Source organism: Ochotona curzoniae, unplaced genomic scaffold (genome assembly GCF_017591425.1).
Source record: "Ochotona curzoniae isolate NIBS_2020 unplaced genomic scaffold, NIBS_Ocur_1.0 scaffold_4683, whole genome shotgun sequence".
In the NCBI taxonomy this organism is placed as follows: Eukaryota; Metazoa; Chordata; class Mammalia; order Lagomorpha; family Ochotonidae; genus Ochotona; species Ochotona curzoniae.
This window is the reverse complement of record NW_024467121.1, coordinates 12,614,168-12,686,256: the sequence shown is the minus strand read 5'-3', so window position 1 is coordinate 12,686,256 and position 72,089 is coordinate 12,614,168. Positions and strand designations below refer to the sequence as shown.

The 72,089-nt window shown below is 39.3% G+C and overlaps 2 protein-coding genes across 3 annotated transcripts in view; both read left to right on the top strand.

Annotated features, from left to right (window-relative positions):
* The first annotated feature begins 11,693 nt into the window (after positions 1 to 11,693).
* LOC121148047 (aldo-keto reductase family 1 member C15-like) lies at positions 11,694 to 26,476 on the top strand. Of its 2 annotated transcripts, none has more exons than XM_040968031.1 (9): positions 11,694 to 11,829; positions 16,170 to 16,337; positions 16,907 to 17,023; positions 17,900 to 17,977; positions 19,101 to 19,223; positions 21,400 to 21,509; positions 23,648 to 23,813; positions 25,671 to 25,728; positions 26,129 to 26,476. In XM_040968031.1, the coding sequence occupies exons 1-9, from the start codon at positions 11,743 to 11,745 to the stop codon at positions 26,206 to 26,208; spliced, it is 987 nt and encodes a 328-aa protein (XP_040823965.1). In that variant the 5' UTR covers positions 11,694 to 11,742; the 3' UTR covers positions 26,209 to 26,476. The 2 variants fall into 2 exon arrangements, with proteins under 2 accessions (XP_040823965.1, XP_040823964.1); XM_040968030.1 differs by having other exon boundaries at positions 25,671 to 25,753; positions 26,166 to 26,476.
* Positions 26,477 to 55,980: 29,504 nt separating this feature from the next.
* Positions 55,981 to 72,089, top strand: part of LOC121148048 (aldo-keto reductase family 1 member C15-like) — a 24,872-nt gene continuing 8,763 nt past the window's right edge. The window contains exons 1-5 of the mRNA XM_040968032.1: positions 55,981 to 56,108; positions 59,234 to 59,401; positions 60,960 to 61,076; positions 62,269 to 62,346; positions 63,498 to 63,620. Of these exons, the coding sequence (XP_040823966.1) occupies positions 56,022 to 56,108; positions 59,234 to 59,401; positions 60,960 to 61,076; positions 62,269 to 62,346; positions 63,498 to 63,620 (573 nt within the window). The 5' untranslated portion in view covers positions 55,981 to 56,021. The remainder of the gene's footprint in view (positions 56,109 to 59,233; positions 59,402 to 60,959; positions 61,077 to 62,268; positions 62,347 to 63,497; positions 63,621 to 72,089) is intronic.

The following is a 72,089-nucleotide window of genomic DNA, read 5'->3' as shown; positions in this document are numbered from 1 at the left end:
CTGGAAACTCTCTAAGTTGGTACAGCCAGTGTTTCCTCATCTCCTTTCTTATCCTAGGCATTCTTTTCTACTTCACTTTGCTGTTCCTGTGAAACCTTGTTTCTTGCTATGGGACCACTGTGTCCTCTGTGTGAGCTTAGTTTTCGCCCACGTGCAGTGTCCACTTAACTACTACTTTGGGGGGGGGGTCTGTTCCTTACACAACAATGAGAACTGAAGCAAGCTCCTCTAGTATTTTTTCACTGTCTCCTCATGGGGAATCCTGCATGCGGCCTGCTAGTCTTAGATAGATAAAGTCCTCAAAAGGTTCCTGCTTTCAGTAGTTTCGTTGTTTCTTTGTCAATTCACATCATTTTCAACAAGAACCTTTTTTCTGCCCTGGGGAAAATTAAAGCTCCTGATTTCTACTACTCAGAACCCTGGTTTTGGGACTGACAGTGTGGCACAGTGAGTTAAGCTGCATGCTGTAGTATCAGTATCCCATATGGGTGCCAGTTCAAGTCCTGGCTGCTCTGCTTCTGATCCGTTTCTCTGCTACTGTGCCTGGAAAAGCAGCAAAGAATGCATGATGTGCCTGGGCCCATGCACCCTTGTGAGAGAACCAGGATGTTGTGGTATCTGCGGAGTGAACCAGCAACTGGAAGATCTCTTTTTATATATACCTGCCTGTCAAATAAATAAAATAAAACAAAACTTTGTGGGGCTGGTGTGTTGGTCAAATAAGGTAATCCTCTGCCTGTTGCCACTGCATCTCATGTGGGTACTAGTTCAAGTCTCAGCTGCTCCACTTCTGATCTGGATCGTTGTTTATGGGATGGGAAAGCAGTGGAGGATAGCCCAAGCTCTTGGAATCCTGCACTCGTTTGGGATTCCTGGAAGATGCTCTTTGTTCCCAGCTTCAAATCAGCTCTGCTCTGGCCGTTACAGTCATGTGGGGAGTTAACCAGCATATGATCTTTCTCACTTTGTTTTAGTACTCCAGTTTTCTCCACTGCCTTCCAATGGAAGTCTGTCCTTAGCAAGGAAGTCTATTCATGTCTTTCCTGCTAAGACACCGCACCCCAATCTACCCTTGAACTCTTCATTCCCTCCATGCTTAACCACTCACAGTTTCCTAGCAATCCTGTATAGTTTTTCATCCTTGGAAATGTTCCTCTGCCTGGGATCACAAATCTTCTCTTCCCTTTTGGTGCAATGCCAAGGTCTAAACTGCTCCAGGGGGCTTTTAAGACATCCCATATTAGGTTAGGGGACCACCTCGTTCCCTCAGCTAAACCTGCTCACGTCCCAGCTAAGTACTTACCAGACTACCTCAAATTTACCTAGTCGCTTGGCTCTATCTTTAGCCACATACTATCCACTGTGGGGTCCTTGGCTTCTCTCAATGACGGACACATAGGAGAATTTCATAGATATGTACCAGAAGTCGTAATCCAACACACTCCCAACTTCCATAGTTCAAAAATAAAGAGAATAAGCTGTTGCATCAAAGGGATGTGTGTAACTTTGCTTATTGGTAAATATTTAATTTGTCTTTGCTTTTATCTTTGATTTGTTATCAGTATCCACCTTACTAAATTTTAGTTCTACCGTCAAAAGGGCACAAGCTCACCTAAAGATTCTGGGAGGAATCTTTGAACTGAAAATGTTCTGCCTAAAGCAAACAAAGATGAAACACTGACAAACATTTTAAATATTTGATGTTTTCTAAAAAAAGTTGCCCAATCTGATATTTTCTTAACTTGGGACAGGATAAAGAAAGAAAGATTGTTTCAATGGGGAAGATTTCAAGTGGACACAGGAAAGTGACACTAGCAAAGATTGCAAAGAAGCATCCAGTGTCCTTTCTGGGAGGATGCTGGGGCAGTGGGCTCGCTGCACCTGCTCACAGCATGCTCTGTGGAAGGTTCAGGGAACATTCCTGCCTAGAGACACAAAGACAGTAAATGATTAAAAAGTTTCAAAGAAATAGTCAACTGATGAAATACACTATCTTCATTCTGTCATGAACAGAAGGAATACGATGAAAAAGAGGATAAAGCTTTTATTAGGAGGCATCAAAAGTTAGGATATTTTTGTTGCAGTTGTTCTGTAAACTATAAAGAATGAATGTATCAGATGAAAATTTACAACCCCACATACTACCATACTTGTCAGCACCATGGTAAATTCTACAAGGAGTAAAATTCAATAATTCTGTCAACCTTACACAGGAAAAACTGTCATTTACATGAAGTGACGGGATATAAAAATACTCCTAAAATCTGAGCAATTTCTAAGTGAGTCCCCTTTGTTCATTCTATATCAGGAGAGAGGAGATACTGTTCAACACACATAATAGTCAGAAAAGTCCAGGAGGAGTCTATTTAGATTTCCTGAGAAAAATTTATTGTATTTCTACTTAAGGAAGAGATAAGTTATCCCAAATAAGATGTACTATGAGACACTTTCTTCTTGTGAAGAGCACTGTATATACAATAGAAAGAGTAGCTCTTTGCAGAGTAAACCTGTAGATACAAGATTTTTCTCTCTGTGTGTCTCTCTTTTCCTCTGCAAATCTGCCTTTCTAATAAAAATGAAGTAAACCTTTAAAGAAAAAAACCCACTTTTCCAATAAGTGATGGAATACTTAAAAACCAACAATAATATGCTTCATTTTGTTTCAACCTAAATACGGGCCTTTCCTAATGTCTCCCAGTGCGTGTGTTAGTAGGAAGCTGGAATTAGAAGCAGAGGTAGGACTTGGACCCAGACATTTGATATGAGGGTACAAATGCTAAGTCTCTTCAGGAAGCATTCTTATAGACACATTCAAAGCTGCATTCTACTAGCTACTTGGGTCTCCCACCAAGCAACACATAAATTTAATCATCATGCCCAGAGGAAAGACAAAAAAAATATCAATCACACTGTGAAACAAGCTATGACCTGTCAAGAGGCTCATCTAAAATGGGACAAAGTTTTACTGTTGCGTTGCTTTGAACAAAGCAGGATTAGATTACATCCTTTTGAAATATGAATTAGCAGACTTTACAATCCCCTATGTTAGGGGGCTTTCAATTAGATTAAGAAATTGAAATAAGAAAGCAATAATACATATAACAAAGAGTGTAAATGTTAGCCTCTTTTAGGTTTGCCTTTTCCACAAATATGCACATGACAAGTGATAAACATCTGGAGAAGCCCAGGACATGAGCAACAGCTGGATGAGGAAATGACTGGTCTACATAATATGTTTTTAACTATCCCACGCTTCTTAAAACTCACAAGAATTAAACTGTATTTTCATTATATGTCAGTGAAATGGGCCATAACTACTAATAATAAAATAGCTAAGGACTGTGGCTAGTAGAGAATCCAATACGTGTATACAAGAAGGGTATTCTATACACAGATGCAAAGCATGTTTATATAAACGTTTGCATGTCTACGTAAAAGCCTTGTTGTGATAGCAAATTATGCATTAGTGAGCACTTCTCCATTACTGTCCTGTTCGGGAAATTTAACCAATGTATGTTGACGCATCCCAAAGCCATCTCAATTGATGATGATCATGACCAATCAGTTCTCACCAGGACTAATTTCTCCTCTGTGTCTAACATTATGGTAGATTCTGGTGAAGATTTTTCTAATCAAAATAGTTAGGGAAAAGAGCTACTCGAAATATCGGCTTCATGGTTTTCCTTGATAACTGTTGTGGAAAATTGGGATTTGCTTTGTATCCCCAAATTGTGTATTGCCTCCAGTTAATTCACAAGATCATTATTAAGCAGCTGTTTATTGTTCACTAAGTTAACTATTGTGTTTAGGAAAAATAAGCAACTTGCTGTGAAGACAAAAGAGAACTGTTCTTGGCCTGGTATTCCTGTACCTTAACAGAGAGAAAAGTGTATCCAGTCTTGGTATTGATGACTCCTGAAAGCTGCTTAGCACCACCAAACACTCAATCAGCATCCTGACAGATTCAACTCCTCTTGAAACACACACACACACACACACACACACACATCCCCTTCAGAGATCTGTCAACCAGTGCTTGTTTCACTGAATCCCTAAAGTTCTGTCAAAAGACATTGAATTTAACATGTGTAACCAATCTGAACTACTCTACATCCACTTAACAATATTTTTTGAGGGTTATAAAGGAGAACTCTGTGCTTAGAAATGCCATGACAGTGGATTTATCTGTTGAATTTGCCTGCAGTGAAATGGGATTGGCCCTTGTTACTTACACAATCTGGTGAAAGTTGACACTGGACTTTGTCCTTCAAATTATGTCCTGTGATAACCTGTGAACGGTGTGCACAATTACCAGATAGGGAAGCATATTTCTTAAATTGCGCCATTCTTCTCTGGGGGTAGCTGCTGACTTGCATGTATTGATAAAGTTTACAAAGATTCTCTTGCTCTAATGAAACTGCTGACTCACAATGTGCAAAAACCCATGACTTCGCTAGCTAAGATCATTTTAGGTAGTAGCATGGATGTAGTCTCTAGCAGAACAGGGTGGTGTCTGGGCAGTTCTTCCTGCTCTGCTGATGTTAACACTTCATCCCTGGTAGAAATAAGGACTGATGAAATTAGGAGACAGCCACTTGGATATGACAACTCTTCCCTCTTCTAAGTTTTTGGAGACTGGTTATCTAATTTACTCTCCAGGATATCTTATGAAATTAGGTCTACTTGTGAAGAAACTTTAATTAGAATTAAAATCCCCACTAATAATACTGGAATTTTACTTAAGTCTTTTTTTAAAAAAAGATTTCTTTATTTTTATTGCAAAGTCAGATATATACAGAGAGGAGGAGAGACAAAGAGGAAGGTCTTCCGTCTGATAATTCACTCCCCAAATGAGTACAATGGCTGGAGTTGTGCTGATATGAAGCCAGGAGCCAGGAGCTCTTCTGGGTCCCCAATGTGGGTGCAGGGTCCTAAGGCTTTGGGCTGTCTTTGACGGCTTTCCCAGGTCACAAGCAGGGAGCTGGATGGGAAGTGAGGGCTGCTGGGATTAGAATTGGTGCCCATGTGGGATCCCAGCTCATTCAAGGCGAGGACTTTATCTGCTAGGCCACCACACCAGGCCCTTACTTTGGCCTTAAAGTCATCATGTTTTGTAAAGAGGAACATTGTAAACAAAAACAATTAAATAAATAGCTAACTGGTGTCTGACCTACTTTCCCTTAAAGTTTCCTCTTGCAAACTGTCCCAAATGAAACAGCATGTTTGGTACCAAAGAGATCCACTCTTTCCCCATGAATGCCAGCTTCTGGAAACAAGTCATTTTTCTTGCATTACCTTCTTGAAATCCAGGGTAGATTTTTCCTGACATTTTCCATGCACTTTTTTCAGAGTCCCTCATATGACCATGTGTTCATCAATTCATAAACTCTGCAGTGATTTCCCATATGTCTACCTTTTCACTATATGCATTACCTTAGCTATAATAAGTTTCTGAAATACTTTGAGTCCCCCCAATTTGTTCTTAAAAAAATTGATTCTCTTCTTTTAGGATTTTTCTTATTTATTTGATAAGCAGATTTACACACACACACACACACACACACACACACACACACACACACACACACAGGTCTTCCATTTGCTGGATCATGCCCCAGGTGGCCTCAGTGGCCAGATCTGAGCCATTGTGAAGCTAGGAGTCATGAGCATCTCTGAATCTTGGGTGGATGCAGGGGCCAATGCACTTGTGCCATCATCTGCTGCTTTTCCAGGTGCATTAACAAGGAGCTGGGGCAGAAGTGGAACAGTCAGAACTCAAACCAATGGCCATATGAATTGCCTCTGTTGAACAAGGTGGCTTAAACCACTCTACCACAATGATGGCTCCTTTGATTTTTCTAATCTTTTTTTTTTTTGTATTTTTAAATTTTAGAAAACATCTTTCAATTTCTAAAAGCTGGTCTGCTGGGTCTTTTGGTGGAACTGTGTTGAATTTAGTAAAATATGTGATATATTGGACATGTTTTAGGAATAATGAATGATTCCATATTTTATGTGTTTGGAAGGTTAACTATAGGGAGGAGCCGGAAGAGAAGAAGATGATGGAGGAGAAGGAGGTGAAGAGGAGGAGGAGGATAAGAGAGACAGAGAATGAGAGATTGGAATAGAGAGAGGGAGGCAAAACAGCTGATGTCTGTGTTGGCATCTTATTCGCTTGCAGCACAACTCTGGCTCCTGAATCTCACATGGATGAGCACAATTTATTTCTCCATTTATTTAGGACTTGCTAATTTTTCCTATCTGTATTGTGTGTTTTTAGCACATAGATTGTGCATATTTTAAAAATTGGTTCTTAGTTACCTATTATTTTTTAAATGTGTATTTATAGACAGTGAGAGAAAGAGACATAGAGATCTTCCCTCTGCTGCTTCATTCCACAAATGGTAGCAATAGCCTTGGCATATCAGGCTGATCAAAGAGCTTGGAGTTTTTTTCTTAATCTCCCACATGGTTGCAGTGGCGCATGGATTTGAAACATGTTTTGCTTCTTTCTGTGGTGCATTAGCAGGGAGCTGGTTTGAAGTGAAGTAAACAGGACTCATGCAGTGTCCATATAGGATGTTGGATCTTTAGGTGTTGGCTGAACCTTCTAGGCCACACTGTTGGCAACCCCATCTTATATTTCTTAATAATACTATAAGTATTTGATTTGACTATAAGTGTTATGATTTAAATATAATTCCTAACTGTCCCTTTGCATTTTCTAAAAATACTATTGGTTTAAAACATATTGTTTTGGAGCTGGTATGATGGCTCAATAGGCTAACCCTCCACCTCTAAGTGCTAGAACCTTATGTGGTCCCTGTTTTGTGTGTTCCAGTTGTTCCACCTCTGATCCAGCTCTCTTCTTATGGCATGGAAGTCAGTGGAGAATGCTCCAAGACCTTGGGTCACTGCACCCACGTGGGAGGCTGGAAAAGACACATGGGCTCAGATCAGCTTAGTTCCATCAGTTGCAGCCATTTGGGTAAGGGAACTGATGAATGGAAGTTGTTTCTGTATGTTTCTCCCTTTGGCAATTTGCCTTTTAAATAAAAATAAATCTCAAAAAATACTGCTTTTAGATATCGCGTTCTTACTAAATTTACATATTAGTTCTGCTGATTTGTTAAAATGGAATTTTTTGTGTGAAGAACGCTATCTGCTGTGAATGGACACAATGTCACCTCTCTTTCTCATAAATACCGAGTACCTTTCCACAAGCAAAGCACATCTCTAAAATAAATACTTTAATTTCTACAAGGTTTTCCACAATTGTTTGAAGTACTTTTATGTTAGCTATACTCCAGGGAGTCCTTCCAGGTGCAAGGATTCTGGCGTTGGAGAATTCAGACAATGAATGAGAAAACATATCAGCAAATACATGAATCATTCAGATAGTTTCCTATAGTGATCACTCTGGGCAGTGGAGGTCAGAACTGAGAACCAAGTCATCAGAGATGGGGTGTACACTACATACTGATCATGGACTTCAAGACTACAGAACCATGAAGAACTTCCGTTTACTGTAAGCACTCAATCTATGTTATTTTCTTATTGCTACTTGAATAAGTATGGCACCCCATGACAAGAGGCATGGACTTAACGAGACTTAAAGGGGGCTTGTTAAGAACTTTGAAAGGTCAATGTTTTGTTTGCTCTGTTTATATGGATTGATGGACTAAGAATGGAATATGCATTCTTAGTCCGTCATTATTTCTCTATTACTATAATGAAATTACAATGATTCAGACAGAATTATGTAAGCATTTGACATCTTAATCCTGAGCAATGTGTTAATTGTTTTAGAACTACAGGTCCATTTTCTTTCATGCTTTCAGAGTCACAGTGAACTCTGTCTTCTCTTTGGCCAAATCCTTTTTTCAGTCTCCATTCAACTCTTAGTTTTTTATTTTTTGTAAATAATTTCAGTTTCTGCTTTTTAGATCTTTTTCCTTTTAAGTGTTGCTGAAATAATGCCTCCTTTTTATGTGGTACTTGATACCGAAGAACTGAGATATTTCCTTTTTTGGGATCACTCATTTTGCATGGGAAGAGGACATTTTTTTTCTCCCATCATTCCATTTGACAGTTTTGAGAAAACCTACATGGATGTCCCTGGGTGCTTATAGTTGATGTTTGCTCTGAGAGGAGACAAAAATAGTATTCTTTGTCAGAGACCTTCTTGGTTTGCAACCTCATCACAGATGGCAAGAGCAGAAATGCATGTTGGAGGGAGAACTCATCTTGAAACAAGAAGCCAGAGCACACAATGGTGTTGGACTTGCTCGTTGAACATCTCACTCTGGCAAGAACTCAAGTCCCTCTAGCTCTACCAGGGCACATGCTCTTGATCAATTGATTTTTCACAGCCCCCACCCTCCCATCACCTTCCATCTTAAAGCTTCTACTACCACATTGAGGACCAGGTCTCAAAAACATGAACCTTTGAGGGACTGCAGCTTCCAAACCATGGTGTCAGGTGAACTGAAGATTAAAATCTTATATGAGGACAAGTTATCTTTTATCTGGAGATGTGTAACTATTGTATCCAGTTGAATTAATAAACTTCTGAGTTTTCTTGCTGTCCATATGCTTATTAGTAGACAACTGTGGTGAGTGTTACAGCCTAGTAAAATGCTTATTTGTAGCAAATCAATTTTCTTTCCTTTCTACATTGGTGAACAGATGTTTTTCTGAGTTGGACTTTTTAAAAAAAAATTTTTCCCTTCAAGCTGCCACTCACAGTCATAGAATTCGTTGATAACATGTTAAACCTGCTAAGAACCCATCTGGCAGGTGTACTTGCTTTAAGTTGCACAGGTTCTCTTTTTTGGTGCTAAAGAATTAGAATGGGTTGCGAAGAATGTGGTTGCAATTTTTTTAAAACTTTTTTTTAAAGATTTATTTTATTTTAAAATTTTTATTGGAAAGGCGGATATACAGAGAGGAGATACAGAGAGGAAGATCTTGCATCCGATGATTCACTCCCCAAGTGAGCTCAACGGCCGATGCTATGCCGGTCCGAAGCCAGGAGCCTCTTCCGGGTCTCCCACTCGGGTGCAGGGTCCCAAAGCTTTGGTCCGTCCTCGACTGCTTTCCCGGGCCACAAGCAGGGAGCTGGAAGGGAAGTGGGGCTGCCGGGATTAGAACCGGCGCCCATATGGGATCCTGAGCATGCAAGGTGAGGACCTCAACCACTGTGCCGCCGGGCCCTGTGGTTGCAATTTTAAAATTCTATTTCTTGAAGCTGTCATTTGATGTTACTGAAGCTGATATCTTGGGTTCAGAGAAGCTGAAGCCATTGGCTGAGGATCTCATATAACTCTAACATTTTCAATGCATAAAACTTGGAATTAATGAAGGACATCATATTACAGCCTTAAAAGTTGAAAACATAAACTTTAAAATATTGTGATGGAATAGTGAATTATCCACAGAAAAAATACTTGGACAAGTAAGGGTCACACTGATAAGTATTTTTTCTTTCTTCCCTTCTCATAATTTCAGCAGGAAAAAGGTTTATTAAAGGCTTCTGATTAAAGATGGAAAAGTCTTTGAGCATGAATGTGTATGTATGTGTATGTGTACGAAGAATTGTATTTCCTCATCCAAATATAATAATTTTCATAATGATTATGTTTTGTTTGATTTTTTTTTAGATGACGGTGCTGAGCAGGAATGAAACTAGAGCCTGATAAATAACAAGTCATTGTAATACAGTACTACTGTGTCTTAACTGCTAGACCAAACACCTACACACTATTTTCTTAATGTAAGACTTAGAATCCGCATCTATCCTTTGCTGCTTTACCAGGCTATAAGCAGGAAGCTGGATAAGAAACAGAATAGCTGAGACATGAACTGGAGCCAATGTGGATGCTAGCACTGGAAATCAGAGAATAAACCAATTGAGCCATCTTGCTAGCCTCCTGAAATACATTTTCATATAGTTCTCTGATGTTACACTCTTGGGCCATCATATAAATCTTTTTAATCTACTACAGCTGGACTAAATAGCTTTTAGCACATCTGTGCCCTCTGTCTTCCTAGGTGTCATTCTATATTATAAATACCATTTTTAAAAAGATTTACATATTTTTTATTGGAAAGGCAGATATGCAGGGAGAAGGAAATACAGAGAGAAAGATCTTCCATCTGCTGGTTTACTCCCCAAGTAGCCACAACCAGAGCTGAGCCACTCTAAAACCAGGAGCCAGCAGTTCCTTCTGGGTCTCCAATATGGGTGCAGGGTCCCAAGGCTGTGGGCCATCCTTGACTGCTATCCCAGGCCACAGGGAGGGAACTAGATGGGAAGTGGAGTGGCCAGGACACAAACCAGTGCCCATATGGAATCCCGAGTGCAAGCAAAGCAAGGACTTTAGCTACTGTGTTATGGCGCCAGGCCCTATAAATACCATTTTACATTGGATTATAAAGATTGCTTGATCAGAAGAAGACAGAAGGAATAAAGTCTTCACTTTGAGAAATCACTTAGTACAAAATATATACAAATATAACAAAAGTGTATGAGACAAATTTTTAACATATTGCATGACAGACTCAAGAGTATTAAAGTCTATCAAACAATATATTGGACGGTCATGACAGAATTTGGTCCCATTTTTGTTTAGTTCAACATTTTCACCAATTAATAATGTGTATTCATAGCATTTAAAGATGTTACAATGTTGGGATAAATACAAAATATGTGAAGTAATAGGTAAAAGAACTGTTACCTATACTGGTCAGAGAGGCAAGAGGAAAACAAGAATATTATTCTGTAAAATAATCAGTTGCACAACTTATAATATAGGGGAAACATGGGATAATAGTATCAATAAATAAGGCACTGCTTGGGAGTTTTTGACATAAGGATTTCTTACTAATTGAGAGTGTAGTTTCACTAATGCACTTTTTTTTAAACCTATTTTGATATGTTGCATGATGCACAAGTAAGAGTGATCAAGCTCACTGAAAGAAGTGTAGACTTCACAAGGGATAGGACGCAGGAATAGGTGCTTTACAATGGGTAAGCGTTTTCATAGATGATGAGTACATGCTGAACAAACACAGGTTTTATTCCCCTCCGCCCCAGTAAAACAATAATGCAAAAATGTATTAATAATGTTTGAAAATTTTTTACTGTTACTTCAAGGAAATAAATCAGAAAATATAAAAAGGCAAACTGAGGTTTTGATACAGAGGAATAAGATCATCAAAGTAGAAGTCTGTGGTGTAAGGACTTTCGTCATGTGGGTGCTTCAGACCAAGCATCAAGAAATTCTGAATACATTCTCTTTTGGTGGGAAAAATGATAAAATGGATAGTATGGAAATTTAGGAAAGATCATGTAGCGTAATTAGTGTTTAGAAATGGTCAGTCTAAGATAATTTTGCTGCTTGTAAAATAAGTCTAGTGTGATTCTCAAAAACTCATTGACAGTTAATTTTGAAGGTAAAGTTCAAGTGTGAAAAAATGCTGAAGAGGAAATTCAAATTCCTATGGCATGCATGGCATATCCACCTAATTTCCTTTAAGATATATCTCCAGAGACATGAAAGATCCATGAAAGAATCAATGAATTGATTCTAGTTTTATTTTGGAATCCTTTATAGTTGCAATCTTGGCTCCACCTATCTTGTGGCTGGTACAAATAAAAAACTGTGGAACATTGTTTTCCATTTGGACACAGGAAGAGGAAGGAAAGTAAGTCAGGTGTGTTGCTGGGTGTGGACGAGGATGAATCCCAAACACAGTCATTATGTGAAGCTGAATGATGGCCACTACATGCCAAGGCTTGGATTTGGTACATCTGCCCCTTCAAAAGTAAGTGAACCCCAGGGAGACCGAGAGAGTGAATGTTAACTGCCCTGGAATGGTTGTCAGCAGACAGGAGCCTTCACTTGATGGACAGTCGGCAGTTTGGGATGATCCATCTGGGTCTCTATTTCTGTCTCTAATTCGTATCTTTCTAGGTCACAGAGTTCTTTTATTCATTAACAGGACAAGTTGTTGACTGTGGGGATTCAGAGGCGAAGAATTATGTGGTTTTATAGTACTATTATTGTTATTTCCTAACATATATGGAATTCTTATCATGAGTATTAGGTACTGTGCAAGCATCATCTCAGTTAATTCCCCAATAATCTCCTGGGTGAATATTGACTCGTTATTTGTTATGTTTCAAAAATGCAAAGCTCAAGCTGCTCTATCTATGCTCTTCTGTTGCCCCAGTCAGAGCCAGTCTGCTCTGTTACAAATTCCTGAAGTTCAAACAGCACAACAGGAAATTATATGTTCAGGTCTGTCTTAAAGTAGAAAACTTTTGCTGAGTGTGTTAGGACCAAAATTATTTTTTCAGAGAATTTTGGTCATCACACATATCATCACATGGAAAAAAACCACAATATCTTAAACCTTAGAAGATTAAACTTAAGAGACATAAACTGACAAGTGGGTCAAAATTTTGTTGCTCATCAAGAACACTAAAAGCTGAATCACAGAATTCACTGTAGTGAAGTTAAAATGTTAAACTCTGTTCATAGTGAGGTAGCAGCAGTTTTAAAAATGCTTCCTTACTTATCCCATAGTAACAGACCAATGTGCTCCACTATGCAATAGACATGCAGTGAAATTTTACATATAATAGCTGTCAGAGCCAGTTTATTTTTCTTTTCTCTTCTTTTTTTTTTTTTAAGGATTCATCTATTTTAACTGGAATTACAGATTTATAGGGAGACACTGAGGCAGGCAGACTGATTTTCCTTTTGTTGGGTCACTTCCCAGATTTCCACAGAGGCTCAAGCTGATCTGAAGTAAGAAGATTTCTCTATGTCCTCTCCCTGGGTGTAAGGGCCCGAGGCTTTGGACCATCCTCCTTTTGCTTTCTCAGGCCACAAGCAGGAAGTTGGATAGGGCATGGAGCAGCTGGACACCAACCAGAATGCATGCTTGAAGGCATGACTACAGTTTGTTTTCAATGGCATGATTATCCCTTATGTACCCAGTGTTGTACCTAGTGTTTATACCAATTGTTAAAGACAGAACAATATCATGAGAATGGAACAAACAGAACCATAATCCCCACTTAGAAGAACAAAATCTTACTAGTGTGTGCTTAAAATCCAGACTGTAAGAGTCACCAGCTAGAATAGAAGCTTCTTTAACACTGTGATCTTGGTTTTTTTTTTCCAAATGTGACTTCAGTCAATTCTTCAATCATTTGCTGAAAGAGAAACATGCTCTGGTGCTTGTGTTGTGAAATTCTTTGTCTCTATATATTTGCTTTCTGGGAAGGATGTAAGCACAGTATTTCAGAATTAGTGGTTAAATTGTAATCATTTGAAATTTGAGGCAAGCCTTGTAAATGTTATTGTGAGATGAGGTACTTAAATCTTGCTGTGTCATTTTTTCCTTCTCAATCCTTCTCAGTTATTTGGTTGTTGATCAAAGGACAGATTCATGAAACCCTTGTGTATGAAAGCAGCATGTTGATTTCAGTCACTTTGCAGGTTGCAATAAACACTAAAATAAATCAGTGTTTGACATGGCTTCATAGGTTAACCCAAACTTATGGGGAGAATAAATAGCATCCCCAAACTGGATTAAGTTGCCTTACGTGCAGAAACTAATCATTACCATTGTAGTGGTGCAAGAAAAGATGTGTTTAATGGAAATCGCAGAGCAGAGTTGGACAAATCCTCATTTCTGAGCTTCCTGAGGAGTTAGGGTAAAGCGTTTATAGATTGAAACTGGGAACAAGAGGTAAGTGTTTCGCTTTTGTCCAAGATCCTGGTTGGTCTGGGTGACCCTCCTTTGTTTTGTCATTAATATATACTACAGGAAATTTTGATGATGGCAAAGCAATTTCCTGTCAGTTTGGGACCAACATGTAGGTAGGTGGCAGTTACTTTTTTCTTTGGGTCTTGAGCTCCTATGGGCTGGAAGAACCCTTGAGACAGGATTTAACAACCTTGAGCTGTTACCTCTAGTGAAAATAAATTAACTCATGACTAAACGACTAGAACTGTTTAGGGCAGGTACTACCATCCCTTTATTGCAGTGAGTTAATTTACCAAATGGTTGGTTTGCTATTTAAAAAGTAGGACAAGAACACTTATCAAGAGAAGCTGGGAGACTACAGGAGTCCGAGCTGATGCTATCTGTCTCCTGCATTAAACTGTACGCAGGCCCAGTTTCAAAAGAGGGTGGGGGGGGGTAGTAACCTTTTGATCTTAATAGTAAGATCAAGGTATTTCAAGTCATATGTGTAATTATTAACTGACAAATCAATTAATCAATTAACAACCATGATTAAGCTCCTAGCTGATACTACCAGTCTATGATGGGAGTTTGTGTAGTAGATTTATTCATTTCTCCATAAAAAAAAATTTGGTGCACACCTGGGCAGCTAGGTAACAGTATTCATTTGAAAAAAAAAATGTCTTATTTGAAATACAGAGGGAGAGATATTCTACTCACTGGTTCACTACCCAAATGACCCCACAGGTGGGTCTCTCTCTGTCAGCCTAGATCCAGGAGCTCGGAAATGCATCTGCGACTCCTATGTTGTTGCCAGAAGCCAATTACTTGGGCCACTATCCACTACTCCTCAGGTGTATCATGGGGAAGCTACATATAAAGAGGAGGTGGGACTGGATTCTAGGCTTTCCCAAATGGGATGTGATTATGTCATTTGGGAGATTAATCTTCTGTGCAATACACTGCCCCAGTGCTCAATATTGTATCATGAAATGCCTGGGGAAGTTCAGAGGTTCAGAAAGGATGAGTTCGGAGTAGCTGGTTGTCCTTGGAAGGCTTTCAGGATAGGCCTAAGCTGAGTTTAAAACAGGCATGATGTCAGAGGAAAAATTATGTGAATCATGGGATTATTACAGTCAAACAGAAGGGGAATGCTGAAGATAGGACAGTTTCCTGCCTGTGCATATGTGAACTTCAGAAGAGTTCCAGTGTTTTCACATATGAACAGAGATTAACTTGAAAGCTCTATTAAAAATAAAATGACATTTAAAAATCATTCAAATATACTAATTATCAAGGTGTCTTCTAGAAGGGTTGCTTTAGAGAAAACCAAAGAAGGACACAAAGGAAATCCTTTAACACCTGTTATTTATCCTGAAAATATGCAGGAATATATAGAGAGAAATCAGAAAGGTTGTTGCCAATATCCAGGCAAATAGTACAACTGATGATGATAGTGAAAAATGAAGGGAGGTTGAGGGATGCATTTTAAAAAATAAATGGAAGGACTTTCTTTCTTTTTTTAAACATGCAGCATTGCACTCACTCTGACCTTCTTAATTTCTGTGAATTTGGCCAGTGTTTTCCCAAGTCAGGACTTTGTTGATGATTAGCATATCTTCCAGTTTGAGGAATGTTTAGTTCTGGCTATTCCATTGGCAGGACCTGCTCTCTGGGTGTATATTAAAACACTCTCTCCAATGTATTTCACTTTACAGCCCTGTGCTGTGGCTTACTCTTTTATAATACATTTTTAGGTGAAAAATGCTCTAGTTGTTTTCTCAGCTGCCTCCTGTATACTTTCCACTTTGGAACAGGTCCTGTAAACTATTCTTTTTGCATCTTTTTGTGATATATTGCCGTTGGTTTCCTTATTTAATTTTTTTCTTTTTAAATACCATCTCTAATCCATATTCTCAGAATACCCACATAGCAGGGAAGATTATGCTTTTGTTCGTGGTTGAATCTGCAATACTTAGTGTGTAATATACAATTAACAGCACAGGAAGTATTCAATAATTGCTTGCTGAGTAAATGTCCACTGAGATGTCTTGTGAAATGAAGGAGACAGAAGAATCATAAATAACTTGAAGAGCTTAGTTTGGTGCAACTTGTGAACGATGTATATTAGGAACTAATTTTCAGTGAGTTTCAACTGCTATGTTCCCTTATAATTTATACTTGATGAGCGAGACTTGATTTTCCAAGTTCTATGGGGAAGCTCATTTCACCAGTTCGTTTCAGACAAGGGGTTACTTTGCAGCTTAGTGTGCATTTCCAAGAACAACCACTAAGGGTAAGTGAGTGGTGTTGGCAGCAACAAAGGGTGAGAATATGCCTGAGGATGTACTCTGCTCCTCTTTGAGTTGGACAGATCACCAACTCTCCTTGTTTCTGCTTTACAGGTTCCCAAAAGTAAGGTTTTTGAGTACACCAAAGTGGCCATTGAGGCTGGTTTCCGTCACATTGATTCAGCACACTTCTATGAAAATGAGGAGGAGATTGGGGCGGCTGTTAGAGAGAAGATTGCTGATGGTACTGTGAAGAGAGAGGACATATTCTACACTACTAAGGTATAGAGACTACAGGATACTGTCATTTCAGTTATGTTATTATGAAAAGAAAATTGTTCTGCATTTGAGTATTTTATTTTTTTACAATTGTGGCAGCATATCATAGAAACAGAAAACACAAAAGTCTTGATTTGGGCCTGTATGGCACAATGGGTTTCAACACCTTTGATTTTGAGGTGCTTACCAAGTTACCACTACTCCAATTTTATGCCCCTTCTTCTGATACACCTTAGGGGCACCAGATGATGACTCAATGATTTGGCTTTACTCATGACTTTTTCTTGGCCTACTCTGGCTGTTCTGGGAATTTGAGCAGTGAACAAATAGATATAATTTCACTGTATTTCTTCCTCCCCATCTCATCCTCTATCATTTTATCTTTTAAATAAAATAGCAAGAAAAGATGATACTTTCATTGTTCTGAAATGTTCCAGCTTTGTTAGTACTAGATTTTCATAATGCACTGCTACTCATAACAGTAATTATTTAATAATAATGTCTGATTTTGGCCTCCAAAAGTGCAATGCAATCAAAAGTCAATTTTTATCCTTTTGTTGGTGTTGTTGCAGCTTTGGACTACATTCCATCGGCCAGAAATGGTTCGACCAGCACTGGAAATGTCATTGAAGAAACTTCAAATGGATTATGTTGATCTTTTCATTATACATATTCCAGCTGCTATGAAGGTAAGCTTTTCATTTTCTGTTGTGTCCTTAATGGGTTTGGTTCATAAATATTTTGCATTATGTTATGTCAGTTTGATATTTAGATAGTCTATGTTCCTTTTGAGAGAGGTAGACTTTAATGATGGAAGTAAAACTGCTAAATGACTTGACTTTCCTAGATAATTGAGTCTCACCACTAAGACTTTTGCAGTCTTAGTATCCACCTTTCAGAAGAATTGAAGTATGGTGACCTTACTGCTTGCACTTCAGGCAGTTGAGTGCAATACCATATGTATTATTTTATTGCAGTTTATTGAATCATTAGCAGTTAGAGTCCTCCAGGATGTTGAATGACCACAAATTCAGAGATGCAGGGAGAAAGTCATACTTCAGAGATTAAACACCACTCCCACTTGTACTTTTTATCTCAAAGTAGAGAGAGGCAATCTGAATGGCCAGGCTTCTTTGGACTTTGCTGATTTGACCTCTTCTCACTTTGGACATTGACTGAGCACCTCTGATACCCTTGCTATGTAAGAGTCAGATTATTATCAACAATGAATTAAACTTCTAATTATTACAGTCCTCCAATCATGACTGTCCATAGGAAATCAATTTAACACAACTGTAGGGAACCTCAGTGTTGTGGACTTTAGTGCTATTTGTGGGTAGAAGATAGATGTAATGGGGTAGCCTAACCTCTACAGTGTCTTAGATGATTTTGATTTTCTTCCCCTCCCTTAGTCATCCCTTACAGACACGTGTATGAACATGTACACTCAAACACACTGCAGTTAATTACAGCTTCCTGAAGGCTGTGTGACAAATGTCCATAGGAATCAGAAAGCCCATTCTGAAAGAAAACCTTTTTCATCCTGTCTTCTTTCTGATTTCCAGCCTGGGAATGAATTTCTACCAAAGGATGCCAAAGGGCATGTTATTGTAGATCCAGTGGACCTCCGTGACACATGGGAGGTATGTATTGACAGTGAAAGGCACCAAAAACAAAGGTAGAAAGTACTACATGGGGACCAGAAAAGATAGTTTTTTGATACACAGCAGATATTTGATCTCAGACAGAACCTGTATTATTTGCTCCTGTCTATAAAATGAGGCAGTTAAACAAGATAACCTCTAAGAATTTTGAATTCTTAATTTTTTTCAAATATTTGTTTTATTTAAAGGACAGAGAGAGCAAGAGACAGAGGAAAAACATATCTATCTGCCTGTCATCCCTTGAAAATGGATAAAATGACTTAGTTCCAGTAAGGCAAAAAATAAGATTCTAGAAATCCATTCAGATTCCCCACATGGGCATCATGGGCACAAGTACTTGGGCAATATTCTGCTGCTTTCCCTGGTGCATTACCTGAAAGCTAGATTTGAAGCAGAGAAGTCACAATTCAAAGCAGTGCTTTAATGCTCCAATATGAAATGGTTATGTCATAACTGATGGCTTAACTTCCTACGCTGAAATGCTGGCCCCAATCTGAACCTGTTTGGATTAACAGACATTTCTTTGTGCAACAAAGAAGTTTGAAACAGTTAGTCCTCCCAAGTGTTCCTATGGAACAAACTTAACAAGAGGCAGAGTTATATCCAAGATAGGATAAGGACGCCTCTAGAGTGAGGGAAAGAGGCAGCCTGACTTACCACAAGGGTGCTCTTAAAAGGAGTGGAATCTGCCCTCATATAGCCCATAACATTTTTTCACATTTTTGGGAAATAGGTGTCAACAAAACCTCTGCTGGCAGAAAATTTAGAGCACATCTTTATGTCTGATTCTTTACCATTGTTAAAATAACTAAAACCTTAACACAAATTAGACTCCATTGAAAGGGCAAGGGTTGTAAAGGGGAATTTTAAAACAATACAAGATTCATTTTCCTTAGTGTGATTGTGATACAATGAGCAGGCAAAAATCTATCTGCCTGCCAGTAAAATGCATTAGGAAATAATAGATTTATGTAATTAAATTGTTGCAGCAAAATTATTATAAATGTTCAAAAATACATACAATTTTTAGAAACTCCTGTGATAAATAAAAAAAAAAACAGAGTACACTAAATGTTTAACTACACATTTCCCACCTCCCCAGGCTCTGGAGAAGTGCAAAGATGCAGGATTAACCAAGTCCATTGGAGTGTCCAATTTCAATCGCAAGCAGCTGGAGCTGATACTGAACAAGCCAGGGCTCAAGTACAAGCCTGTCTGCAACCAGGTGAATATCTCACCCCAGGGTCTTCTCTTATATCTGTTCTTCACATTCATCTTCCTTAATTCATATTTCTTATGTTTGTTGCTTGATATCCATTGCACACATTATCATTCCTTTTATGGCAATAAGAAACACCAGAAAAGGGAAAAATTAGTGGAATGAGGGAAGCATGGCTTCATTACTGAAAATTAAGTCTCAGGTTTGTATGAATCATTCAAATAGGGATAATGAGTTGTCAGTGTTAGAATGGCAATCAGGAAGTTGGTCTGTGCTGGAGAGACAGACTTTTGGGGGCATAACTTTCTGGATAATAAAACAGAAATGGATTAGTATTCCTGGAGAAAGTGATAGGATGAAATGGAAGAAGACAGGAAAGTCTACTGTTGAGGGCCGAAGAAACACAAGCAAGCAGACAGAAGTGTGCACACAGGTAGAGAGAAATGAGAATTGAGGAGATTGTGGTATCAGACTTAGGTATCCATCCTGATGGAAAAAGGTTGGATTTAGTAGCATGCAGTTAGTGGAAAATCTTTCAGAGAGGTTAGAGTGACACGAGAAAAAGCCAAATCAAAACTTACCATAAATGAAAATACTGCCAAAAGAGCATGAGAAACAGACTGAAAAAGTGAGTTTGTTTTCATGAACAATCTTTTTCAAATTCATTTCTATAAGGGGTCTTCAAAAATTCATGAAAAATGTACCCTATAAAATTCTATGATCAATTCATATTTTTTGCATTAAAGTAAATCTAATTTTACTTTTCTAGAAACTTTTGCAAGCATTCTCATATGTACTACTACCACTTGGTTATTTGAAGGGGATATTTTATTAATTGCTCTGAAAATATTGTAGTACATATCTTTAAAACATATGAACATTATGTATACAGTTTTAAACTAGATGTTGTTGTCCAGAATACCATCATCCAGCCTACATTTTTTGCAAGTTTTATTTGTGTCATTAAATATTATGAATGTTAAAACATGACTAATATAACATTTTCACAGATACTCTACTCAAACTAGAGTGGATTCTAGATCCACCTGTTATGATCAGGAGATAGGTCTCTCAAGTCTCTTTTCATCTATAATTTCTCCCTTTTGTTTTCTCCTCCCTTTTTTCAGCTATACTTTTCCTTCTCAAACTTCCATTCCTATGATCTCATTTTTTCCTTCTTTTCTCAAATTCATTTGTGTAATAAATGAAGTTCTTCCTTCTGACAATTTCCCACAATTTTTTTTCACTGAAGAGGTCTGTGCTATTGTTGAGCATTTTCCTTTTGTGCTTCCCATAAATTGAAGATAAATTGAAGAATGAAATACTTGATCACCATCAGTAACTTTTCTTTCATTTAAGATTTACTTACTTATTTAAGAGGCAGAGTTACAGAGATGGAGATACAACGATACGGATATAGAAATAGCCATAGACAGAGACAGAAAGAGAAAAAATGTTCCATCTGCTTGCTCACTCCCCAGATGGAATAGGAACAGCTAAGGCTTGGCTAGGTTGAAGCAAAGATGCTAGAAATTGATTTAAATATCCCACATGGATATGGGGTTCCAAGTGCTTTGGCCATCTTCTGTTGCTCTCTCTTCTGTTGCACATTAGAATGGAGCTGGATTCAAAATGGAACAGCAAGTACTCAAACCAGCTCCCTTTTAGCTTAACTTGCAGCACCACCATGCTGGATAGCATTTTTTTATACACTTAGATTTCCACCATTTGATTACCAGCAGCTTCTTCATGTGAGCTTCTGGTCTCTTTGACAGACTTTATTTTCTTTGTTTTTTAAGAGTATAAGCTTTTCTATGCTGAATTTTTCGATTTCCTGCTGATATCTGATATCAGTCATGAAAGAATTCTGGTTTCTTTTAGTAAAAGCTGACATTTAGAGAAATTAAGTTTGAAAATTAGATATTTTAATGATTTAAGACATTCATAAAAAAAGAATAAGAAGATATTTACTTCATCTTTCTGTCATCTGCTGGGATTTGGAGCTTTTTCAGCAATTGCCTAGGGAGAATGAGCTATTTAAATAATGTAGTACTTATTCCAACATAGTATTAGAAGTAGAGGTGATACTTGAACTTAATGCGCTATGGATGCTACAAGCAGTATCTTAATTGGTGCGTGTAGTTATTGGCTCATGTATTCTTACACCTTTTGGTCTTGACAGGTGGAATGCCATTTTTATTTCAACCAGAGCAAACTCTTGGAGTACTGCAAGTCCAAGGACATTGTTCTTGTTGCTTTCAGTGCCTTGGGATCACAAAGAGATCCGACCTGGTAATGAGAATATGAGAATTAACATATATCAACAGCACTATTAATAATGGAACACTTAAAATAGGTTTTTATACTTCATTATAAAATAGCTAGGACATAAAAAAATAAGCACAACATAGTGTATTGAATTTCCTCTGTACCAAAACCCAGATTCAGTGTCACCTACATTCTCCCACTCTGGATTCACATATATGTTCATCTGTTCCCAACGTTACTCCATATATGTGTGTATGTGTATTTGTGAATACATGTGTATGATTATGTGTGTGTGTATGGAAAAGGGGGAAGAGAGAGAGAGAAAGAGAAAGAAAGAGATCAACATCTAAATGCCCTAAAAACAATGGGGCTATGCCAGGCTAAAGTCAGGAGCCTGAAAGTTCTGGATCATACACATGGGTCACAGGAACCAAAACACTGGGAGCTTTAGTTTCTGCCTTCCTAGTTAAAAAAGCATGAGCCTTCACTTGAAGCAGAGAACCAGAATTGACCCAAAATTTGGAATCGCAGGCATTTCCAGCAGTGGCTTAACTTACTGTGCTTCATCTATCTATCTATCTATCTATCTATCTATCTATCTATCTATCTATCTATCTATCTATCTATCTATGATTCAGAAGAATGTACTGACAGCTAGGGCTTCTATTCATTGATTCACTCCCCAAGTGCTTGAAATTACTCAGACTTGACTATAGCAAAGACAGGAAGTGAGAATTCGGAATCAATCTCTGATGTGGGTGCCTAGGATGCATTATCTGAGCCATCAGTACTTCAGGTTCTGGGATCAGGATTATGACTGAGGCTCAATCTCAAACACTGTGATGTAGAATATGGTGTCTCTACCACTAAGCCAAATGCCTGTCTCCCTCCAAATATGATTTTTAAAAATGAGTTTTAAGTCTGTATCAATCAGCATGCATATATTTTAGATATACAGTTTTGACAGATGGATATACTGCATAACTCATACAGAACTTTATCCCAGAATATTCATTTGTGCTTCTCTTGAGATGATTCCTTCTCATCTCTAGGAAATCACATTATTTTCACCTTATAGCAATTTTGTATATTTTAGTACTTAATATAAAAGAAGTTATTAGTATAAAATTATTTTTTCAGTATTGTGTGAGATTTATGGATATAGTTGCAAGAATCTGTAGTTCATTCCACTTTATGTTGATTGTACATTCTGTTACTAAAATCAATTGTGGTCCTAAAATACTAAGTGGATAATTCTGAAATAAGCAATTTATACATCTCTTGCTTTTATCTTAAAGTATTTATTCATTCTATTTGAAAGGAGAGAAATGGAGAGAAAAAAAGGAAGAGAGAAAGGCTGAGGCCAAGAGGCATGAATAATATCTCAACTATTCACACTGTGGTGACACGCCCAGTAGTCACTTCTTAGTTGTCTTGGTTATCAGATCAAGTGTCTCAGCATTGAGTGCTTGTGTTCAAATCATCCATGGTTGACAGTATATAATGATCTCAAAACACAACTTAATGATGATGTGATTCAGATGTGCCAAAGAGGAGCTGTAAAATGCTTCCACCGAGTGAGAATGTAAAAACACTTGATTCAGTTAAAAAAGGAAGAAAGATATGCTGAAGTTGTTAGGTTCTGTTAAGAATGAATTTTTTATCTGTGAAATTATAATGAAGAAAAAATAAATTTGTGCTAGTTTTGCTCTTGTACCTCAACCTGCAAACGTGTCGTTGACAGTGCATAATAAGTGCTTCTTAAGACAGAAGAGTCATTCAAATTGTGTATGTGTAGATAGGAAATATTATATTATACATAAAATTCTGTATTAACTGTAACTTCAGGTATACGTTGAGGATCTTGAAACTTATACCCCACAGAATATTGACAACACACAGTGGAAAATATCTATATTGATGAAATATTCCAGTATTTGGGCATAAATATTACAAATGTTCACTCACCTACTGATGACCAATTTAATTGCTTTCAGTTACTGCCATTGTAAATGAATCTTATATTTATGAATTTTTTTTAACATTACCATGGGGTACATATTTCTGTGAATTGTCCGAGGGGCATGTGTTACGAGGTGAACACAGTCTTGGTTTTACATCTTACATCTTTAATATTATATCTGTGTATATTTCCACCCTAGGATTGATCAGAATAGTCCATATCTCTTGGAAGACCCAGTCCTGAATGCCATTGCCAAGAAACGTAACCGAACACCAGCTCAGGTTTCTTTACGCTACCTTGTGCAGCGTGGGGTGGTGGTCCTGGCCAAAAGCTTCAATGAGAAGAGAATCAAAGAGAACACCCAGGTAATACTTCTTCAGAGGAATGTGTGAAAATATCATGTCTTTTACAGGAGGGCATGTTCCAAGTCTTACTATACACAAATATCACCTCAGGGTCCTATAAGGGGCATCTTATTGGATGGGAAAAGAGAATGCTGGACTCACAGTCCAAGGTTTTATCACCTTTAAGTTAGGTTGGCAACTAGTGCCTGTATAAATTTCAATGCCTTTTTAAAATGAGACTTTCCAAGTATAGATTCTTCTTCATCTTCTGCACTTGAACTCCTATGTGAACTTTAAGCTCAAGTTGAGAGAGGATTAATTATTAAAGAAACGAAGTGCTCCACTGCACTTGTTCTTTAACCTTCATAGTACTTGGCTTGGCTCATAAGTATTTTTATTAGTTTAAATTTACTTGTTTGTATGGTAGTGTGCTGTTTGGACTTAGAGCTCAATAAAGTGACACCTACTGTGCCATTTTTAATCATCTTTGCCCTGGTAGAGACCATGGCAAGTAGGAAGCTGGATATAACCTTATGGATCAATAGGTAACATTATTTGTCAAATGCTTCCTTATATACATCCAGATCCCTTAGGTCAACCAGTGGTCTTTATTTTATTTTAGCCTATTAAGGATTTTTGAACGTCCTCCCATTTTAACAATACAGGTATATTTTCATTATGATTTTTGTACTTAAAAAGATGCCACTTGGAGCATATTATGTATAATGTATTTACTTAATTCCTATAAGTATAGATGAAGTCAACACATTTCAGAGAAAATCAACAGATATATTTTTGTGAAAATATTTTACAAAATCACTTCAGTTTATTTCATTATATAAACATTGCAAAAAATCATTATATTTTTAGTCAACTCAGTATTGTAAAACATTTTATATGACAACCATGTTTCTTCTGGAGTAATTTTAATGTAGGACCAATGAATAAGTTAATGAGGAGTAGATGGATAGATAATAAGGATGGACAGATGACACAGATAACAGATACATGAGAATAGAGACAGATGATTGACACATGAACATGTGTCATGCTACATTTTACTTCAGGATTCTTCTTATGAAAGGATGTTTGATTTGTTTGTACTTTTATTTCCAAAATGAAACACATATTCACTATGTACCTTTTATGCTTTTCCTTTTACTTAAACACTTTCTAACCTATCATGTAGATAGTTACAGCCTTGAGTTTTCTGTGAAGTTACTTCCTGGATGTAGTAGGGAGTTTGGTCTATTTTTTAAGTAGAAATCTTTCGTTGTTATTAAGGGGTTACACAGACAGTGTAAATAAAAACAAAATTGGATTTCAGGGCAAGATATTTGTTCAAAGGGAAAATTCCTTGAACTAAGATTCTTGTGTCTTTAAGGTCAACAAGAAAGGTATTTAAAATGGGTGAGCAAACATACTGTAAGCACACTGGTTTTGGAAGGTATGAGGTGAGGAAATGGTGTGGTTCAGGAATGGAACAGTATTTTCTCTTGATATCAACAGGCTCTTTTGGAAAGGTTATTATGTATTTTAAGGCTTTGTTTCAGTTCATAGCTGGGTCAAGTAGAAGGGGATAGTAAAGAAGGAAGTGCCTTTAACCATGCCAAGGGTGTGGGCATATGGTCCTTATGTTTGGAAGAAAAATTTGCTTTATTTAGTAAGCCTGGGAATTGATAAATTGTATGTCTCAAGATACAAGTAACAGAACTTGGGCATAAGTTCTCAAGCTGAATTTATCTGAAAGGTGATAAAGATGAAAATGCTTCTCTTAATGTAATTATTCTCACCAGCCTCTAAGGAACACTCTCACATATCCAAGTGGAAGGAAGCTTCCATGGAAAAATATCAAAATGGTTCTTCCGTCTCTTTCAGATTTTCGAGTTTGAATTGACTGCAGAGGACATGAAAGAATTGGATGGCCTCCACAAAAGTTTCCGATATTCTAGGTTTCTATTGTAAGTGACCCCTATTGTTTATTTCACAGGATATCCTGTGTTGCACAAATGTTCAAATGGGAATAATTCCCTTTTCATGCAAAGCAGTCCTGGCTTGGGGATAGATATGAAGAAGGAACTTCCCTGTAGATTTCAGAGGAGAAATAGGTTCTATGACTTAACCTCTGAGCTAGCAGAGTTGTTTAAACTCAAGTATTGTTGTGAATCTGTTTTTTAGGTACTATCTATTCTAGAGGCTCTATGTTCAGGGACCACTTACTCATTAGACACAGATGTACAGATCTTGCTTGGGTAGAAGTGAGAACATGTGAATTCTGTTTTTTGTCTATTCTAGACACATCTTTTGAAATATTCTCTTTTTTAGTATGAAGACAGAGTTAATAATAAATTATTATTCCTTATTCTCTTTCAGTTGCATTACTCATCCTGAATATCCATTTGCTGATGAATACTGACCATGAATTATGGAACATGAGTACCAGAATATTTTCTTTCTTGATGCTGTGCACAGAAGATTTTGTTTTGGTAGATATGACTAGGAAAACAGTGTCTGTATTCTCTGGTGGATGACCTTGTCACACTATGAAGTAATCAATATTTTAATACAAGGGTGTTTGTTTTCTCTAAGTAATAAAGTAATGCCCAAAATTGTAGAAAGTTTTGAAAACAAAAATGAAAGTACAGACAATAAAAGTAAACAGTAATCTCCTTAAAAATATTTAAGTTTTGGGCTTGGTATGATAGCTCAATGGCTAAGTCCTCACCTTGCAGGTACCCGGGATTGCATATGGGCACTGGTTCATGTCCCAGCTGCTCTACTTTCAGTCTGGCTTCCTGTCTGTGGCCTAGGAAAACAACAGAGGATGGCCCAAAACCTTGGGACCCTGCACCCACGCGGAGTTCCCAGAGAAGTACCTACATCCTGGCTTTGGATTGCCTCAGCTCTGGCTATTGTGGTCACTTGATGAGTGGGCCAGCAGAGGGAGGATCTTTCTCTTTGCCTCTCCTTCTCTTCACAGATTTTATTTGCTTTTCCAATAAAAATAGAAATAAATTAGCTTTTAAAAAGATTTAAGTTTTGGTGCATTTTACTTCCTGATTTTTCCTATGAAAAGATTTTTTTTGTTTGTAGTTTTATTTCCAAAATTAAACATAAAGTCACTATGTACTTTTTATGCTTTCCTGTTTACTTAAAACAAACACTTCTCAATCTATCACACCTTGTTTAAATTTGCACTATTATGTTTTACTTGTGGTAAGCAGGACATCTTATTAATCTATTTAATTTATTTTTAATATTTTTGTTTATCTGTAAGGTAAATAGACAAAAGGAGAGAGATAGCAGAGATCTGCCATCTGTTTTTTCACTTCAAATATCTGGAAGCAAATAACTAAATCAGGGGTCATTTAACCAATCATATTTTTGTCTGCAAATTTGTGTATTAATAGTGGCTGAAACTGAGGGTAGGTATTGATTGGAGGTATGTTAACTGCTACATCAAATGTTTACTTCAACTTAGTTTCATAATCATATTCTCATATATGGGCAATACTAATAACTATTTTTTATTCTACCTTTTGTTGATTTATTCATTCAGCAAAATGGTAGTTACAACATTATTTGTGTTCCAGACATTATTTTATAGGCAAAAGCTAAATTAAACAACACGTTCAAAATCAAGTAAAGAAAGCAGACTGTGAATTAAATATTTAAAAAATATTTAGTTTTGAACATGAGTAACAGGCTGCTAGAATTCTGCATGAGTTATGACGTGTATACATGGACACTGACTGTCCTTCCTTCCAAACTATTTTTCAACAACTTTATATGGCATAAAATACATTAACTTGCTGTCAGAGAGATAGATTAATTCCCTCCAATGAAATGAAAAGTAATTTACAGTCTTATAAAGTAAATATTTCTCTCCAGTGAGTCTTTTTGCATTAATTACCTAACACAAATGGTGTGGGTTATCCAAATTCATGATTTTTCTGCAGAACCTGAACCCACTGCTAGTTAGGAAGTATTGGGCTGTAATTCATGCTCTAACAGTTGAGTCAAGAAAACCAGCACAAAACTCCTTCTTTGCTTTGCCGATATTGTCATGAAAAACAAAATGTTATTTCATTACCCCCAAGTTTCATGCTTTCTTCAAGCATCTGAGAAACTGATAGAATAATTTACTAGCTTGTAAATTAGAGTCAGATAGTTCCTGATTAGTGATTGTGATTTGGAGGGAAATAAATTCAGAAAGCAGAGTGCGCAGTGGTGGGAAGAATGAATAGGAGTAATTTAATGTAAGATGAAAAGACAAAATTCAGTAAGAATATTACTCTTGTTAAGTCTATGAGGAAAACATATCCCAGCAATATTTGAATGTTAGAAATTGGGCTAAGATGGGTAATTTTTGTGAAAAAGGAATACGGGCTTAGATAATAACAGCTAGAGTGAAAATAAGGACAGCCTATACATGCTTCAATAAAAAAAAAAACCTTCACTTTGATTTTAAAAGCAGTGGTGGGGTACTGTTAAGATCTAAGCATGTGAGTTACACAGAGTGATGTAGGTTAAAAGGATCAGTCAGGTCAGTAAATTTATGGAATACTCCACAGCAAACAGGTAAGCAAATCTTTTCTTGGGCTTCTATGTAAGAATTCAAATAGTAAATAATGTGCGCTTGGACCAGATGGATATACGTGACTGTATTTTAAGGGAAGAGCTAACATAATCTCCTAACACGCTGCATGTATAATGGGAGGACAAAAAATCAGAATCAAAGTTAATTCCAGAAATTTTTAGTTGAGTAACTGGAAAGAAAGAGTCATAGTGTGCTGAGATCGAGAAAAGAGCAGAGCAGATTTTGTCAGAAGATGTGGAACTCAATTTCAGACATGGTATGTTTGATTTCTGCCATGCATTCAAATGCAGATGCCAGAGAGACCATTGGACATGCAAGTCTAGGGACAGGGAGCATGTGTATGACAACCATGCATATTGGATTTTACTAGAAAATAGTTGCTAGAAACCATGAAATAATCTGGTCATAGTATGCTTGAAAAGTGAGTAAATGCAAATAGAGGAAAGATGAAGCACACTTTTGCACTACTGCATGGCTGAATAAAAAAGAGAAAGTAGGAAATACTAATGGAAGCTATAAAGGAATGAGTATTAGATATAGTGGAGAATGAGAGTTTTAAGAGTTATGAAGGTATTACAGTCCTGGTGTTGCTGTGGCAAATTATCACAGTTTTTGGATAGAAATATTATAAATTTATTTTGTTGCAATTGTAAAAATCAGAAATTCACTATCATTTAAAACTATCCAAAATGAAGATGTGGGCAGGTTTGCATTTCTTATTTATAGCCTAGGAAAAAATTCCTTTTCTCTTTCAATTTCCAGAGGAGACATTCCTAGGGTCAAGCCCATCCCTCCTTCTTGAATGTCAGGCACATAGTATCTTTAAATCCCTACCAAGGATTTACCTCCAAAATGCTTATTTCTAGATTTAAACTCCTTTACACCATACAAAATGATAACTCCTTCCTCATGCCAGGAGTGACCCAAAAGTTGAGGCAAGATCTAAGTGGGAATTTCAAGAATCCTGAGGGCCACAGCTGGTGAGAGAGACAGAAAAGATGAATTGCTCATTGAAGCAAACTCGAGCAATGAACTGTCAAGAGGCTCATTTAGTAGGCACACTGTTTAAAAGATTAAACTGGTAGAACAGTATAGCGAGTGTCTACTCAGATTTGCAGAGGAAATGTTTTCCAAGAAGCTGCTGAGAATCTTGTTGAGGAAGACAGGCTCTCCATCTTAAATTCATCACAGTACACTTGGGGAGACTGCTCCCAAGGCTTAAGGCTTAGAGGGCTGCAAGGTTCTCTGGGTTATAGACTGACACAGAACCACAGCACATTCATCCAGCATCATAGAATCCTGTGCCTTTAGACAATTCACCTGTCTGGGTGTCTCTCAACAGACTTTTGGGGGAAAGCTCAGGGCTGCCCCCTCCTGTTCATTGTGCTTTGCACAAAGCCTCCAGACAGAGGGCACAAGCAGCCACTTTGCTAAGTTGGGTGCTCAGAGGAAGCAGTAAATACAGGAAGTGGGAACATCCTCTTGTATTTGGTCAATGGGGCTTCAGAAAGACCTCTCTTCAAACGCCCTGACTGTAAGCACATCAGGGCCTTGAACTGCAATGACTAATATGACATTTGCTGCCAACCCTGGGGCATCTGATCTCAGAGCAGTGTAATTCAATGTGGAGGCATAAGGAGCTACAGCATACTTATCAAATACTTGGCACAGAGACCCCACCTGTTACTCTGATGGCCCTGTGAGGTCAGGAGTGTGGACACATGTATCTCCACTGCCGTTGTGGCTACACCAGCTGTCCTCCTCCCCTCTCTCCTGCCCCATGAACTCTAACTGAATCCTTGTGGCCAACTGTGAGAGTCCAGGAAGGCCTGGAGTTCTTAGGGACAGCCATCCCTGATGAACTAGTGCCAATAGTTCCTGTTTGGGACCTCAGTCCATGCGGACATTCCCAAAAGGGACTCTTGGTTCACTACTGCCTTTCAAGAGCAAGTCTCTGCTGAAGTTTTCCCGTGAAATCTGATGGGGTGCAAAATTTCCACTGCCAATGAGAACATGTTGGGACCATGGATTTTAAAAGCCTGTCTTACTGCCTATAGTTGACACCCAATTCAATTTCAAGGCCACAGGGTAGTTGTCCTGTATGTATAACTGTACCAAGATGGTATATAGCCTAGATACCAATTAGGACGTGGGTATATCAAAGCATTTTTTTTTTTTTTTTTACCAATCAGGAAAAACTTACAAAAATGAGCAGGATATCCATCAGCACAATAGAATGAATAGTTAAATGTTAGTCATGATGAAAAGACAGGGTATTTTTTCTGTAGCATATCGAATGTGATTGTGGCAGATGGCAATTTACAGAGTGGTATATTGCTATCCTTGTCAACGTATTAAATTCTACAAGGTGGGAGAGTTATTGTTTTTGTCAACCTTAAACAGGGAAATTTTTTATTTATGTGGAGGGATGGGATAGAAAAACCCTGCAAAATCCAAACGACTGCTTTATGAGTTGCCCTTTGGTCACTCTGTGTTGGCACAGAAGGGATACTGGTTAACACCCTGAACAGCCCAAACAGTTCAGGGAGAGTGTATTTAGATATCCTGAGGACATTTTTTTTTCTCTCCATGAGCTGCTGAGAATGCTGACTTGTTCCAAGTGAAGAAAAGATAAATTATCCCTAATGAGCTCTACGCTGAGTGACTTATTTTGTACTTGGGCATATTTCTGTATAAATAATAAATATATAGATAAGCATGAAATAATTAAACAAATATTTAAGAATTTTCAGTGATAGTGAAAGTCCAACAGAACAAAATAAAACCTGTTTTAAGACAGCTTTTCAAGAAGAAACGGAATATGTGGACAATAAAAAATATTGCATTTTGTTCCAATCTTTTTCCTTATAAAATTAAAACAACTGAAAACAAATTGATTACTATTTGGAAGAGTACAAGACACAAAGAGAGACAATAACACAACTGGGGATAGGAAGAAGGAAAGAGAACTGTACTTTAACTCACTGTTTCCCTTCTAGTGAGTGTCGACAATGCCCATATTGACTGGGGATGAGTTAGGCTGAAGGCATAAACCGGTAACTTAATCTAGTATATGGGTGACAGGACACCAAATATCGGAGCCAGAACTGATGTTTACAGTGTGTGTATGTTATCATGCAGCTAGAATTGGAGTAGAGTAGGACTTGGACCCAGATATTTGATATGAGAGTTATATGGGAGTTTCAAATACTAATCTCAGCAAATATTCTTTTTTAAAGAGAACTTTTTCTGTTTATTTAATTTGAAAGGCAGATGTAAAAGGAGAGACACAGAGAGAAGGTCTTCTATTCACTGATTCACTCCCCTAATGCCTACAGTAGGTAGAGTTGAGCAGGAAACATTTTTTTTTAAAAGATTTATTTATTTGTATTTGAAAGGTTTCCACAGAGGCTAGGAAGGGAGATCTTTCATCCGGTGGTTCAGTCTGCCAATAGCTGCAATGGCCGGGCCTCAGCTGAGCTACAGCCAAGAGCGAGGAACTTCTGGGTCACCTTTGTGGGTGCAGGACTTGAACCACACTCTGCAGCTCTTTCAGGCCAGAAACAGGAACTAGATTGGAAATGGAGCAGCCTGGACATGAACTGCTGCTCATATGTGATGTTGGTGTCGTAGGCAAAGTGTTAATCTGATGCACCAATGCACTGCTCCCCTCGTAACATCCTTATTGATCCAACAGGAAATTGTATTACACCAGCTATTTGAGCTATCTGGATATGATTTATCAAGTTAAACTGACACACATATTCAATCACTGTAATATGTCTGTTTCTATCTCTGTGTTAATGAGAAAGATCCAAAAAAAAAAGTTGGCTTCTAAGAAATTTATAGTGTATTTTGTCCAGCTGGGCACATTGTTACAGGGTAACTCCTTGAACTCAACATTTAAAACTAACCTGCATACTTGGCATCACTGACATGGCCTACTTTCCCTCAATTCTAATGTTGTCAGCTCATTATGGATGTCCCTGCAAACTTTCCTGCACTTCCATTCATATTCTCTTGCTTTTAAGATGCCCCACTCTTGATTCTCTGGTGAAGTCCTAGTTATTTTATTGGGTCAGCACAAACGCATGCTTCTTTGCAAATCCTTTGCCAATTCTTCCTGCAAGAATTAAAGTTTTTCTTCTTTTTGTTCGCAGGCCAACAACAGACTTCAAGTTTTAGTTTAGATGTCTGTACCCAAAAATAAATATGTATGTACATGCATACATTTGTTTAGTTATATGCATAAATGTTTATAGATGCATAAAATTTTGTGCTTATGAAAGTTTCAGGAAAATAGTGCAATCATTGGGCAAATTGCTTAGCCTACTTGAATCAATTTTTCAGTTAGAAATGCTAACATTTCCTATTTAATGATATTGTTAATTACTAATATGTATGGCATACATAAAGTGTGCAACATTATCACCACTGTTTTGGTTTTCATTTTACATGATAAGATCATTAATTCTTTTTACATTCTAATAGTCTAAGATTTTAAGGTGATTATTAAGTTTCCAAGCAGTGTGGCTGGAGAAATGTGGTAATACAATATTAGGCAATTCATCAAATACTGATTGAGTTCCTGTTACATATCTGATAATGAGCTAGGTAGTAAGGACCTAATAGGAGTACTTAGACCTTCCTAACATTTTTGCTTTATAAACTAGCAGGCTGGTGACAACAACGAATATGAGTTTAAGATTTACAGCTCACGTTGACCATGCTGCTAACCCCACCACTGGCTTTTGCTCTAAACATTGTTGGACTGTTGTATTTGAATGGTCTTTCCTCCTTACTATACTTAAAAGCATCACAGGAACCTAAAAGGATGAAAAAACAAAATGGGCTATAGAAGAATTTACACCTCAGGACTCAAGAAGTGCCTGGGCAGCAAGTTCTCTGAGATTTCTTTTTGTCCCCTGTCTTTCATAGTCTGAGTTCTGGCAATGCTCAGCACCTAGAAATTCAAATGGAGACAGAAAACAATGAAATATCAAGTAAAAAAAAAGTAGCAAATATGATGGTGTGGCTCTTGCTTGCTTGGGTACTGGGCTGGGAAGCCATCACACACTGCTAGTGCGCACATGTGATAATAGAATATCTAAGACAATTGGGGAGGTTTTTTTTTTTTTTTTTTTTTTCCTAATAAGCTAAGCACATTTCTAAGCAGTTCTAATTTTAGGCTTCTACCTGAAAGAAATGGAGACCTAAATTCATACACCATTGTTCATACATCATCCACTGCTTTCTCAGGCATATTAGCATGGAACTAGATCAGAAGTGAGAAATTGGGACTTGAACTGGCACTGTAACATGACATCCTGATGTTACAAGTAGTGGCCAACCCACTGTGCTACAATACTCACTATACCATGATGTGGATTCTTACGAAGGTATTAATGAAGAGAATGGAGTTCTAGATCCAAGAAGCTATGCTACAACTTGAAAAAAGCCAGTAGAACTACTGAGACCCAAATACTTATTTTTTTATACTTTTAATTTTGCCTGAATAAATCATGCTTTCAGATTTAATAAAAAAATGTCTGTTTCTGCATGTGCCACATTAATTACTTTAGGGCATTAAAAGTTTTTTTTTTTTTTTTTTTTTTTTAAAGACAGAGAGAGAGGCTGTCAGCTCAGCGCACCCTGTTCCCACCTGCCCTGCCCTCTTCTCCCGCTGGGGTGGGGCCTCTCTAGCCAGGGGTTCAAGATGCTGCCCATGTTACCTTCAAAACCAACATGGCGAACAGCATCCCCATGCTGGGGTCAGTGGTCACCTACCTCTGGACTGCCTGTTCTGCTTATTATCCTCCTGCCCTAGCCCAATGCAGAGACCTCAGCTTAGTGAGGGTTCCTCGCACGGGCCAGACAGAAGGGTGCCTCCAGGGCGATGGGTGAGGGGTGCAACACTCCTAGATGGAGGAAACAGGCAGCACGAGCCTGCTGGGAGAACTATGTGGGCTGTGACCCTGGGCCGGGGCAGCCAGCCTCGACCCTACAGCGAACCTGGCAGGCCCAAGGACACCCCGCTGACCCCTCGCAATCTGATGTCCCTCTGCAAGGGGCCTCCGCGGCTCCGCATCCACCTTCGTTCCATTCCCCACCTCTCCCACCCAGTCCTGGCACCCGGTGGTCCCTCCAGATCCCCCTTCTGCTTGCTCTCCACTGCGTCGCAGTTGTCCCACCTCGGCACCTTTCCTTCCTTCCCGCCTAGGGCCCCGTAGCTCTCTCCCCGGCCTTGCACGTTTGCACAGTTCGAGTCCCGCGCGTCCGCGGTCACTCCGGCCCTCGGCTCCACGGCAGCCATGGCCTTGTGTCACACCGGCCCGTCCCCCAGCTGGCTCCGCCCGGCGAGTTCCCTTGGCGCGCGTCCTCCTCAGCTACCGCTTCCAGACCACGAAACGCCCACGGAGGGGCGGCCCCGCGGCCTGGCCAACCCCACCCGCGCCGCCCAACCAGCGGCGGTCTTGCGGCCCCAGAACAGAGCACGGCCAGAGGGCTCACCATTTAGGGAACACAGTTGGCACCCCATAAAGTCTTCTGTCCTTTAACACTCGTCAGGCTCGCGCCCATTGGCTGAGGCGTTTGCGTCATCAGTGCGCGTCGCCGGCGGCATCTTTCCTCGCCTGAGCGCGGACGCTGGAAGGGTGTCGGCCTGAGTGACTGGGAGAGCGCGAGGAAGTGGCACCAGCAGGAAGATACAAGCTGTGGGTTGGAATCGTAGGGCCACGGCGCTTCAAGGCTCCTGACAAGCCTGGGGAATCTGCTCCTAGAGTCAACCGGCTCTTCTGCCAAGCCAGGCTGCAGCGGCCTTCTGGGAAGAGAATGCTGTCTGTATTACGATAGTAGATTTCACATATTTCATGATGCAAAGTTAAAATGTGTTTCTATACTTTCCCTCCTTCCCTCCCTCCTAATTTTCCTTATTTTCCCTCCCAACTTTTGCAATAGTATATTCATCTACTTTACAGTCACAAGCTTAATTTTCCAATATAAAATTATGTTATGATATAGGAAACACGGGAAAAAATTAACATAAAAAACGTATAATCCAACGTTACTCAGAATTATAAACACATGTTGTACAGCAGTTTAGTCCCAGGACTCTAATCTCTGTTATGATTATTTTTTGTGTTCTGTGTATGGGTGTCTCATGGGTAAGGGAGAAAATATGATATTTGTCTTTGAGGGGCTGGCTTATTTCACTAAGTATTATGACTTACAGCTGAGTCCCTCTTGCTATTAACTGTAAGATGTCGCTCTTTTTTTAATGGCTGAATGGTATTCAGCAGTGTGTACATAGGAGATTTTCTGTATCTGCTTATCTGTTGATGTGACTCTGAGTTTGTTCTGTATCTTAGCTGTTTTCAGTTGTGCTGCTGTAAGCTTGGGGCTACAGGTTTCTCTCTCCTATACAGATTTCTTTCTGTTTGGGTATATGCCCAGGATTTGGATGGCTGGGCCTTATGGTAGGCTTATTTTCAGATAACTGAGGAATCTCCACACTGTCTTACACAGTGATTGCACTGGTTGGTACTCCCATCAGCAGTGGATTAGGGTATCAGTTTTTCCCATTAGCATTTATTTATTTAGTTTTAATTTCTGCATGATAACCATTCCCATCAGGGTTAGATGGAATTATATTGTTGATTTTATTTATATTTCGCTGATAGCTAAAGAATATTAGCATTTTTCATATGTTTATTTACCACTTAAATTTCATCTTTTGGGAAATTCCTGCTTATGTCCTTTCTGGATTTCTTAAAAAGGATTGTTTTTGTAAATCCTGAATAGTAATCCTCTATCTGTAGTGAAGTCTGCAAATATTTTCTCCCATTTTTTTGATTGCCTCTTCACTGTGTCTCTTCATACAGCTTTTTTTGGTGATATCATATAATTCTTGGAGATGCTTTTTTGTTTGTTTTACTCAATTCTCATTTCTGTCAGATACTTTTCCAAAGAATTATATTCTAGCTCAGAGATAGTTTTTTCTGTTTCACTGACTATTAAGACTTTGCACCATATTTTTTATTGAATTCTTAATTTCTAACATTTCATTTCAATTTCTCGTCAGTGTTCCAACATTTTATGAGAACTTTTCAGTTATTTTTTTAAAAAAAGATTTATTTATTTTTTATTGGAAATTCAGATTTAGAGAGAGAAGGGGAGACATCTTCTGTGTGATCTTCCCAAGCACGTGCAATGGCTGAAGCAGATTTGATCTGAAACCAGGAGCCAGGACCCTCTCTCGAGTCTGCCACATGGGTGCAGGGTCCCAGAGCTTTGGGCTATCCTCAGCTGCTTTCCCAGGATACAAGCAGGGAGCAGGTTGGGAAGTTTGTTACCAGAAAAGCTCTGTGGGTTCTTTTCCTCAGCTTAATATAGAAGTCAAAAACCAGGAGCTATTTGCAGACTGAGAAGTTTTATTTGCAAAGTAACCAGGTGGATGGGGAAAGAAGAGGAAGCAGAAAGCACCTCCCAAGAGAGCCAGGAGGTGGAATGTTTCTTGGAAGGAAAGAGGGAAAGAGACCAAAGGGGTCTTTGGAAGGGTCTTGGGATTTTAAGCCTTCCCTGATGCCTTCCTGTTGGGCGGGAACCTACAGGTAAGACATTCCCCACTGTTATTCTCTTAACCAATTAGGAAATGCCTGGGCAATTCTTGTGCCATCAGTTTGAAGTTGTTGCCGAAATTCCAGTGGGCTCAGATGGTCTCAAAGTGGAGCAACCAGTACTTTAGTCTTCACCTCAATGGGATCCCGGTTAGTTCAAGGTGAGGGTTTAGCCACTAGGCTATCATGCTGAACCCTTCAGTCATTTCTTGTACAAATTTTCTTTATTTTGGGAAAAGAGGAAGACAGATTTTTCCACCTACATGTTTATTCCATAAATGACTGCAATTGGAGAAGCTGGATTATTTTGAATGCGAGAGCAATTCTTTCTTGTCTCCCCTGTGGATGCAGGAGACCAAACACTTGGGTATTTTCCTTGGCATATTAACAGGAAACTGGACCAGCATTGGAACAGCCAGGACTTGAACTGGCACAATAGGTGTAGGTTTAACATGCAGTGCCACTTTTCAGTTGGTAGTTAGGAGTTTTCTCCTATGACAGTTTGTCTTTGTACTGTGTCTCTGTGGTTTTATGGAGTAACTGATTATTGCATCTGAAATTGAGAGTATGTGCAGAGAGTGGATCATGTACTGTTGTCAGTACTCAAGTGTGGTGTGAGAGTCCAGCATTACTCCAAGTCTGAGTGGAGTGGACACAGTGACCACGACTATCAGTGTAAATACAATCTCCCCTCAGTTCTGTTGAGATGACTGATATCCCAGGTTATGGCATGGTAGCTGGAACCCCACCCACAAGAGCTCAAGAAATTTGTGTGGTTCTCTGTGTGTCCTGAGTCCCAGCTAGCTTCTACACCCAAGTGTGCAGGCAAAGAATTCCCATGGTGCACAGGATCTTATTTCTTGTGCCTGCACATTATGAGTTGTGCATTTTGGTTGTGCTAGATCTCTTCGGCATTAGTTCTTTTCAGTATAGCTGCTTTTTGGTGTAAGCTCTTTTCAGTTTGCTGCCACAAGCCAAAACACCAGATGCAGTGACTGAGTGCAGGTTTTATTCCAGCATTGATGAAGGCCACGAGGACAGGTGTGAAGGCAGAGAGAGGGAGAGAGACATCTTCAGCCATAATAGCAGGAGGGGGGCTCTAAACGAGCAAATGGGGGGGTGGGGAAGAGGAAGAAGCTGGGCAGCAGAAATATGAGAGTGTGTCTTTTTAAGTGCATTCATGCCTGGCCAGATGTGCATCCCATTAATTTTCATCGTAGGGTTCATAGTGGTCCTACTGTGGGGTCTCTGACATTCAAATAGAGCCACTTAAGATGGCCATTTAGCCACATTGTAGGGGCAAGGGGGATCATACTGTCTGTTCTGGGCTTGTGGGGACCTCCCTCCTCTGTCTTGGCTTGCATTGCAACATGATTTAGTTGCTCTTGTGGTTGTCCATCTCAGGGACTGTCACGCACAGTCCAGGTGACTGCCCTTCCACCTTTCTTTCAGAGACCTCCAGCTGCTGGTGGTGACTGTGTGGTGCAGACCACTGGTTGTGTCTGTGCTTCACAGAGTCTTTGTGTCTTCTGCAGTTTCTTTGCTGCTGAGCTCTCTGCATCTGTGGCCCAGGATTGTGCTCCATTTGCTCTCCCTTGTTCAACTCTTCCCAGGCAAAATCAGCATGTCTTTACCTTATGCCGCCATCTTAGAACTTTCTGCTGATTCATTTCCATGCCATTGTGCATTTCTAGTCCCATTGTGCATGGCCTCAGAATTAGAAGATCAGATGGCAGTAATGCAGGTATTATCTGGTATGAGTAAAATGCTGGGGTGGCAGTCAGTGTTTCCTTGTTAGACCTTGAACTATCCTCTCAAGTGGGAAAGACACTTGCTTCCCTCCTTCCCATCTTCCTCTCTTCCATCGCATATCCTCCAGGGAGCCTTTGTGGAAAAGGTGCACATGGAATGCAACAGGACCCATGCACCAGGGTTTGAGCAGAAACCTAGCAAGCAGGACTGGCAGAGCCTGTGCTGTCTGGAACCAGCAGAAGCCACAGATTGGCTTGGGTCCTCTATCTCGGTAGGACCTGAGACTTTGCACAGGATCCAAGCAGAGGGCCTTGGTGGTAGCAGTTGTGGAGCCAGCAAGGAGACAGTTGGACCCACCAGCAGTTTCTCCATAGGTAGGTTTCCTGTAAGAGGTGAGATCTCAGAAAAAGCAGTTTAGTGAGGAGACTCTGGCTTGGGTTCCTATGCCATGGTTTGAGGGGAAGTTTATCTTGGGACTGGAAACTTCAAGATCAGCACTACTCACTTTTGTGTTCTTATTTTAAAGAACATTGTTGTTTTAGTTTCAGGGAAAGATCTGAGGATATGGTTTTGCAAAAGTGAGTTCTTAGGAAACTGAATTATAAACAAAGTTAAGATGTGTTCATAACAGATGGTAATGAGCAAATATTTGCTAAGCTAAATTGTGATTACAATGATTGTTCCCACCTGTGCTAATCCAGACCTTTGGCAAAGGCATTAAAACCTTGTGAATGTTAAAGAAGCTTCTATTTCAGTTAAGAGATTTGCTAAGCCTGAGTATAATCTTGGACATGGCTATGAGACCAACAGGGGGATTGCTTAAGTTCTTGTATTAAAGTATTTTGGTTACTCCCCTCTGTATAATGGATACATAATTCAATATTTCTGAACAATCAACATCTACTACAAATGAAGGCTCTAGTCCCTTAATATCCAGTTTTCAGTACTGAGCTTGGGTCAGTTTGATTGATTGACATGTATTAACATGTTAGGCTCAGTGTGCTTCATCTTACTTTTCCTCCTATGCTGTGGTCTAGGGTAGCTGTCTTCATGAGCCCTGACTCCTGGTCTACTTGACTATTGGCTCCCAAATGGATTTGACATTAGAGGGCACCAAGAGAGATTAGCAATGCAGGAAGAATTACATATTTTTTGTTTCTTTTTCTGAGGTTTAATTTAAATATTAATTGACAAAAGACTTTTCAAAGAATAATGATGTGCATGGAAACAGGAACACTGCATTGACAGTACCTGATCCATTGTAAACCTGGAGTATAAAGATGTTGGGACAAAGGGAAATTATTAAAGGAAAATTGAGAACTACATGAAATATTTTGAAGTAATGAAGTTTTGCTGCAAGGATTAATGGCAAGGGCGCTATGAGTAAAAGTTTCAATGAAAAATTGTTGCAGAAATGAAGGAATAGCTTTTGTTTTTGGATAGTGTATTTTTAAATATTGTGGAAAACTGGACTCAAAAGATAAGCATATTTTTGTGGAAAAGGTATTAAAGCCATGTAGATTTTTTTCCACAATACCTAAAGGTTCTTTGCTTGCATAGATTTCTGTTTTTATAGGAAAATATTCTTATTTTAACAGTCATATATCTCTAGGTCTAGGCATAGATTTCCTCAGTTTATCCACACAGCCTTGTAAGATAGGAATTTTGCAACTTTGCATATGAAAATTTTGATATGCAGGCATTAAATGATCCCTGCTCTAGGTGGGGGGTCAGGATTAGTATTCCTGGGGACCAGAGCTCCCTGATGGCCACCCTGAGTGCCTGAGCAGACAGGAAGAGGAAGAGCAGCAGCTGTGTGGACTGTGACAGAATGAAGGAGGAGTTAGACCCAGAGTCTGTATTTATAGACTGTCCAGTTTTCATGACATCTACACTGATCCATGTTCTGTGGACTGTCTCAGGTTCTTCCCACGAGCTTCCCTCTTTAGCTAGTCAGACACAATAGGTCTTGGTAATCAAGGAGATGTCATTAGAGCTGATCTGAGCCATGGGTGTTATCCTGCTTTGCTCTTAGGTGCAGAGGGAGTGTGGTACGGGTACTGGCAACCCATCTTGCTAGGTATGTTCTTTATCATACTGAGCCTGGAGTTTGAACCTTGTGTCTCCTTCAGACAGGTGTCCAGATCACCTGTGCTCATAGAGAGGTGGCTGAAGAGTGAGTTCTGAGAGTTGGAGCAGTTGTTGAAAATCAAACAGGAAGTGAGTACTGGTCAGGTCCTTGGAAATGACCTTGAAGTCCAGTTTGCTCACAGCCCGCTGAATGTCCTGAACATCTTTGAAGTGGTCCCTATCTCAGCCATTTTCAGGAGACTCTGGGCTTCATTGCTTGACTTCCTTTTCTGAGAATTTTCTGACGTTGGTTCCCTCCAGTGAAAGGCAAAACACGGCTGCATTGACTGACTCATCCCACAGATGCACCTGCCCCATGTTACACAGTGGTGATTGAGACACTACACAGGGTTTTCCTGGAATGGTAGTGCTGATGGAATTTGAATGAAGTTGTTTTCTGAGGTAGAAAAATCCTACCCATCCAACTGCTTTGCCATACAGGCTCCAAGGCCTTAGCCTGAGCCTGTGGCTGTGTGGTAGAGAGGAAGGTGTCTCAGGCTCCTTCGTGGGGGTCTTGGTGGGAACTTGGTTAAGTCTGATACTGCTAGCAGGATATCCTTTCTTTTTGGATCACTGAGTTTGCATGGGGAGAGGAAAGTTTTTCTCCCATCATTCTATTTGGTGGTTCTGAGAACAACCAGCGGAATCTACCTTGGTACATCTGAAGGGTGATACTGATAGTTGGTGTTTGCTCTCAGAAGAGACAAAAATATTATTCTCTTTTCAGAGACCTCCTGGGCTATGCGTTTCATGGCAGATGGCAATGACTGAGCATATGTTGTAGGAAGAGCCCATATCTTCCAATTGGAAGCCAGAAGGCAAAAATGTAGGTGGGTTTACATGGTTACTGACTCTAGCAGGATTTAGACACTGAATCAGTGAGCCAGACACCCTAATCTGTATATGTGAAGAGGCATTTTTGTAGACTAGAAAGAGAATTTTTTTCTTAAAGATTTACTTATTTTTATAGTAAAGGTGGATATACAGAGAGGAGGAGAGACAGAGAGGAAGATCTTCTGTTTGATGGTTTGCTCCCCAAGCAGCCGTAACGGCTGGAGCTGAACCAATTTGAAGTCAGGAGCCAGGAGCTCTTCCAGGTCTCCCATGCGGATGCAGGCTCCCAAAGCTTTGGACCGTCCTCAACTGCTTTCCCAGGCCACAAGCAAGGAGGAGCTGGAATGGGAAATGGGGCTGCCAGGATTAGAACTGGCACCCATATGGGATCCTGTCACATTCAAGGCGAGGACTTTAACCACTACTCTGTTGCACCAGGCCCAAGAAAGAGAATTTCTTAAAATTTCCCTCCAACATAAGGATGGCTAAAATCTACATTTGAAATCTCAAGAGGAAAACGAAGAAATTTAGTTAGATGCTATTGTGGTCTCTTTCACTGCTTCCTGAGTGTCCTACATTCTGGTTGTTCCATTCTTACTTCTTGTATCATTTTTTATGCATCTGACAATCTTATTTTTGTTTCCTTTTCACCTGTTTTTATTTCTCATAGAAACAAAACAGAAAAACTGCAGCAACAACTCTCATATTTTGTTTGTAGATTTTAGAATTTGTTCATCTATTCTAGGAAAATTTTCAGCCTTTCTGGGTCACACTTCAAGCTGAATTCCTTTTTCTTTTGGTGAAATATACTCATGTTTTCTAACTTAGGATTTACACTTTATCCTGCTGCCCACTGTCTTGTGGTTTTCTTTTTCTACCTTCTTCCTCTATTGCTCGCTCGTAAGGGTTTCTTTTGTTGTGCTTCATGGTTCATGGTTCATATAGGAGGGGATAATCTTTGGCTGCCTGGAAAAAGGATTTTATTTCTCTTCTCTAATTGGGGTAGAAGCATCAGTAAGCAGATGAGGGAGAACATTACTGACCTGAAAACAATGGGACATGTTGTTTCATTACATCCTATTATGTGCTCTGGAGGAAAGCGTAGTACTGGAGTTAATTTTTTTTCTTGAACTGTTACTAACACCTGGTAGTTTTATTCTATTTTGAGAATGCAATATTTCCTTTAGGATGGGTTTTTTAAGACAAAAAGTTTTTTTTTTTTTGTGATAGTTGTTAGTCTGGGCTATAAATTTGATATGTTCTGTATATTTTCTATATTAAAATGTCATAATGTTCACAAAAGACATTAAAATGAAACAAGCTTTTAATATGAGATAAGTGTTCAACAAAGTTGTTTTTTTTTGAGAAAGTTTTTTTTTTGAGAAAGTTTTATTTTTTTTTTTTTAAGGACAATCTACAGAACAGAGAAAAATGGAGAGAGAGAATGAATACCTTCCATCCATGGGTAACTTTTTAAATGGCCATAATAATCAGAGATAGATCTATTTGACAGCAAGAGACTGAACACCATTCCGGTCATTTTCATTGGTGGCATGAGCTCAAGTAGTTGGAGCATCTCCTGCTGCTTTCCTAGATACCTCAGCAAGGAACCAGAAAGGATGTGGAGTATTGGAACTTGAACTGGCACATATATGGCACATAACTGTGTCATAGGAAACCTGCAAAATGCCAAAACACTGGACCTTGCAGATTTTTGAGTTTGATTTTCACTCTGATTATTTAAGTTGTTCTGTACATATAGGCATGTCTGGGGAGGTCAAGACAATGGGTTACCATCACGTTTACACAATGCAGGGAGTTGCATGTACTTCCCAGTGACGTATAGAGGAGATGGAACTGATTCACCTTTACCCTCTGGAGGACCACTGCAATGAACTGGCAACAGGTAAAGTAAATGGGAGGAGATGTATGCTATTTATTAAGTACAGGGGAAAAGGATTGTATGTTAGTCATACATAAAGCATAAAGCTCCAGGAGGGCAGGGTTCCAAGCTAAACAGCTTCTAGGCTGTGGATAGGGTTAGAGGCTTGAGTGTGGACCTGCATTGTTTCCTCTGAAGGTATTGATGGCATGCTGTTGGAAGGAACAACGAGTGATGCACTAGAACAAAGCTTATTTTGTGTTATGGGAGAGGCCACCAAGATAATCCTTTCAAGCCTCCCTCTAAACTCTGATAGGGGCAGGATTCTTGAGTGTGGGGAAATTTACTCTCTTACATTATGGCTAATTTGGTCTGATGAACAAGCTTTATACCAGTTGCATGCATAAGTCTAGGGTCATGACTGTGATGCAGTTTCTTGACTTGTGCATTTGGGGTGCAAGCCTGGACACCAGTGAAGACATGTTTAGGAACCTGAACCAGGACACTTTTGATCTGAACTATGCATACAAGTGTGGGCAGCATGAAGCCTTGCTGAAGTGCACGTCCCACCATGCTGCACATTTGAAGAAGTGCGGGATGGAGCTGGAGGCATGAGTGGTGCAATAGGTGCACAGAGATACATACCTGCTTCTTCTCTTTTACATTCCTCCTCCCCTCCCTGAGCATGAGCAGTAGGGAACTTCCACCTGCCATAGGATTACTTCCACATGGTGTATGGAATCTACAGGCTAAGTGTTGCATTACACCTGCTATGAAGAAGACCAAGTGTTTAATCAATACAGAACATGCAAGACTCCATGCCATGTACCAGAGGAGAAGAAAAAAAAAAGATAAAAACAGGAGGCAGATGGGGAACCAAGAAAAAAAACCCCTAAGTATCAAACAGACAGGAGTTGGGGAACCTGATTAACTGGTGCCTGAGTGGATCCCATTCCTACACCCAACTCTTCAGTGGTTTACCATAAGGGTAGAGGAGTCCCCTCCTGGTTACTAGCTGTTTACTCCAAGTGAAGAGAGAATTCATACAGTGGTGTAGAGGTGCAGAGGAAAATATTATTTATTGAGAGTGTCAGTTCATATACAGACATTAAGCAAGGGAGATTTTTTTCTACACATGGAATAAGGCATTGCTGCATCCATCAAGTTTGGGATTTCCCTTTCCACAGTGTAGGGGCTGGTGCTGGGACATGGCCTTATTTTCCATGGAGATAGAATTTGTGCAGGGCCCAGGACTGCTCTCCTTTGTATTCCTCTCTCTTTTTTTTTCCAAGTTAAGCTTTGGTTAAAATCATCCCATTTGTGATATTCATCTGTAAATCTAAACTCATTATGCCCCATCAGTCCACAGTAATCTTCTAAATGTCATTATGCTTGTGTTAAGACTTTGTTTCAGTCCAGTATTTATGGATGTCACAGGGTTGTAGCAACAATGTTTTCTCGAAGAATGCAATTTTGTAATATTGAAACTTTTTTTTACTTCAGAAAACTTTGACACAGGTAGTTTTCTTCAGATACTGCATATCCAAACTTTTTAGAGAAACCAACAATTTGTGGAAGACATTCAAGTGTAATCTTGTAACAGTTTTTTCTTTAGCAAAAAATTGTTAATAAGTGTGCAGAGCTGCTTCCCTCTGCACTCATCAACACCAATAAAATCTTCTATTCTACCTCTCTCAGCCCAGAAATAGATGAATGTATGTTTTCGTATCCTGATTGCTGTAGCAAGAATCTGTCTAATAGTCACATCTTGTACAACTGCTTCCTAATAATCCCCAGAGTTCTTCATATGCTCAAAAGATGTCATAAACTTTTCAGGATTGATGATTGTGGTCTCCAATAGCCGGCCCAATATCTTTAAATTCACTTCACACAGACTTTTCACAGTCCCTTCCAGGAAGCCTGCTTTGGACTTCCCAGCTCTGCCGAAACTCTCCTGGCTCCTCAGCAGTGGCTCCTCTGCTGTTGGTGATGGAGAGTCTCTGGGCAGGAACACTGGAAGTGCCACGTGCCCAGCAGTGACACTCGGGCTGATGATGAGCACACTGGCAAGGTGTGCATGGTACTACAAGCTCCTCGGAATGGTTCCACTGCTGCTCTGGTTGGTAACAAATTGAAGCACTTTATAAACTTTGTAGCTCCTCCATAATTTTGAATCTCTTTAAAGTGCTCATGCTCCAAACCATAAAGCCTTTCTTAACCATCTGTGGCATTAGGTGTTCAGGTAAAGATGCATGATGCCGTTGTTTCAAACATTTTTGAGCCTGAGTGTTGTTTGGTCCAATGAAGAGACAATCCAGTGACAAGGAAAATCTTTGTAGAGAGATATTTGGTTTGGGGTTTGTGTAGTTATACATCATCAGGAGAGGGTATACACCAATCCAAGGAGGATGTGATAGTTCTTGGCCACACGGGTGCTGCTTTCCAGGTGGTGGGTCAGTGTTGCCAGTTGTACCTGTCCTGGCTGGTTGTGCTGAGGACTTGGACTCCATTGCTGATCTCTTCTTCTTTTGTGGTACCCACTCATGACTCTGTGCAGCACGGGTCACAGTGATGAGTATAAGGCCAACGTCCATGAACAATGCTTATTGTGCAAATGTTGGTCAAAGATAAAACATTTTTAAAAATATTCTAGTAATAAAGGTATCAAAAATGTTAGTAATGAGAAAATACACATCAGATAATACATGTAAGACAATGTAGTACAAAATATGTGTTAAGAATAACAATCTGAATTGGTCGTTATAGGTCCCTCCATCTTCTCCTTAGACACTTCCTTACTTCTCTTTCAGAGAAATAAAACATAAACTTGAAAAATATAGAAATTTTAAAAATAAATGAATCCAAAAATGATGATTCTAAGAAGAAAACGGAAAATGGAAAATGGAACACAACAAGAAAAGGAAATTAAAAGTTTTAAAAATGTAAACAAATAAAAGGATGAAAATTAAATGAATGACTAAAAATAATTTCAAACATTTTGAGAAGGAATAAGGATGTGTCTAAGGGAAATAAATACACACTGCTAAAAACAAAATGAATATACAGGGGAAAGGAGAAAATAAACAATATGGAAAAGAAAACAAATACAGAAAATAGGCACAAATAAAATAAGTAAAAACAAAACAAAACAAAACCAGCTAGCTTCGTGCAGGTCCTAGAGTTCTCCTATGGAGAGCTCCTGGACTCACGCCCCAGGCCCAGCCAGGACTTTATGTAGGGTTTTGGAATTATGACCTACCAATGTGTCTTTATGATGTCAGAGCAAGATATGGTCCAATCAGAGGTGGAGACAGTTTCCAGTGATTTTTCTCAAGAAATCTTCTGCCAGAATAAAAGAAGCCACTCACACAACTTGTTTCTATGAAGTTAGGGATACAGAGTAATAACTTTTGTTTTCTCAGATGTATGATCAAATCACTTTTGTCGGAAACCAACCACTTGTATGCACATAGCTCTATTTGTGGATATCTGCCCTGTTTGTTTGATCATGCCAGTGCCATGTGGTTTTGCTTGCAACAGATTTTATGTTTTATATAGATTGATTGACTTTTATTGGAACGTCAGATTTAGAAAGAGAAGGAGATAGAGAGGACATATAGAGGATATGAGGATATAGAGGACATGAGACATATAAGACACTGGCATGGTATCTTGGGCATGATGAGAGGTGAGATTTGGGAGGTTGATGGAGAATGGGTGACCAAGCCTGTAGTCATGTTAGGTATTTCCAGTTGATACATATCTACATGTCTCAGGTAAGGAGTGTGTGCAGTGCAAGTGTGGTGGCTGTCTTCAGCTTCTCTTTATTCACTTGAACGTGACTGGACCTGTGCCTCCACCAAACAGACCTGGATTATGTGCTTGGCCCTGGCTGCACCCTGGTCTTTGTGCTCATATTCTAGGGGTGGGAGGGCAAAATGTGTTTGTGAATAGCAGCTTGTTTCTGCTCTCTCTTCCTGCCAAACAAACAATAATCAATAACTAAATAAATACAAAATGTTTAAAAGGATATGTTGACTGCTTGTGAAGGACTACACTATTGTGATAGTATTGGCGAGAGCAGTGGTTTGAATAGTGGGTGGAACAGTTACAAGGTAAATCTCTAAGCTTAAGGAACTGTATTATGAAAAATACAAAATATAAAAAAAGAAAAGAATTTTAGATCCTGATAGATATTTTAGATTTTAAAAGGTTTATTTATTTTTATTGGATCTTTGGATATACAAAGAGAAGAGACAGAGAGAATGATCTTTCCTCCCCTGATTCACCTCAAGTTGTTCCAATGGCTGGAGCTGAGCTGATCCACCCGGGAACCGGGAGCTTCCTCTGGGTCTCTCACATGGGTGCAGAGTCCCAAAGTTTGGACATCCTCTTCTGCTTTCCCAGGGCACAAGCAGGGAGCTGGATGGGAAACAGGGCTGCCAGGAGAAGAAATGGAGCCCACATGGGTTACTGGTACATGCAAGGCATCGACCTCAGCCTCTAGGCCACCGCCAGGCCCTTAAATTTTATTAAGTAACATTTATTTATTTGAAGTGTAGAATAACAGAGAAATAGGACAGAGATCAGAAAAAAATGGGAGGAGTGGAGAAGAGATGAGTGAGAGAGTGTGGGTTGGGGAGGAGCAAAAGAATGGGTGGCTGAGTGTGTTGACTTTATCCAAGAGGAAATTTGTGGTTGTTCCTTTGATCAAAGTTTTAAAACTCTGTTATACTGTCTGAGCTTCAGCAGGTGTTAGGGTTCAACAGGAGTCAGTAATCTTCACATGATCTTTGTAGAGTGAAGTGTAGGACAAGGCCACTTGTTTGCCACGTTTTTCAGTATCAGTCATCAAGAAGAAAATATGTAAGCAGCAACTGTCATGCTCCAGTCTTATTTTGTAATTAAGAGCTTCTTGGACCCTGGGAGCAGCAGGTTCTTCCTGTTGGTTCAGTGGTTTTTGAGGACTTGGGAGGCAAGCACTAGATACAGAGGTGTGACAGGAGAGTTCTCTGAGGTGTGGAAGAGGAGGAAGCAAGTTTCCTCCTTACCCACCTCAGGCTCAGTGGCTGTGGCCCTCTAAGTCTTAGAAATAGAAGACTAATTGTGAAAGAAATATTAATTTGTTAACCTGTGCACTGTGCATTCTCCGGTGATGGATAACTAGGATAACTAGACAGGATGGTTAAATTTGTGATTGATTTACCTATTTAGGGGTTGGTGAAGACATATGGAATGAACCATTTATGAGAAAACAATTCTTATTTGGAAAGAGAAAAACAGTTCCTTAGGAAGTGGTGGTTTAATATGTAACAGTATCTGTTTGCGAGTGCTTCTGACTTCTTTTAGAAGATTAGAGCTGCTATAGGGATAAGCATAATCGCAATTACTGAGTCCTTTCATGAAATTTGCTTTTAGTTAGATAAAGAATATGAGGACCTTTAACTAGAAAGACTCTTTATGAGAATATGACACAACTGAAATGTCCTATGGTGATTCCCTTAGAAGAAAATTTGTGTTTTCACTGCTGCCATGTTGGCCGTAAGAGCAATATGTGTCATCAAGGATGATTAGCATGTTGTCAAGAATAGGTGAGGACTGTTCATGCTGTGTGTTCACGTTAAACGTGTAAATAAATGCCAAACTGGCTCAAGAAGCAGTTAGGAAAATTACCTTGAGGAGCATTTCTCCTGCATTCCTTCCTTTATTCCAGCACTTGTGCTAACCAAGCAAGTATGTTCATCTCAAATGTTTGTAGAGTAACAAATTGATTCATTGAAAAATATTAGTGACTCATAGTCACATATGACTTAGATGTAGAGTTAAACTGCTACTAAACCCAATTTGCCTGCTGTTCTTGCTCTTGCTCTGAGTTGTACAGGTTGCTTGTTTTTATTTTAGTATTCTGGAAGCTACCATCTAGCGTTCTTGAGCCTGGTTTCTTGCTTTTGAAGAGGCTGTAAGTGAGGTCATGGGCTGAGTATTTCATTGGAAACTCATAATTTTGAGATATGCAAAGCAAAAAATAAAGGAAAATCATAAGTTATATCCCTAGAGTGGAGTAGCACATTGGCTTTTAAAATGCTGTGATGGTGTAGTAAATTATTCCTAGAAAAATATTTGAAGAAGTGAGGGCCACCATGTTCATCATATTTTTGTTCCTGCCTTTATTCTTATATATCTAGCTGAATGCAGCAGGATGATGGCACAGTTTTATAGCTGCAAATTATTATGCAAGTGTGTTTGTGTGTGTGTGAGTGTGTTTGTGTGAGCCTGTGTATAATAATTATGTTGAGCAAAATCTCTCCCTCTGCAATGATAATGATTTGTATAATGATTTTCTTGTTTGTTTATAGTTTTATGAAATGGGCTGTACTGGGCTTGAATGAAAGCAGGATCTGTCAGTGAACATAGTCTTTCTGATATAGGTCTCCTGTGTCTCAACAGCTAGATGAAACACCTACACGTACTTTATTTAATTATTTTTTAACTTAAAGCTGTTCTTAGAATCTCTGATTGAATGAGTATTAAATTGAATGTGTAATTGGAACTCTTCTAAAGAGATATTGGCTAAGAGGACAATTCTGGCTATCTCTCATTTTCTCCTTAGAGTTCAGTGGACTATGTTACTGAGAATTAACCCTGTATGTCTGTGCTATAGAACAGTCCCCCTTAAAAAAAAACAAACAAACTGGCTGATGTTGTGGACATATACACAATGCACATTAAACTGGTCACTGACATCTATCTGGGAGGTGGCAAAGATTCTTAAGCTTAGAGCATCAAGCAGGTGGCTAGGGTCAGTTTGTGGACTTTCATAAGGATTAAAGCTGAGAGAAGAACCTCAGAGCTGGTTGCAAAAGTTGGAACAGAACCCCTCAAGTGAAGAGGTTCTAATCTTGTTATGTGATCCTACAATTTAAGGTGTGTTGAAGACAATTTGTGAGTGCATTAGTGTGCAAAATCACACACTGTTACCCTACTCTAAAACTGTCGTATCAAGGGAGGATGCCCAAAATAAAATTAATGTTCATGTACAAAAGAGGTTGGGAATTTGGCATGTTCATGAATATTTTTCTATCATCTGTGTGACCTCCTTTTTTTCCTCTTTTTAAAGATTTGTTTATTCTTATTGGAAAACCAGATATACAGAGAGGAGGAGAGACAGAGAGGAAGATCTTCCATCTGATTGTTCACTCCCCAGTTGAGCACAACCGCTGGAGCTTAGACAATCCAAAGCCAGGAGCCAGGAGTTCTTCCAGGTCTCCCATGCTGATGTAGGGTCCCAAAGCTGTCCCAGGCCACAACCAGGGAGTTGGATGTGAAGCAGGGTTGCTAGGATGAGAACTGGCAACCATTTGGGATCCTGGCATGTATAATTCGAAGACTAACCAATATGCCATTGCTCCGGGCCCATGACTTGTTTTTCTAATCTGTTTTTCCGAGTAGTGCTCTTCATGGTGTTACTGTAGGGATTTTGCTCTTGAGCATCCTTGTGTCTGAAACTATTTTCTTTGAGATGTCCTCAAGGCTTATTTGTTCTCCTCATTCACATTTTTTCTCAGCTGTCTCATTCTCCACCAGGATTCCAGGACTTTGCTATTGATTATTTCATTTGTTACTCTGCGTCTTTCTCTATCCCTTTCTCTGCTTTTGCCCCCTCCTGTTTCAGAGTCCTTTTTATGATATGAAATGATCTTCATTGTGTGTAATTCTCGGCCTGTTGTCTGTTTTCCTCTATTTCATGAGAGCAGAGAAATTTTCATCTGGCTCTAACTCCTGCAGCTTTGTCTTCCACACAGTTGCCACTTAATAAATAATTGTTGGCTGAAAGACACTTCCATGTAATACTCTAATACTCCTCTCAGGAACCATCATGATTTTCTTTTGATCTACTCCAGTTGTACTAAGTTTCTTTCATACCAATCTTTCCACGATACATGTGTCCTTCTGTCTCCCTAGACAAAATACTGTGTTATTCATGTCATTTACCTTATGTCCCTTGTATTAATGTCAAGCTGCTAAGTCTGTGGCAATTTGCTTGGAGTGTGCCATAGCTTTCTTCATGACACTACTCTGGTTTTTTCAGGTTGCCAAACCCTTGTCAGCAAAATTGCAGTTTCAACTGAGGAATCAATGAGGAAATGGATGAATTCCAAGTTCATGTGTTGCTTGGCAGTATAGTTGGACTAACTGCTTTTGATCTGTTGGAATAAAAACCTCAATTTCTAGTTAGCTGAGTCCAGAGGTCATGCTGTTTCACTGCATGTAGGTCTCTCCAACACAGCTACCCACTAATCAAAGTCTGTAACTAGGAAGAGAGTCTATCTTACTAAGATCAAATCCCAATCTGCATTATCCGTTTACTTAAGAATACCCCTTTGATTAGAATAGGGTCACAGATTCCAGCCACACACCAAACTTGAGAGCATGAATATCAGAGGAAGAATTGATTGGGACAATCTTGCCATCATTCTACACTTTCCCAATGCATTGTAGGCTCCGTAGGAGCATTCAGAGTCATTTATGACCTTTGTAAAATTTCAGAAATTGGAGAGGCATTAAAAAACAGGAAATATTAATACTGAGTTAAAAAAATGCATATTTGGAAAACTTTATGCTCCCAAATGGCATACTACTGATCTATAGAAAAGTTAAAGATGGTCCCAGCATGGTGGCCTTGCGGCTAAAGTCCTTGCCTTGATAGTACCGGGATCCCATATGGGCATGTGTTCTAGTCCCAGCAGCCGTGCTTCCCAATCCAGCTCCCTGTTTGTGGCCTGGGAAAGTATTGGAGGACTTGCCAAAGCCTTGGGGCCCACTTTCTCTCAATGAGACAGTTTCAGGTTGCTGCAGTAGGCGAGCAAGGAAGGAATGGTTTCTCCACTTTGACCGAACATTTACTGCCAAATGTAGATAAATATTGCAAAGTGTGTGAGGCATATTTTTAACTTCTTACATGATATGTGCACAAGAAGATTGAAGTTCATTAAAGAGAATTTTCTTGGAGATTAACAGAGTATGTTAACAGACTCATTTCTGTTAACTTCAACAATTTTCCAAATAAAAATATAAAGGGTATATTCCCTTGATTAAAAAAATCATTTTATTTATTTTTTATTACATTGCATTATATGGCACATTTTTTTAAATTGACGATACATGTTAGAATGAAGGTAAAATATGTGGAGTACTAGCTAAAAGTCCTGTGATCCTGATTAGCTTGTTACAGAAGTTTAAAATGTAGTGGCACCCTGTGCGATTGCCTAGCTGCTAGTATTCTTTGTCTTTGCACTCACTGGGATCTCATATGGGTACCATTTAGTGTCTGGCTGCTTCATTTCCCTTCTGTCTCTGCTTGTGGCCTTGAAAGCAGTTGAGGATGGCCCAAAGCCTATGGACCCTGCACCCACGTGGGAGACCTGGAAGAGGCTCCAGGCTCATACCTTTCATTTGTCTCAATTGCAGCCATTGGGCAAAGTTGGGGATTGAATCAGTAGATGGAAGATCATCCTCTCTGTCTCTCCTTCTCTCTGTATATTTGATTCTCCTGTAAAAATAAATGAATCATTCTGCAGCTTATTATTTAACTTCATAGTGCTATTAATTTCTTTTTTCTTCCTGTTGTTGATTTTGTTTTGTTGCTTTTCATTTAGGGGAATGTATGTTAACTGTTATGAGGACTGTTTTATGCATTTGTGAGGATACAATGCAGCATGCATTTCTACTAGCAGATGAAAGATGGAATCCCAATGAAACTCTTTACTATAGTTTGACAATAGGATGCTGGACTCTGCCATTGTCCATGCCCATAAAGATGGACATATGACTGTGTATGAAGAACTATACTCTAGTGATGATATAGGGGAACTCAGTGAGCCGAGAAGGAATTGGGGAAGGGATAAGGGAAATCCCAGGATCTATGGAACTGTATCATAAAATGATAATAAATTAATTAATTTTAAACTATTAGAAAAAAGAAATCTAAAAACAACAGCACCAAAAAAAAAATGCAGGACTGTTGTTCTGACGTAGAGGATGCTAAGTGTGTATATACAAATGAATGTCTGTATAAAAGCCTTGTTCTGACTCACTGTCCTGTTCTGGAAATTTGATCGATGATATGCTGAGCCACGTTAAAGCCTTCGCAGGTGATGATTATCGTGATCACTTTGTTCACACACTGACTAAGTTTTCCCCTGTGTCTGTCATTACGGTAGGTTATGGAGAAGGTCTTTCTAATCAAAATATTTAGTGAAAATAGCTCCAAATACTATGACACTGTTTCCATGTTTCTGTTTTATTACTTTTGTGGAAAACTGGGATTTATTTTGTATTTATGAATGGTGTATTGTCTTCAGTGAACTAACAACATCATTATTAAGCAGCTATTTATTTTTCTTCTCACAAAGTTAAGTACTGTGTCTAGGAAAAATAATATGAGCAACTTGCCATGGAGACAAAAGAAGACTTTCCCTTTGCCTGATGTTCCTGTAACTGAACAGAGAGAGTAACGGGCCCAAGCTAGTACGAATGACTCCTGACAGCTGCTTAGCTCCACAAAACCCTCATCGAGCATCCTGATAAATACAAGTCCTCTTGAAAACCACACACACACACACACATCCCCTTCAGAGATATGTAAATGAATATTTTGTTTCACTGAATTGCTAAGATTTTGTCAAAAGGTATTTAAATTAATTTGTAACAGATCTGAACTCCTGTGTCCAGTCACGATATTTTTGTGAGGATAGTAAAGGAGAAGTTTGCACATACAAATTCCATGATAGGGGCCCAGCACAGTAGCGTAGTTGTTAAATTCCTTGCCTTGCACACACCGGGATCCCATATAGGCTCCGGTTCCAATCCCAGCAGCCCCATTTCCTATCTAGCTTCATGTTTGTCAGCTGGGAAAACAGTCAAGGACAGCCCAAATCCTTGGACCCCTCACCTGCGTGAGAGACCAGGAAGAGCTCCTGGTTCCTGGCTTTGGACTGGCTCAGCTCCGGCAGTGCCGCAGCTAGGGGAGTGAAACATCGGATGTAAGATCTTCCTCTCCTTCTCTCCTCCTCTCTGTATATCTGACTTTCCAATAAAAATCTTAAACAAAACAAAATAAGCAAACAAGAAACAAACAAAAAATGGCATGATATTGGGTATATCAGCTGAATTTGCCTGCAGTGAAATGGGTCTTTCCTTTTTGGCTTACACAGTTTCATAAAGGTAGACTGTGAACTTTCTCCTTTAACTGCCTTTGACGACAGGTGAATTTTACATATATATATATAATAAAGAATATGTATATATTAATTAGATAATTCCTTGCTTTTTGGGACTACCTGCTAACCTGCATATGCTAATGAAGTTTTCAGATTCTCTTATTCTAGTAAAATTAGAATTTAGAAAATAAAAATATTAAAAAAATGGGTATCTTTTAAAGCAATAATGAATCTGTTCATTATTGAAAAACATTTAATGTGTTTGAAAGGTAGGCTATAGAGGGAAGAGAAGAAAAATTGGAGGTGTGCTTAGGAATTTTAGCTAGCATGATTTTTAATCACTTGAGAATGTAATTTCTTTACTGTAATTTTCTTGAAGTATGTTGATATCAACTGTAAAATTGCAATGATACAAAAGAAAAAGTGATGAACCTCATTGACAGAAGTCATAGAAATACAAAATATATTTGACAGGAGCAGAAGTATTTATAATGGGTGAGCATTTATAAAGCTGTGGAGGACATGGTAAAGCCAGCAATTTTTTTTTTCCAGAATAAGGGAACAGATAAAACAAAGGCAAAATGAAGATATCGGTAACTTTGTGCAACTTATTTTTCCCCCAAACCTGTTAAGGAGTCAGATAGACTCTAAAGATAAAATGAGGCCCTGATATAGAGGAATAAGATAATCAAATTAGGAATATGTGTTTATAGGGGATTTTGTAATGTATCTACTTCAGATTAGGTATGGAGTTTCATTCAATAAATTATGAATAAGTTCTCTTACGTTGGAAAACATGATAAAATGGATTTTGAGGGACTTAAATAAGGTCTTGTGGCATAATAGGATTTTTAAGTGATCAATCTATGATAATTTTGCTTCTTACAGATGAAGTGTGGTGTGATTTTCAAGGATACATTGACACAGTTACTTCAAATATCAAGGTTAACAGTGAACAGTGCTGAGCAGGAAATGTGAACTTTTCTTATGTGAATGACATTTCTGTCTACATTACAGTATAACTGTAGAAACATAAAAGTATTACAGGAGTCAATGAGTTCATCCTAGTTCATTTGGAATTTTCCACTGTTGTTATCTTGGCTCCACCCATCCTGTGGCTGTTACAGATATAAAGTCTGGAGTCTTGTCTTGCTTTGGCTCAGAGGGAAGACAGAATCAGAGTAGCTGTGGAAGAAGATGGATCTCAAACACAGTCGTTCTGTGAAGCTGAATGATGGACACTACATGCCAAGGCTTGGATTTGGAACCTATGCTCCTCCAGCAGTAGGTGAACCCCAGGGGGACTAAGGGTGAGAATGGTATCAGCCCTGGAATGGTTGTCAGCAGACAGACACTTGGAGCTGACAGACACCTAGTAGTTTGGAGTGAATTATCTGGGCTTGTATTTCTGTCTGTAACTTGTCTGTTTTCAGGTCACAGAGATCGTTTATTAATTGAGGATGGTGAAGCTGTTGACTGGGGATTCAGAGGTGGAGACCTCTGGGGTGTAGATTTATTATTATTATTACCTCACATGTATGAAGTGCTTACTATGAGTATTAGATACCATGCAAACATCATCTCAGTTACTTCCTCAAAAGTTTCCTGGGGGAGTACAGATTTTTGTTATTTGTTCCATCTCTAAAATGCAAAACTCCAGCTGCACTGCCTATGCTCTTCTGTTGTCCCAGTCAGAGCCAGTCTGCTCTGTTAGAAATTGTGAGGGACAAAGTGCAGTGGAGGAAGGGACAGGTAACAGTGTGCTTTGAAGCAGACTTGTGTTGCTTAATTAGTTGGGATTGAATTGTTTGTCAGAGAATTTCAATCATCAAATGTTTGGTTGAGGAGAAACCATTGCTATTTTAAACTTAGGAAATGAAAACTGAAGAGGTATAAACTAGTGTGTGTGTGTGTGTGTGTGTGTGTGTGTGTGTGTGTGTGTGTGTCTTTGAACTGTATTTCTAAGTATTTGATAAATCATTCACAGAATTCACTGCAGTGAGCTCTGGTCACAGTGAGGTCGTAGAAAGGGGAGATGTGGAAGCTTCTTGGAGAGATTATCCCATAGTGATAGATTCCTCTGCTCAACCTTACTAAAACATAACATGAAATATTGACACATACTGCCCTTAGACAGGACCAGTTTTTTTTCAGTAAAATGTCTATTTTTTAAGACATAATATTTCCATTAGCATCGAACAGAAATCTGACATCAATCTTACTACCAAGAAAAAAAATCACACATGTATATGCTTAACATCCAGGCAATGTGACTAGCTGGACACTGAGCTGCTTTAACACTCTGTAATGTTTTTTTCTCCTAAATATTATTTTGGTCCAGTCTTCAATGATTTATTCAGTCAGTATATTAGGGGGTGGTGTTACTGTGTGTATTGTGAACCTGTGACTCCTACTTTGCCTTCTGAGAAAAATGTAAACACATTATCTAAGACAAGTGAATAGATTATAATTGCTTGAAATATGAGTCAAGTCTTGCAACTATTATTGTGCTAACTTTCTGCAAGAAACATTGGCAGCTGCTGAAGTGAGGCGAGGTATCTGAAATTGGGTGCAACACTCTTTACTCTCAGTCCTTCTCAGAAGTTCTGATGTTGGTCAGAGGACAGATTCATAAACTCCTTGTGCAGTAAAGTACCATGTTGATGTCAGTCACTTTTGAGGTTACAGTAACGAAGTACTTGGACTGTAATCTGTTATCTTCCTGCTGTATCAACAGGAAGCTGAATCTGAAGTGAAGGTATGACTTGTTCTGAGTGTTTTGGGAAGATTTTCATGAGGGCAAAGATGAGTTTATACCAGGCTGGAAGTCAGGCACAGGCGTTTTTCTGTGTTCTGAGATTATTCAGCTCAAGTAGAACAGCCATGCTGGGCACAGATGGAGAGGTGCCTGCCTGTGCTTTGTCAGCTTCCACAGAGAAGGTCCAGGGTTTTTGGAACAGGGGGATGAATTTGAAGGCTCCTATTTTAAAAAATGTATATTTTAATGATGCAGTTATATACACTCAGGGATTTCCCCATCCATCCATGCCATTAACCAAATCTCCTCCAATGTTACCCTTACATTTCTACAATATTGGGGTCCTTTAAACGCATTCACAAGTGTGCATCATTCTGCTTTTAGGCTCTTGTAACACAAAATGAAGGTTTAAAATTGTTCCTGAAGTTGTCAGTCAAATGTATTAATTATTCAAATGCTATTCTGAAGGGTTGCTTTAAAGGGACCCAAAGCAAGATGTGAAGACATTTTTTCACACATGTTGTGTTTCCTGAGCACAATGGAGCATTACCTAGGAATAGATTAGAAGGGTTGTTACTGAAGTCCAAGCAAATAGCATTCAGTGTGAAAACTGATGATGGTAGTGAAATATAAAAGGAGTTTCTGGAAGGCATTTTGTATAGGAAGTTATGCAGTTGTAATTATTTTTGCTTGTACAATCACAGTCACCTTGTCCTTCTTACTTCTTAGAATTTGGCCCGCATGTTCCCTCTCAGGTCCTCCCACGTACTCAGGGATGTCTTCCAGTTCCCGTAGTGTCCCTCCTGTGCTCCAGGTTCCCTAGCAGGCTCTGGCCCTCTGGACTTGGCTTAAAAGCAGACTGTCTCTCTAATGTGTTTTGCTTTGCAGCTCCGTTTGGCTTCCTTTTCGATTCCATGTTTGTCAGATGGAGATTGGGTTAGTTGTTTTCTCATCTGCTCCTGTCCAGGTTTCCATTTGGAGAAGAGTTCTGCAAAACCAATTTTATTTGTAACGTTCATGTAATTAGTGTTCTTTTGTTAATGATCATCTCTTATTCTTCTAAGAGTCTTTATGAGAGCAGGGAAAGTAGCCATTTTGTACATGGGTAAATCTGCAGTCCCTCTGGGGCTATCATATTGCTAAGCACACAGGAAGTACTCAATCAATGCGTGTTCAAGAGTATTAAATGAGAGAGGTTGAGGAGTGAAGGATAAAAAAGAATCATGAACAACTTGAAGAGCTCAGAACCTGGGAAAATGGATGTTACAGACTCATTATCAATCTCAATCAATAACAGCTCTGTATTAATTTGTGTGTGTATTCCTGGTTCTTTCCTACTGAATGGTTAGATATTTTCTGCCAATATTGGACACTTTACTGCAAGGCCTTTGCCTTAGAATTGATTCTTGTTGAATGAGATGTGATTTTCCATGTTCTGTGCTGAAGCTCATTTCACCAGTTTCTTGCAGATCAGAGGTTACATTGGAACTTAGTTGATGTCTCCAGAGTACAGATCTGTTACCCATACCATTCCCCAAGGAATGGGGAAAGATTGGTCAGCAGCAACAATGAGAGAAAATGTTACTGAGGAGGTACATTTCTTCTGTATGAGTTGCGTAGATCATGAATTCTTTTTGTTCCTCCCTTGTAGGTTCCAAAAAGCAAGGCTTTTGAGTGCACCAAAGTGGCCATTGAGGCTGGTTTCCGTCACATTGACGCAGCACTCTTATATGAAAATGAGGAGGAGGTTGGTGCAGCTATTCGTGAGAAGATTGCTGATGGGACTGTGAAGAGAGAGGACATATTCTACACTACCAAGGTACAGGGACTATAGGACACTGCCAGTTCAGATATGATATTGTGAGAGGAATATTATTTGCCATTTGAGGAGTTTGGTTCCTACAATTTGGAGGCACATTGTAAGGTTAAAAATAACCAAACCAAACCCAACAAAACAAAGCAAAACAGAAAACAAAACAAAACAAAGCAAAACAAAACAAAACAAAACAAAAACAACAACAAAATAGAAAAAAGTTGCTTTTGACAAGAGTGGTGCATTAGGTTTCGCTTCTTTCCATTTTAATGTGATTCTCCAAGTGTCACTACTCCAATTCTAATACTCCTTCCTTCTGGTACAGCTGAGAGGCACCAGATGATGACTCAACTATATATGGCATGGTTTGTGCCATGCATATTCCTAGCTTTTCTTAAAATCTGAGTAGTGAATCAAAGATACAATGTCTCTTTCTCTCTCTCCTTCTTTCTCTCATTCTCTTTGTATGCCAAATGAAATAAACAATTCTTGAAAAACCATCCATTATACTTTTTTCATTTTGAAATGTGTTGAAGATGAGATGTAGTTTTCTGGCATGTTGGTATATCAGACATGATTCCTTTATACAATATGAATAATGGTACCTATTTATAAGAATTTGCTGAACTTGCACAGGCATACCTTTTCTATTTTTCATAAATTCTCAAAGAATATGTCGGGTACACTTGAGATATCAATCAGAAAATGATGTTGAAGTATAAAATTATGAGCCAATTGCAATAAGTAGTGTATGTAATCCTTGCCTTGCACGTGCTGGGATCCCATGTGGGTGCTGGTTCTGATCCCAGCAGCCCCACTTCCCATCCAGCCACCTGCCTGTGGCCTGGGAAAGCAGTTGAGGATGGCCTTGGGACCTGCACCCATGTGGGAGATGCAGAGGAGGCTCTGGGCTCCTGTTTTTGGATTTGCTCAACACTAGTCGTTGTGGTCACTTGGGGAGTGAATCATCGGACAGAGGATCTTCCTCTCTGTCTCTCCTTCTCTCTGTATATCTGAATTTATAATAAAAAAATAAATCCCAAGAAAGTATAAGATCACTCAGAAGAAGATGTTGGAGTATTAGAACCTTTTACTCCTTTAAGCAGAACTGAATCAAAGAATTACAAATTTTCTAAGGTGGAAAAACACAATTCTAGCATAAAAAGAGCTGAATATTCTCCAGCTTTATTTGCGTTTATCATGTGGTGATCTCTCAGCAGAATCATTTTATGGGATTTATTTTACAGAATAGTAGATTGCATTTTCCTGTACCAACCAGCCAATTTGACTGTTTTGAGAGATTGGCCCTTCAGTCATTGAACTTTTTATATATCATCTAACTTGTGTTGTTTGTTTCTAACATACCATTAAAACAAAATGCAGAAACTTACTAAGGATCTGGTTTATAATGTGTAGCACGAAACCAGTTACAGCTTTTCTTAATTATATACCATCATGGTACAGTTCAATTGATAATTCAATATTTTAACAATAATGTCTAATGTTTCTTCTCCAAAATATGAGAACATAGCCAACTTTCTTCTCTTTTTTGTCATTGTTACAGGTTTGGGCTACTCACCTTAAACCAGAATTGGTTAGGTCATCCCTGGAAATATCACTGAAGAAACTTCAAATGGACTATGTTGATCTTTTCATTATACATGTTCCATTTCCTATGAAGGTAAGCTCTTTTTTTCTTAAGTTATGCCGCAAGGTCTCATCAATGTTGTTGTCAAACCCAGTTTAGTAGCTAAATGGTCTGTGTTGTTAAGACAAGTTAGACTTTAATGATGGGTAAACAATTACTAAATGATGATTTGACCCTCCTTGATATCTAAGTGATATTGGCAGTAAGACTATTACGTCTGTTTTTTTTTGTTTTTACTTTCATTTATTTTTATGTGAGAGGCAGATTGACAGAGAGAATGAGAGGGATGGAGGGAGGAAAGAAGGAATGGTGAGAGAGAGAGAGAGAGAATTTTCCGTCATAGATACAGTGGCTGTAACTGGGTCTGTTCAAAGTCAAGAACCTCAGTATTCTTCCAGGACCTAATGTGGGTACAGGGGTCCTTGGATTTGGGCCTTCTTTGTCTACGTTGCTGGGAATATTATGCAGGAGATGGATTACAATTAGAACAGCTGGGCCTCCAACAATGCTCATTTTTGATGTTCCTACCATGAGCAGAGGATCATCTCCTTTGCCATGGTAGCTATGTGGGACTCATTGCACAGGTTTCTGAGCTGTTGAAATTCATTGATGTCACTTCTTAAATCTGAGGCTGTTGAGGGCCATACCATTTGTGTCAGGTGATTATGCTGCTGTTTATAAAACCATTAGCAATCAGAGTCCTAAATGTGTTGAGTTAATAGTGATTCAATGAGAAGACCATTCATCTGAAGGATATAAACCTCTTCCTTTTGCACTCTTCTCCCAAAGTAGAGGGAGGTCCCCTGGCTGGTATGCACTGCAGAAGGAGGTTCCTTTGGACTTTGCTGATTGGGCACCTCCTCACGGTGGGTGTTGGCTGAACCTCTGTGATAGCCTGGTTCAGTTGGAGTTGGGTAGCTTTGATCTGGAAATAAAGCCTCCTGATTTAAGGTATTAATTACTACTTACCTGCAAGCCATACTTTCCTTAGCAGATAAATCTATGTCCAATGTAGCAGATCTCAAACTTAGTAATTTAGGGACATGTGGCTGTTTTAGATTTTCTTTCTCTCCTCCTACTCATCCCTCACAGATGTATGGATGCACGTGCATATTCATGCACACTGCATTTGGTCACAGCTTGCTGAAAGTTGTGTGACCATCTCCATATGCATCAGAAAGGTCATTCTGAATGAAAACCTTTTCATCCCTTCTTTGTTTTTCAGCCTGGAAATGAACTTTTACCAAGGGATGCTAATGGGAAAATTATTTTAGATACAGTGGATCTTCGTGACACGTGGGAGGTATGTATTACTAGAGACCATGAAATGACCACTTAGGAAAGTAGGAATGATGGAATGGATAGCCAGAAGAGATGGGTCTTGGCTGCAGTGGATGTCTGAATTCAGAGATCATATGGGACTTCTCTTAATTCATTGTTCGTATATGAAAACGCAGGGAGTTGAACAAAATGACCTCAGAATATTTCTAATTTTTAATCTTTTAAAGATTTTTATTTATTTGAAAGGCAGATGGACAGAGTGAGAAGGAAGCAGAGAGAAACAGATTTATTTGATGTCTTACCCTCCACCTACCACCCCAAACTGGCCACAATAATGAGGTTTTATTCGGGCAGAAATCAGCACAATAGAACTCCATGAAGGTTTCCCACCCTGGTGTCAGGGGCTGGAGTACATTGGTCATCTTGTACTGTTTTACTGTGTGCATCAGCTGGTTGCTGAATCAGCTGGCAATGCTCTAATTTGGGGTGGTGGTTTCCCATAGTTGGTAGCTTCATCCATTGCATGGCAATAGTGTTCCAACATCGACTTTTGTATTTCTGGAAAGCATTTCTCGGCTACACAGATTAGGTTGTAGATTTGAGCCCTCCTAATGCAAGTAGCAGAGGAAATTCAGGAAGAGGCAGAGTTATAATCTAGAAAGGAAAAGTGCATATGTGGCAGGAGGGAAAGCAATAGTCTGACTTGTAAGAAGAAGAGCTAAAAGCTGTGTAACCTACCCTTAAACCTGTGGTGGTTTTGTTGTTGTTGCTTGTTTGTTTTTCCTGCATTTGCAGGAAAGAGGCATGAGCATAATATCTTCTAACAGAGAACATAGTGTGTGTGTGTTTAACCTGGACTCTTGGTACACTTTATAAAAATGATTCAAGCTCAACATGAGATATGCACAATTGATGGGGCAGAAGATGTAAAAGGGCATTTTAAAATAATTTAACATTCATCTTTCCCAACGTGCATATAATAGATTTTATGTAGACATGTTAGATTTATATAGGTAAAATGTATTAGGAAATAATATATTCAAGTGATAAAATAATTTACTTCAGCAAAACATTTAAACATGGTGAAAATAATTTCCAGATTTTAAGAACTCCAGGGAATAATGAGATGATTAGAGTACACAAAGAATGACCACACATTTCCCACCTCCATAGGTTCTGGAGAAGTGCAAAGATGCAGGATTAACCAAGTCCATTGGGGTGTCTAATTTCAATCGCAAACAGCTGGAACTGATACTGAATAAGCCAGGACTCAAGTATAAGCCCACCTGCAACCAGGTAAATCCTAAACCCAGAGGGCTTTCTCTACATTGTGTTCTTCACATTCTTAATTCTTAATGGATGTTTTTTTCAAGTTCATGGCTTTGGATCTATTTAGTGGGCGGCCATTTCAATCATCACAATAAGAAATACCAAGGAAAGGGCAAGTTGAATGGAGTTCATGAAGCACGACTTTGTTACTTAAAACTAAATTTCAGTTTCCTATGAGACATTCAAGTGTGATTATGGAGTTGGTAGCTGTCAGTGTTGGAGTGCGGATCATAGAAATGGACTACAACGGAGTGACAGACTTATTGTGGCTGCTAAGCATAACCTTGTAAAAATGGATTAGGTCTCTGAGGGAAAGTGCTACAATGAAAAAAAAAAGAGAGATGGTAGAGTGTTAATATTAAGGAACAAAGGCACAAACAATGTGATAATATAGGATTGGCCAGATAGGTAGAGAGAAATGAGGAGAGTTGGTGTCAGCTTTCAGGGATGCATCCTGATGAGGCTAGAAAAAGTTAGATTTAGTGGCATGGAGTTGGTGGGAAACCTGACTGAGAGTGAGGAGAACAAATGCCAGAAAGAATGCCAAATCAAATCCAAGGAGTGGAAACCGAGAAAAATGTGAAGTAATAATTAAGCCAGATGTATTTTAAGAATACCCAAAGCTTGCAATCATTGAATATTATTTATAATGTGATAAAGTACATACTGTTCAAAAACTTGATAATTCTATAATAAACTACTCAAATGGTAACATCCTTTGTCTTAGCTGGTTTTCCCTAGGAATTTAATTGAGCAAAAGCAAAATAGGTATAAAAATTTGGGAAACTAATATACATGAGCTGTAGTATTAGAATATCCAACACAAGGGAAATGATTAATTTCTGATATTTTTTAAGATATAGGCTGAGATAATTTGAGGTCTGGTAACAGAGATGGAGAAGCTTATGTCACTAAAAGCATAATATATAATTGAATGTTCTTCTCACAAGATGTGTTACAGTATAATGGAAACCAGTTCAAGGGACCTAATTTTTAAAGGAGCTGTTTCACTTAGAAAAGGCTTGGGATTTGAAATTCTGGAAGGTGTAAGATTTTGTTCTGAAACCAATGCATTTTCCTCATTCTCTGTCCTGTGTAGTCATCAGATGCATCCCACAGGCAACGGATTCCAAGTGTCTGTTGTTGTGCAGGATAAGACAGAGGGATTTATGGGGATTTCTAATGGTGGAGGAGCAATTTTACAGAAATTTTCTAACAACTTTTTCTCACGTATTCTTGACTTGGCAACAGAAGGTACCTTTTATAAAACAGTCAGTATAAGCTTTGGGAAGTCTATTTGAGCAAAGCATGAGTCAGCTGCTTTAGGGACATGGGGCTGAACACAGGATTGGGGAGATAAATGGAGCTAAATCAGGGTTCTTGTAGAAGTGATGATGACCAATAAGATTCACCATCATGCAGTATTCAAAATGATATGAAGGCCCAGAGGAAAATGGCTTAATGTTCAGTATGAAACTCTGCTTAATAGTAGCTTTATTGCTTTGGTGAACTTGTATATGAGCTTTAACATTTTCATTTTAAACTCTAAGCAGTGATTTCCAGAGTACCATCATTCAACCTAAATTTTTATCAAGCATTTTTTTGGTATCATGCAATATCATAAGTGTTAAAATATGGCTCTGTTTCATTATCGTAGTTACTTCACTCAGATTGGAGTAGGGTTATGGTCCATACTGTGATTATCTTATACCTATGTAATGTCTCTTTTAATGAGTAGTTTCTCTCTTACTCTGCTCCTCCAATTCCTCCCTTTCTTTTCTCGCTCTCAGTAACTTATGTATGATTTTCTCTCATTTAATCTTTCTGTTTCAAATATTTTGTTAAGGAAAATCCTATCCCCTGAAAATTTTTCACATAAATGGATTTGTTGATTTATCGGTGAAATAGTTCATCATGTCCTTGCATGTCCCATAAATTGAAACAAATTATGGTCACATGTGATCCATGTCCTGTGGATTCATGGATTTTACCAAACATCACAGTTTTATATCCATTGTAGCCTCTATTATCTTTACTTTTTTTAAAAAAAATTTATTATTGTTATTTTTATTTTGTTTTAAATTTTATTTATTTGTGCCTGATATGATGGTTAACTTGTATAATCTTCCTTCTGCAAATACCAAGATTGCATATGGGTCCCTGCTCGTGACCAGACTGCTTCACTCCTGATTCATCTCCCTGGTTGTGGCTGGGGGAAGCAGCAGAGGATGGCCCAAAGCCTTGGGACCCTGCATCCATGTGGGAGACCTGGGAAGAAGCTCCTGGCTCTGGGACCCCAATTGGCTCAGCCCAGGCTGTTATGGCCACCTGGGGAATGAACCAGTGGATGGAGGATTTTTCTGTCTCTCCTTCTCTCTGTAAATCTGCCTCTCTAATAAAAAATTTATTGAAATGCAGAGAGCCAGAGAAAGAGAAGAAGAGTTAAGAAAGTGTAAGAGAGAAGAGGCAAGAGATAGATGGAGTTATTCCATACATTTGTTGACTGTATGCTGTCCGCAGCTGCCTTCCCAAATCAATTCTCAAGGAGCTGAATTGAAAGTAGGGCAGCTGAGAATTGAACTACCATTCCAATGTGGGATGTATTTTGCAAATGGGCGCTTATTCCACTGTGCCACCAAGCCTGCCTTATAGTGTCTAGTTTTAAAATTATTTTGTTTTTTTATGATACATTTCCTAGGCTCTGGGATTTCTCTTCCCTCCTTCCTTAATCACCTGCCCCAAAAAGATTTCTCTTATATTATCACAATAGTATAGTCCTTCATAGACAGTTAAGTACGTTGTTCTGCTATTAAAGTGTATCCTGGCTTTGTAGGTATGGATAATGATAGAAAGTCCAGCACTTCTACTTCCAAGAACTATTTAACAGTTTCATTGGCAGTCCATCTCTGATTTAAAAGTAGAGATGGATACTGCATTGTATCTTCACATCTACACATGATAGTCTCTATTTTTCAGCCACTGTACACCCTCCAAATTGAAAAACTATAAAACAAAATCAACAACAGAGAGAAAAGCAGAAAATTAACAACAACATGAAGTCAAATAACATATTGCCGAATAACCAATGTGTTGATAAGGAAATGGAAAAGAAAATTAAGAGCCTTCTTGAAGAAATTATTTTTTTTGAAAAAAAATGCAAATTAAAAATATATCAAACCCAAAATATTAAAACCCATGAGATATAGCAAACACAGTATTGTATGGATATTCATCTTAGAGTTTGCATGAATTTTGTCTTATGTCAGAGATAACATATGATATTTCTCTTTTAGGATGGACTCATATTCACCTAATATTATGATTTCTAATTGCAACTATTTGTTTGTAAATGGTACAAATTCATTCTTTTTAATGCCTAAGTGGTATTCCATGGAGTAGATGTAGCACAGTTTGTTTATTCACTCCTCTTTGGACAGACATCTGGGTTGTTTTCATGTTATTGCTATTGTAGACTGAGGTGCTTTGTAAATATAGGAGTAGAGATCCCTTTCTCACAGGCAAATTTCATTTCCTTTGGATATATTGTCACAGCTATCCTGCTCCTAGGATATACAGAGAAGAGAAGAAACCATGAGGAACATCCTCCATTTGATGATTCACTCCCAAAGTGACTGCAATGGCTGGAGCTGAGCCAATCTGAAGCAAGGAGCCAGGATCTTCTTCTGGGTCTCCCACATAGTTGCAGGATCCCAAGGCTCTGGGCCATCCTCTAATGTTTTCCCATTTCACACGCAGGGAGCTGGATGAACAGCAGGGCTGACAGGGCATGAACTATTACTACCCATATGGGATTCTGGTGTGTGAGCAAGACAAGGACTTTAGTCACTGTGTTACCATGCTGGGCCCCAGTATGGTTTTTGAGACCATTTAGACCTGCTGAGGTCTTGACCACACCTTCAGGTGGGTGGCACCAGCATTGCCACCTATTTCCTAATTAATCAGGAGACCACCAATGGGGAACATCTTACCTGTAGCTTCCCTGTCCATCAAGGAGAAGTCAGGGAATGCTTAAAATCCCAAGACCCTTGCTCAAACCTTTGGTGTTTCTCTCTCCCTCCTCTTCGAGAGGCACCCCACCTCCGGGATTTCTCTCTGGAGGTGCTTTCCCCTTCCTTCTTTCTTCCCTGCTCAATTGGTCCCTTCGCAAATAAACTTTTCTGTCTGCAACAGATTCCCTGCTTTTTATTTCTATTCTAAGCTGAGGAAAGAACCCACTGGGTATTTCTGGTAACAGTTTTCATTTGTATTACCCTGACTGTGAGGGAGCCCGAACCTTTTCTCATGTTTGCATTAGCCATTTGAATTTGTTCTTTTGCAAAATGATCTTTTTTCCCATTTATTCACAGGGTTGTTTGTTTTATTGTGGTTGAGTTTCTGAAGCTCTTTGTAAATCGTGGATATTAGCCCCTATCGATTTTTGTTGTGTGCAAAGACTTTTCTCTTATTCTGTTGGTTGCTTCTTCACTTTGCTGTTCAAAAGCTTCTTAGTTTGATGTAGTCCATTTGTTTGTTGACTTGATTTGCCTGCCTGTGTATTTCAGTGTCTTATTTAAGAAGTGTTTTCCAATTCTTGTGTCTTGGAGAGTACTTCCTATGTTTTTCTTTAATAGTTTGATTGCATCTTTGTGCAGATTTGGTCCCTGATCTATTTAGAGCTGATTTGTGTATAAAGTGACAGGTGAGGCGGTCTTACTTCTAACATCTGCACGATGCTATCCAATTGTCCAAGCAACAGCAATTATTGAAAATACCAGGCATTTTCCCCGTGTTGTTTTCTGTTTTGTTGTCAAAAGACTAGTTGGCTGTATATGTGTGGTCTCTCTTCTGGTGTTTCTATTCCATTCCATTGATCTTTTTCTGTTTCTGTATAAGTGTTATACTGTTTTGATAAACACTGCCTTGTAGTGTTTCTTGACACCTGGAATTGTGATTCTTCCAGCTTTGTTTTTATTCTTCAAGATATCTTTGGCTATTTATGGTCTGCGTTTCCAGATGAACTTTTGTGTCATGTTTTCTATTTCTGAGAATAATGTTGTTGGGATTTTGATTTGGAAAACTTCTATCTGTATATTACTTTTGGTAATATAAACATTATGATGAGTTTGAACCTGAAAATCCAGAAACATTGGGTCTTTTAATGTCCTCTTCTATTTCTCTTTAAAAAGCTTTATAATTTTCATTATAGAGGTCTTCCAACCTCTTTGTTTGGGATAATTCTGAGATTAAGATTCCTCTCTGCTATTTTAAATGGGAGTGTTCATGCACAATTTAATTCTTAATCATGGAATTAGTTTTGCATACCAGTGCCATTGATTTGCATTCATTAATTTTGTATCCTGCTAATCTTCCATATTCTCTTATGAATTGCAATAGTCTCTTGATTGAATCTTTCACTTCTCCTATGTAGAGAATCATGTCATCTGTGAACAGAGATAATTTTAGTCCCTCCTTTTCATTTTGAATTACTTTAATTTCTTTTTTTACCTTGCAACTATAACCAGACTTAAAATACAGTATTGAATGGCAATGGTGAAAGTGAACATCCTTGTCCAGTTCCAGATTTTAGTGGAAAAACTTTTGATCTTTCCATTTTACTGTTTTAAAGGCAGAGGTGGGCGAGAGAGAGAGAGAGAGAGAGAGAGAGAGAGAGAGAGAGAGAGAGAGAGCTGTTTTATCTGTAATCATTCTTGTTACATCCAAGACTGGTTCAGGTAAAAGCAAGAAACTGAGCTCCCAGGTGTCCTTTGTACATGAAATTAATCAAGTACTTGAGCTGTTATCCACTGCCTCCTAGGATGCCCATGAACATGAAGCCACTTTAGGCAGATGAACTTTGATTCCAAACAGGCACTGTTCTATGAGTTATTGGAGTCACAAGATGAATATCTCCAATCACTATCTTTTCTTTTATTTAAAGATTTATTTATTTGTTTATTTGAAAAGCAAAATTACAGAGTCAGAGAAGTGATAAGTATATACCTATGCATATATGTATATGTACATGTACATTTATATGTATATATGTATATGTATATATATATACATACATGAAGAGAGAGAGAGGAAGCAAGAAAGAGAGATCTGCACTTGCTGGTTCACTGTGCAAATGCTAAAACAGGCAAATCTTGTCTATTCTGCAGCCAGAACCACTTAACTCCATCCAAGTCTCCCATATGTGTTTAATTTTTTTTAATTTATTTTTTATTGTATATTAGTTAATTAGGGTAAAAAGTTTCGAGGGCTACAGGACCGTGGGTAAGACTATTATTTTTTCCATATTGTTTCCTTCATGTTTAAAGGGGGTTATTAAGGGAGAAGGCCCACCCAATTTCCCACCCTCCCCAGGTCCCGGATATAGGGTATGCTCTGAGGTTCTTGCTCAAGTGGTTTTGATATTGCCACAGGTATGAATCGCTGCCAATCTTGCCACTCCAAGCACTATGAGGTCCTTGAAGAATCCACCGATTGACCTAATCCATCATAGAGTCTCTGTTTGCCCCATATTTCGCTGCCAAGATATAGCTGAGATGGTTGGTTGATCTGTTCTGTCTTCTCTCTTTTCTTGGTTTGGGTTCTGAGTCCGGCATTTTGACTGGGGAGATCTCCAAAGAAAATTTGTCTGAGGTGTTCTCAAACCAGATTCTTGTATGTGGTAGCGAGTACAGGGCCCGGCACAGTCCATCGCCCCGATCAGCTGATGGTTGCAATTGCTGGGTTGCTTCTGTTTTCACTCCTGACTTCCACTGGAACCAGTGGGTGTTACAGTCCAGCCTGGTTCTGCCCAGCACATACTTGGCCCTCGCATTAAGCAGTGGGAGCTGCAGCCTAGTTGGAGTGACCCGCAATAACCCCTCCAGCCCCGCCCCCTACCTTGGTTTGCCAGTATGTGTAGCAGTAGTCCAGTCTGTCCCACACCCCATTCCACCCCAGCCGCTGTCCTAGTTTTATGCCCTCCCATGGAAGTGGTAACCCAAGAGGGGGGAACCCACTATTTCCCTCCCAGGCCTCTCCCACTCCCAGATTATGCACTGTACAGATAGTTCTGTGGTTTGACTTGACAGAACTAGCCCCCAGTGCCAGCTTCTGCCAGCTGATGCTGTGGCTAAGCCCAAACAACCCTCACCCACTCTAATTTTGTTGCACCAGTAGGAATAATCAGCCCAGCCTGGCTTTTCCCTGATCTAGTCCACATGAGGCATACAGGTGTTGTAGCCCTGCCTAGTCTGGTCTGCCCCCATCCCAGCCCACAATCTCCAGCGGGAGTAACTGTCCAGCAAAGGAACCATCCCTTATTCCCCTGCTGGCTCTGCTCCCTCCCATCCTGTTCTCATGCTTGCTGGTTGGGTGCTGCGGTCCCTTCCGGTATAGGCAGCCTCACCTTGGCATTCCATATTGTGCACTAGTCATTGTTGCGACCAAACCTGGCTTGACCCACACTGTTCTGGTGCCTGGATTTGCCAGTGGATGACATGGACAGATTCAGCCTGGTCTTCCCCCGACCCCTGCCAAATGTATGCCAGTGGGTAACTTTCCATGGCCTGTTCTGGGTTGTTTCCTATCATGTTTCTTGTGCTTACCTGCTGGGTTTATGTCCTGCCGGAAGAGTTGCCCAGGCTCCTCCATCAGAACCTCTCCCAATGCCAGGTTTCACGCTTACCAGTGGGGTCCATGAGCCAGCCCTACTCAGTCCACCTCCTGTCATAGCAGGAACAGTGGCTCTTCCTGACTGGCCTTCAGTCCAAACTGGTCCTTGCTGTTGGATGTTTCAGCCCAGCCATGGTTTGTCCATAGCCACATATGGCTCACACATGGCTCAGTAGGGGGTTGAGACCTTGCCTAGTCCATCGCACATCTATCCCGGTCCTCCAGGACACCAGAGGGTGTTGGGGTCTGGCCTGGCTTGGCTTGGTGCATCCAATCCCAGTCTACACTTGTGCCAAGGGAGACTACAACCATTTCCAGATCAGAATGCAGCCCCCATTCCAGGCCACACACCCCTTGGTGGGAACCTCAACCCAGCTAGAGATGTCCCCTTAGCTCCCCAACCAGGCATGTTCCCAGCCATAGATCACTTACATGCCCGTGGTTGCTCTGATTCAGCTTGGCACAGACCCTCACCTGTCCCGACATCTGCCTTAGACACCGTGGCTTAGTGTTCCTGGCTCACGCAGACTAGTAGGTGCAAGAGCCTAGCTCGGCATGACCTCTGCTCCCTCCTGGTTTCTAGTTTTATTTGTGGGCTAAAGTTTGCTCAGTCCTGCCTGATCTACCCTGTTCCATTAGTAATTGACACATTTGCCAGCTGTTGGAGCTGCTTATACCAGCTTGTCCAACCCCCAGGTCTGGACCACATGTTCACCAGTGGAAGCTATGACTCGCCAGGGGATTTTCCCAAGTTCCTCCACTTAATCTACT

Coding starts and splice junctions, on each gene's coding strand:
- LOC121148047 (XM_040968031.1), top strand. CDS start 11,743: ATGAATCCCAAACACAGTCATTATGTGAAGCTGAATGATGGCCACTAC. Junction 19,224..21,399: donor ACAAGCCTGTCTGCAACCAG/GTGAATATCTCA, acceptor TGGTCTTGACAG/GTGGAATGCCATTTTTATTT. Junction 25,729..26,128: donor ATTGGATGGCCTCCACAAAA/GTTTCCGATATT, acceptor GTATGAAGACAG/AGTTAATAATAAATTATTAT.